General features: G+C 37.8%; 5 protein-coding genes and 1 long non-coding RNA gene across 8 annotated transcripts; 5 read left to right on the top strand and 1 right to left on the bottom strand.

Moving 5' to 3' along the window:
• The first annotated feature begins 3,800 nt into the window (after positions 1-3,800).
• Positions 3,801-9,630, top strand: LOC107831556 (uncharacterized). 2 transcript variants are annotated; one of them, XM_016659334.2, is made up of 8 exons: positions 3,801-3,976; positions 5,858-6,005; positions 6,088-6,183; positions 7,337-7,424; positions 8,010-8,094; positions 8,212-8,278; positions 8,367-8,456; positions 9,285-9,630. In XM_016659334.2, exons 2-8 carry the CDS (start codon positions 5,895-5,897, stop codon positions 9,330-9,332), a joined length of 585 nt encoding a protein of 194 aa, XP_016514820.1. In that variant the 5' UTR covers positions 3,801-3,976; positions 5,858-5,894; the 3' UTR covers positions 9,333-9,630. The 2 variants fall into 2 exon arrangements, with proteins under 2 accessions (XP_016514820.1, XP_016514821.1); XM_016659335.2 differs by having other exon boundaries at positions 3,802-3,976; positions 5,884-6,005.
• A 138-nt stretch (positions 9,631-9,768) lies between these two features.
• On the bottom strand, positions 9,769-13,187 carry LOC107831555 (GDSL esterase/lipase At1g58430-like). The gene is made up of 3 exons (XM_016659332.2): positions 12,524-13,187; positions 11,154-11,409; positions 9,769-10,245 (listed from the first exon to the last, which is right to left on the bottom strand). Exons 1-3 carry the CDS (start codon positions 13,133-13,135, stop codon positions 10,040-10,042), a joined length of 1,074 nt encoding a protein of 357 aa, XP_016514818.1. The 5' UTR covers positions 13,136-13,187; the 3' UTR covers positions 9,769-10,039.
• Positions 13,188-40,883: 27,696 nt separating this feature from the next.
• Positions 40,884-41,909, top strand: LOC107808535 (uncharacterized). The gene has a single exon (XM_016633069.1). It carries the CDS (start codon positions 40,884-40,886, stop codon positions 41,907-41,909), a length of 1,026 nt encoding a protein of 341 aa, XP_016488555.1.
• Positions 41,910-47,254: 5,345 nt separating this feature from the next.
• LOC107808537 (protein FLX-like 4) lies at positions 47,255-52,590 on the top strand. Of its 2 annotated transcripts, none has more exons than XM_016633073.2 (4): positions 47,255-47,386; positions 50,568-51,178; positions 51,818-51,957; positions 52,063-52,590. In XM_016633073.2, exons 2-4 carry the CDS (start codon positions 50,643-50,645, stop codon positions 52,308-52,310), a joined length of 924 nt encoding a protein of 307 aa, XP_016488559.1. In that variant the 5' UTR covers positions 47,255-47,386; positions 50,568-50,642; the 3' UTR covers positions 52,311-52,590. The 2 variants fall into 2 exon arrangements, with proteins under 2 accessions (XP_016488559.1, XP_016488557.1); XM_016633071.2 differs by having other exon boundaries at positions 47,269-47,386; positions 50,571-51,178.
• A 1,838-nt stretch (positions 52,591-54,428) lies between these two features.
• Positions 54,429-60,772, top strand: LOC107808539 (cytochrome c oxidase subunit 6b-3). Its single transcript, XM_016633074.2, has 4 exons — positions 54,429-54,593; positions 56,292-56,380; positions 57,773-57,854; positions 60,484-60,772. Exons 1-4 carry the CDS (start codon positions 54,582-54,584, stop codon positions 60,535-60,537), a joined length of 237 nt encoding a protein of 78 aa, XP_016488560.1. The 5' UTR covers positions 54,429-54,581; the 3' UTR covers positions 60,538-60,772.
• A 1,282-nt stretch (positions 60,773-62,054) lies between these two features.
• Positions 62,055-66,956, top strand: LOC107808540 (uncharacterized). The gene is made up of 2 exons (XR_001653163.2): positions 62,055-64,495; positions 66,815-66,956. It is a non-coding gene; the product is annotated as an uncharacterized LOC107808540 (long non-coding RNA).
• The last annotated feature ends 4,086 nt before the right edge of the window (positions 66,957-71,042 follow it).

Here is a 71,042-nt window from a genome sequence, read left to right as displayed (position 1 = left end):
CTCAACTTTGACCATTTGAGGCCGAACAAACTTTAATCAGGGTGTTCTCATATGAGAACACCTTGATTAAGGTCTATTAGACCTCAAACCCCTGTTAAGACCGGCCGGATTCCAAGGTTATTCGTGTTCTAGGTTTTGGATCTTCAGATCTGGGTTTTTAGAAGTTGTGGGTAGATTCGGACCAAACCAAACCTGGCTTGGTCACGAGGGAGGTCATGGGAGTGTCTGGTACGAAGATGGTGAGGTTTGGCATAGGTCAGAGTTCGACTCGAATCTTCAAATGAAGATTCGAGACGAAGGAAGGTGATTCGAGGCTAGGGGGTTACAGATCCATGTTCAGGAGAGTGAGGTGGTCCTAGGGTGTTCAGGAGGGGGTCATCGGCGTTCATGCCGCCGGGTTCTGGTGAAAGGGAAATCAGGGCGGCTGCTAGGGTTTGGGGGGTTTCAGTGTTTGGTGAGGACGATGAGTGAAGGGGGGGTTCGGATAGGGGGCGTGGGGTGTGAGGGAAGGTTTATATACGGAGTAGAGGATTGGATCCGGGCCGTTAGATCAGATGATCTCAACGGCTTGGATCTGATGGTGAGGGGTGAGACGAGGTCGTTTGGCATTAAAACGGGGTCGTTTGGTTTAAGTGAGGGGTTGGGTTGAAATGGTTACTGGGTCGGGTTATGTTAAACGGATCTGGGGGTGTGATCCTGGCCGTCGATCCACTTGAGATCAACGGCCCAGCTTAACCGGGACAAAACGATGCCGTTTGGACGCTTTAAGGGGGCGGACCATTTTGCTCATTGGGCCAGTTCATTTTGGGCCTATTTTTGTTTGATTTTCTGGCCCAAAACCGGGTATCCTCCATTCTTTTCCACTTTAATTCAAACAAAACCCTTAAATAAAACAAAAAATAAAATTATACACCCACAAATTAATATTTAATAAAAATCAACTAATGACAAGAAACACTTATGCATATATTTTGATTTTCTTTTTCTTTTTTTGGAGTAATTCCCGTGAGGCAAAAATCACGTACTTACAACAGTCTCTTCTTCATGTACAATATATTTTGACTGTTTTTCTTCAAAAATTTATCCTCCAGTGCTTTCCATAATTTACTTGCAGAAGTTTCCTTTGTGTATGAATATTTCTGCTCTCTAGCAAGGTAGGATCGAATGGTACCGCAAGCAACACGGTTGATAATTCTCCAATCTTCTTCTCCAATAACATCTGGTTTCTTTTCTTCAATGGCCAGATCTAGCCCTTGTTGAAAAAGGACATCTAGAACCTCGCCTTTCCACATTCCAAAATGTCCGGACCCGTCAAAAATTTCTACCGCAAATTTCGCATTTGACACAATTCTTGTCATAAGCGAAGATGCCAATGATAACGTATTGTTGACACTTGATGTAGATTCTTCTTGTTTATTGTCTCCCATATTTGACACAAATATTATTTAATAGCTGACGATACAAATCAAGATTATTTCCTTTCTGATGTAGAAGATCAGAATAAGCTGCAACTACAGAGCATACTCAGACAGAATCTTGACTCAGTTACCAAGATAAATCTTTTCTGATGTGGATGATCAGACTATGCTGCAACCACAGAGCATACTTAGACAGTACCTTGGCTCTGATACCAATTGTTGCGGAAGCCAAATGTATATAGTGTGAATAAGTCACAACTACTATACCAAAAATTATGACAGCCACCAAATAATAAATAAGACAATAAAACAACAATAAAGGGAACACCAGAATTTACGAGGTTCGGCTAATTTTGCCTACTCCTTGGACACAACCAATATTTTATTTCACTCCAAAAATACAAGTGAAATAATACTAAAGAGAGAAGATACAAATGCCTTAAACAGATGAGAAGGCAAATGAGAGGTGTGTTTAAATCCTAAACATTAAGCCTTCTTTTATAGGGGGAAAATCCCCCCAACTATTGCTAACCCACCGATGTGGGAATCTGAAATTTTGACATTTCAACAAGAACAACCACAGACTCCTCCTTTACACACACCAAAACAGCTGCTCAAATAGCCATAAAAATACCTGTCTCTATAAAAAAACGCAGCCAACAAAACATAAAACTTGTTGCCTTCTTCTAGCCAAAACTGACGTGAAATCAATCCTATAACAGTCAAAACACCAGCTCAAAACAACATCAAAATGCCACTGAAATGCAGCAGTTTCGCTACCCTTAAACCAGCTCCTCTTCCTCTGTAGGTGGTCATAAAAACAGCTGAAATTTCATTCACTTATCCTATCTCAATTTGATCTTGCTAGCATAATGAATGATTCTAGTCAGTTGTTGCTCTTCGGTGTTATTCCGTCTTTGTTTATCGTCTCAATTTATTCATCTATTTTCTTGGAGATATGTATTTCCTTTATGAGTTTCATTGAAATCATTTGGATAAGTTCATATTAATCTTTTACTGCTTTGGATTAAGTGACCTGCTTGATAGAATTATTAGATTGGTGTATTAACTTAATATGACAGTAAGTTTGGTTTAGCTAATTGGATTTTGGGAGTTGATTGATTATGTTTGGGTTAGTTTGGGTTTGATAGGCTTCAAGAGGAATTGGGCATGAACGCAACGCTAATCTATTGTCTATATTTATTCCATAATTGTAACAGTCAAATCTTACATCATCCATAAATAACCTCCATAATTCATGACCTTACAATAATCTCAAAGTTTAGGAAGAATAATGAACACCGTTAGAGTGTTTTAGGTGCGTTTTAAATTTGTTATCGTGATTGTGTACACATTTGTGTGACATAATTATGATTCCCAAAATGAATCAAGGTACGCGTTCGTGCGATCTTGACCAAACAATCTTGATATAATAAATTGTTTAATTGTGTACACCTACTCATGACATAGTTTTTGACACACCAAACAAAATGAATACACGTAAGCGTGATTCGTTTCCAGATAATTCCATAATTACAAACAACAAGTAATTTAAAAGCGGTAAAAGGTTAAACACGCATAGGCTCTAAAACACGTATTTAAACAATTAATTGAGCTAGGAATGATTAAAAGCGACCATGCTAAAATCACGGAACTCGAGAGTGTCTCACACCTTCTCCCGTGTTAACAGAATTCCTTACCTAGTCTTTTGTGTTTCGCAGTCCGTAAAACAGAGTCAATTTCCTCACACCATAATAAATATTCCAAGCGGCGACTCTAACTAAATAAGTAATCCTATTTCGATTAATGTCACTTTAATTGGAAAAACTCCTTATTCCTCGGAAAAAGGAGGTGTGACAGCGGTAATCTTTTTGTTCTTGTACATTCATATATCAAGATTTATTAACCTTTTATATCTTTTTTCTATTTTGAAATGGTGTTTTTTTTAATTAAAAATTAAATAGATCAAAGTATTACTTAGATTTCATATTTATTTTTGCGTTTAATTATTAAAATTCGATTAAACTTGAAAATATACATCTCTAAAAAATTTTTAGAGTAAAAAAATATTTATCATGTATTACTAAGAAAAAAATTCTCTTGTAAGAATATTCTAATAGATCATTATAGAGAATCTTAGTAGCTTAGTTGATTAACTATTTGAATTTTTACTTTATTGGTGAGAGTACGATTCCCCAACCTGTAATCCTTTCTCTACCCATACCGATATACAAAGATCAAATCGATGTAGTTGATTTAGTTCGGTTACGATAAAAACAGAACCAACCCGATTCATGTACGCCCTTAAAGCAAAAAGAAAAAAAAAACTAAACGTTCCATTTGCATTGTAGAGAATATACCTAAAACTAGAAGCAAATGTTATTATAGAAAAATAAAGTTTTATACCGAGGATTTTTTTTCTTAGAAAAGAAAAATCAAACGATTTTTAAGAAAAAGAAAAGGGAGATTCAGTACGAGGTATAATTGAATTCTTATACCAGTTGAGAGGGTTTCCCGCTTGCCACTTCTTGCAACCTCTTTCTCCGGCAAATCCACTTGTAAGTTAAACCCTAATCCCTATTTTGTGCTATTTTTAGTGATAGAATCCGAATTTATGAATTGGTTTTCATTGCTTTTCTCGAAATTAGGTTGTAATGGCTATGTAATTTCTCTCATTAATGTGAGCAATGGCTCTCAAGTCCTTTTTCATACTTCCCCGTGATATTAAAACATCAGTATTTTAGCGTATAAAAAAGTACGTTTGAAATATCTGGGTTAGGTTGCTCACACCTCGACTATTCCACTGGTACCTGTTACCTCCTACCAGAACAGGTATCATATCACTCTGCCTATCAAGACTAAGGCAGATGTAAAAAGATTACCTACTTAGCTAGCGCTTGGACATAGATTTAGTTGAAACTTGAAAAAAGTTGTGTTGAAAAATAATTTTTAGAAGTTGAAGTTGTGTTTGGTCAAGAAATAATTTTTCTTTCACTTACAAAAACTGTCCTAAACCAATTTTTGGGAACTTGAAATTTTTTAAATTGCCTCCCCCCCCCAAAAAAAAAACATGATCATATTTCATAAACAAAATAATGTTTTCAATATTTTTTTGAAATAATGAAGCCAAAATCTATGGCCAAATGGGAGCTTATTGTTTGCCTCCGTTTGGATTTGAACTCGAGACCTCATAGTCAAAGAAATCCATGTTTTTTATGACGGTGCTGTCCTGGTCAGCTTGCTCACACCTCGGCTATTCGACTGGTTACTTGCTACCTCCTGGAAGAGGTACTAGATAACTATGCCTACCAACGCTTAGGTAGATGTGAAGAAATCACCTACTTATTGTTTGCCCCTGCTGGAATTTGAACCCGAGACCTCATGGTCAAAGAAAACCCCGTTTTTGTGAAACTTAGCGGCCACTTATTTTTCTTCTTTGGAGGAAAGAAGAGTTTATGGAAAAAGGGAAAGAAAAATTTAAAAAGAGGAGTCATGTGATAAATACTAGGAGCCGTTACTAGTGGATGGAAAACTTAATTGATGGGTGTATTTTGTTTAACTGTGGGAAGCTTAAAGGATGTTTTGATGTAAGTGACCGTATTTTAAGGATGTAGTTAAAGTTAGAGTGAAGCAATAGAGATAGTTCGGTTGATAAAGAGCTTACTGCCTCGCCCTTTATAGTTGCGATTGTTTTCATGGAATTTTTTTTGTTATTTCTAGTCAAATGGTCAAAAACTCTTATGGGTTCTCTATGAATTTGCATAAATGTTTTCGTGGAACATTTTGATATCTGAAAATATGGAAACAGGTTTCACAATTGCCTTATCTTGATCGTTTTGGTTTGCGCAATCGATTGTGGTTGAGCCATAAGCGCACTCTTAAAATATCTGTTGACACCATCTTGGTGTACTACGAACAAAGTGAAATTCATCGATCGATCGTAAAAATCCATATGTATAGCTTATGCAGTTCTTAGCCGCACTTCATTGTAGGTGGACAAAATTGAGACACTATCTCCTCGGCCTTGTGTAGGAATAGTTTAGTTATAGTTCAGCAACTTTTTGGGGAGGAAGATGATGGGTCAATGCATCCACACACAAAACAAGACTGTTTTTCTTTCGACGAACAAACAAGGCAGTCTAGTGTTGCCATATAATCAACTTCTAATCTAGTAGGACAAAAGTTTTTGTTTAATTGATCGTAATTATTATGGATTATATAAATCTTGACAGAGTTATGCGTTATTTGTGTTAGTGAAATAGTCGAACATCCTTGTCGGAGAACAAAATTATTTCCATGTATGCTTGCTTAAAAAGTAAAACAACTTGGTATTGTTTGAAAATGGATCTTTATGAGCCATGTCTGATAGTCTTTCTTTTGCAACTCCATCAATTTTAGCCGCTTCACATGTGTGTATTTTTGTTTGTCAAACTTGGTAGATTTTTTGGTGTACATCTTACTACAGAATAAGGAGGCATGTTTTATTTGAGTGAAATAGAACACACACTGAGATTGCCGCCTCATCTCCTAAGCCTTCCACTCAATGAATCAATCAGGGGAGAGCTTGAGGGTCTCTTTGTGGATAAGGTTTATTTTCTTCTCTATTGATTCTGCATTTCTGTTTATTTGGCATCATTACAAGTGGCTAACTTTTGTACAATGATGCAAGGTTATTGCAAATTTGGGCCTTTGCGTCTCCGTTTATGATATTCGCTCCATAGATGGCGGTTTTATCTATGCGGGAGAAGGTGCCTCAACATATACGGTATTGTACTTGTTACTGCAATTAAGTGTACTTTTTTAACTTACATGGATTGAACAAACAAGTGGCATTTTCCCTCCCATTTTCTACTCCCCTTTGATTATTCTGTACCTAGAGCTTGTTGAGACTGTTTCCGCCTTTCTGGGTTAATGTAAAATAGTTTCAGGTGATAAATTCTTTGGCATTATGAGTATCACTGTGCCGTTCTGCGGTTCTGAGAATTGAAAGTGCACTATTTCCTGCTCTATTTCTGATGGGGATTAGGGGATTCATTCCTGGACATAGATCCACACCCACACAACTTCGTCCTAAACTAAATCTCCTCCACTTTCTCAAAAAATAAAAATAAAAAAATAAATCTCCCCCTTCACTGATCCCCCCTCCCCCCCCCCCCCCCCCAAAAAAAAAAAATAAAAAAAAATAGACAAAATAAAATCTCCCCTCAATTTTCTAAAAGAATAAGAGATGTGTTGAAGTGCAAGTACCTCTGGGCTTTAATTAATCTGTTACTAGCTTCTTTGACACTATCTATATAAAGATCTGATGTCTCACTGATTGGAAAATGTGCTCCAGATCCTTATTGTTGCCTCCTTAGAGGTCAGAGGTAGAAATATAGGTGATATCTAGTAGTTGGGAATAAGTTGTTGTTGCTGTTTGTTGTTGAGGGTCTATTGGAAACAGCCTCTCTGCCTTACAGGATAGGGGTAAGATCTGCCTACACACTACCCTCCCCAGACCCCACTTGTGGGATTATATTGGGTTGTTGTCGTTGTTTATATATATGTATGTATTTAACGTATTTTTCACTTTTAATTTATTTGGTATTGATGATGACATGAGTTGAGCTTAAATGAAGATGGGGGGATTCATGTCGCTGACCCCAAACAAAAAGTATCCAATAGTTTCATCCTGTAGATCTGGAAAACTTTCTTTATGCCAAACAAAAAGTATTCTCACTAACAGCCTTAAAATTGTTAAAGGACAATTCCTCACCTTGATACAAGACCAATTAGGTTTTCGAGTCTAATATCATTTGACGAAGCGATTGTTGGATTCTACATAGAGCAATACACTACAAACTAATCAGCTTTCTATTATTTGTAATGTGTACTGTGATCGCATGTTCGTTAATATAGAAAATCATGGTCTTTTGCAGGTCAAGTTTAGACTGATAGTGTTTCGCCCATTTGTAGGAGAAGTAATAGTTGCTAAACTCAAAGAGTCCAATACAGAGGGTTTGCGCTGTAAGGCTTGCAGACTGTTTACAGTTTATTTCTCATGCAATTTTCCTTTGTTGGAGTTTCTGTCATATATGTTCTGAGACATATTTAGCGAAGTATACTATTAGATATTGTTTTTTCCTAATTGTTGCATTCATACTTTTTGACTTAGGAGATCTTTTCCTAATAGTTCGGCGAGCTTGATAGATTAATGAGTATAAGCTTTCGACCCATATTGCAAATACTTTTTACAGGACTCGGCATTATTAATGAAAGCAATTTGACTTATCAGAAAAGAAACATAGTAATGTCCTGAATAGTTGGCGTTATTAATACAAAAAGAAAAAACTTGATGAATATGCATTTTTCTAGTTCAGAAATTACACAGAGGGAATATTTTAATTCGGTACTTTCCACTTTAGTTTGGCAGAGGATAGTACTTCATCATGAAAGGCTTATTCTCAAGCTATCATTTGCAAAAATCATGCGCTAGTATATATTTTCCTTTTCATTAAGTTTCTTCCATGATATATAAGGCGCATTTTAATGGATAAGGGTAATCTCTCAGAAAAAGGCTTCTTAATGTTCGTTCAATTTTACGTTTGGCAGTGTCACTTGGATTTTTCAATGACATTTATGTGCCCCCACCTCTAATGCCATCTCCATCACGTTCTGAGCCTGATCCTGAGAACAAGTAAGTGTTTTCTTGTATCAACATCTAATTTTGTGGTGCGATTGCATCTACTGCTTGGTCTTTCTCAATCATACATCTTAAGTTTCTTTGCATATGGGTTTTTATTGTCTATTTTAGGAACCAAGTCAGATGGATATGGCAGTTTGAGGGACAAGATGAATATCCTATTGATGGCGTAGATGAGGTTTTTAGACCTAACAACTTTGCTATATTGCACCGGCTTGTCATATGATGTACCCGGAAATTTTGACATTTGATTATATAAACTGCAGATTAGGTTCCAAGTTCATAGTGTTAGTTATCCATCCGTACCTCTTGAGCAAGAAAAAGATTCAAAGCCATTCGCACCAATGGTCATAAAGGTCCGTCAAATCTTTTATTCCTTCAGTATATTAAAATTTCCGTTCCTTCAATTAAAATGATATAGTCCCATCGCTATTAGCTGGTTAAGTGGTTGTAATGCCCGAGATGCATTGGATTTCTAGTGCATCTAAACTATGTTGTTTGGACTCTCCGAAAATATTGCCGAGCACGTGTCGGATCCTCCAAAGGTAGTGCATTGTTAGAGGATTCGACACGGGTGCGGCAACATTTTGGAGAGTCTGCGCAACATAGCATCTAAATATGTAAAGGCTTTATTATTGATTGTGGAGAAACTGTTATTAGGTTGTGGAAGCTTATCAAGCTTCCTAAAATATATGCTACTCGTAACGAATATATCGTCGAACCATGCTTTTGGCATGCTGTTCATTGTAGATGTGACTTATGTAAACTCCTGATCACACCCTCTCCACTAGTGTGGCAACTGCCGTTAAAAATAGGGTGTTAACTCAGTGGTCGATTATAGAGTTTTTGTCGCATCATTTACTTCATTTTTTGCAGTTTGGTGACTTGAAGGTTGAACTTCTGAATTTTTGATTCATATGAGTTTAAATTCTGTTACTCAGTTATAAAGAAAAAACACTCTTGCATAAATTGAAACTTCAGCGTTTAATCTTGGAATTTTGGATGACGCAACGTTGTTTTTCAGTCGCACTAAGCAGTATAAAAAATGGAATGCGGATCTTCAATACGCATGAGTTTGAAAAATTCTCCTATGTTATTCTACTTTCTATAGACTGAGGAAAAGCAGTTTAATTTATGCTTATTTTTATTGATTCTGGCATTTTTTCTTGACTGTACATTACCAGGGATCTCTTGATGCTGATGGTTTAGGACCCATTTCATGGTGGATATAGCAGAAATTACTGTAAACTCTTTGACGAAGGGGAGCCTTGGAACAACGGTAAAGTTGTCTCTGCATGACATATATGTTACGGGTTTGAGCCGTGAAAACATTCACTAATGCTTGTATTAGGGTAGGCTGTCTATATCACACCCTTTAGGGTGCGGTTGTTCCCCGACCCTGCATGAATGCGGGTAGAATCTTTGACAATAAACTATATAATTTATTTTTTGTTGATAGAGAGAAAAACAGTGACTGTAATTTTGTCATCCTTAGAAAGAAGCAAAATGAGCTCTTTGTGTTACTTCAAATCTCTTAGTAGGTCCTCAGTACACTCTTTTCAGAAAGGATGATTCTGCTACTTATGTGTTTCTATTCCTATTTGTGAAATCATTAATCTATAAAATACATGCATCATGATATGCTGCCTACATCAAACCCTCTTGGAATGCGGCCTTTCTCCGGACTCTGCGCAAACGTGGGATGCTTCTGCACCTGACTGCCCTATAAATATATGTATGATTTTGTACATATAGATAAATTCTATTAAAATATTGTCTGTCACACTATATTTCTACCTACACAAGGTAGGGTAAGGTCTGCATACACATTGTCCTCTCCATACCCTATTTGTGGGAATAAATTGAACGCTATTTTCATACATGTGGAAATTAAATCTTAGTACTGAAATTTTTACAAATTTTATTTCAGTATAATAGATCAAAAGCTGCCAACAGTTGAGAATTTTGGGAGAAGCTCCTTCACTAAGTACTCAGTAATGTGGTAATAAGTTGATTCAGTCGGATGAATACTGTCAAAGAAAATATATAGTGAAGTATCTGTACACACAGGAGATTTTGTTGTACACAATGGTCCTGCTTCTAATAATCCAGTTCCACAACAACCTTTTTTAATTTCTTCAAATCCTGTCATAATTATGTAAAACAAAAAGTATTTTTGATTAATAAGAATGAAACAAAAAAACAAGGAAAAAGAAGAAGACAGCTTCTCTAACTGTTGGATAATATTCATGATAAATGCTCAAACGTTAAGAATTATAAGAATTAAGGAGTTATTTGGTTGGGAAACAAGTTATCCTAGGATTAATTATACCGAGATTATTATCCCACCCTCTCATAGGGATAAAAATAACGCTATAATCCCGGGATAACTAATCTCGGGATTAGTTATACACGATTTTATCCCAACCAGACATAGGATAAACTAATCTTAAATTTAATCCCGAGATTAATTTTTCATTATCCCTCGTACCAAACGAGTTGTTAAGTGAATGGCATGAAGGCTATCACAAGGTCCGCCTTAACATAATTAAATTTCGGTAGAGACAAAAAATACTAGATTATTTTTTCCCATATATCTAAGTCTTGGTTAAGGGAGTTATTTGATACCTGTGTTGACGGTGGGAGATAGCAGGTACCCAATAAATTTAGTCAAAGTGCATGCAAATTGGTCTTTGGTTGAACCAAAAAAAAAAGAAGAAGAAGAGTATCAGTGTACCTACCATTACCATATAAGGGATGAACTGAGTTAGAAGCATATGCTTTCTTTAACGATAGCTGGTACCGAACAATCTGAAAGCTATCTAAAAGGCTCAAGATAAATACTTCTTCATCCTTATCTACCAAAAACTATGGCAGAGTGGTACTTCTCCATCATTAACCAAAGGTCTCGGATTCGAGACTGGTTATGAAGGTGTCTTTACTAAGGAAGGCTTTTCCCTCAAAGTGAAATTTCGAGCGAGAATTCGAATTAGTTGAATTCTAAAGCAAGTACCGAATATCGGATGAGAAACAAAAAAACATTGAAAGCTTACCATATTCTTGTGGATTATTGATGAGGTCTGATATAGGAGTGTAGATGTCTGCATACAAGATTTTGCTTCCTGGGAGTTGTGATTGTAAATTTGGCAGCAATTTCTCAAGCTTTTGATTATAGAATTGAGAATCTGAATTCTCTTTTTCTAAGCAAATTCTATGAAGTGGAGATTTTGCTGTCATTTGAATTGGAAGACAACCAATTGGAGACAGCCCACTCACTATAATTTTATGACATCCAAGTTCATAAAGTTCCTGTTAAAATAAGGTAGAATATTGCATGTCACAATAATAATATACAACAACAACATATCCAGTATAATTTCACACGTAGCGTATGAGGAGGATAGTGAGCATGCAGCCTTACCCTTACCTTGTGCCCGTAGAGAGACTATTTTCAATAGACGTTCGGCTCGAAGCAAGCATGCATAATCGCAACAGTATAGAAAAAGAAATACAGTTGTAAAAAAGTCAAAGAAATAGTAACAACAACAGTATAATAGAAAATGAAAACAAAAGCAATATCAGGTAATAATAGAAATGTCACAATATATACGAGTTTAAATGATATGTACTTACGACATAAAAAGCATTTATAAAATTAAATTAATAATGAGGTAATTATAAGTAAATTTGACTATTTGGTGTGACTTTCCTCTCATATAGATCTCTATTAATGTAATGCATGTTTTATGACCTTTTTCTCATAAGTGTGAATCGAATACCAGATGGTTAAACAAAGAAAAATATTGAAGTTAACCCAATTAAGAATCTGAATTAACAAAAAAACATAAATCCTTTTATTACCGATGGTATTCTGCTCGAGCCAAATTGGTCAGACGATGACTACTTCACTTATTATTTTAGTAATAAGGCACCTATCCCAAAATGAAATGGGATAGAGTGGAAAAAACGCGAAGGGCTAACAATATTAAGTCGTTTTTCTCGAGGGGATAGGCTTGTGAAGAAGCAAGCTTATCCCCACCTCGACCGACAACTTGCTAGGTTTCCCCGTCGCTTCTAACCTTTCTCCTTGTCTTTGACCCAAGCTGTATGAGGTAAAAACTCGTCGGTTTTGCTCCTCGGAATAACGCGTATTTTTAGTAGTGTAAAAGGGCAGCCCGGTGCACAAAGCATTCTACATTCATGCAGGGTCCGGGAAGGATCACACCCTTAGAGGTGTAAAAGAGACAACCTACTCTAATGTAGGCATTAATGACTACTTTCATGACTCGAACCCATGACTTGTAAAACATACATGACGGAGACAACTTTACTGTTGCTCCAAGGCTCCCGTCTAGCAATGTAAAGGATCAATTCAAGAAAAGTGTACATTAAATAAGAAGAGAGGGATGTGATAGATAATAACCTTGACAAAAAATTGCAGCTTGTCTAGCAGAAAATCTTGGTACTCATTCATGTTAAATTCAACCCTTCTTGTTGGAATATCATAAAAATTAAAAATAAAATCATTACTCCCTGAACTAACAATAACCAAAGCACCTTTCACTATTTTTTCAGCTTCTTTTTCTTCAAAATACCCTTTCAATTTCTCCAAATATTCTTTAAAATATTCCAATTGTTTTCTCATTGGAATTACTCCAGAAATTGAACTTGTTAAATCATCATATCCTGAACCAGCTGATGCAAAACAAACCCCAGTTTTTAAATCATTAGCCATTAAATTTGGCTGTAAATATGGTGGCACACCATATTTTTTTAACTTTAATAAAAATGCTAATATATCTGGTACAAGTTTTCCATTTGAAAATCTACCTGTTGGAATAGGGTTATAATAGTCTTTTCCATAGGGTGGGTGATTGCCTTTAAATAGAGTGAATATATAGTTGTTATTTCCAGTATCAACTGTTGAATCACCAAAAACAAGAATTGATGTGAATTTTGGAATGGTTTGGCTTTTAATTGTATAATTACACAATAAAAGGGCTAAGAAGAACAAGAAGAAAGATTTTGGTGCCATGGCTTTAAAAGAATTGAACAAGAATTTATAGTTTTAATATTCCCTCCAAGGGTTCATGGATTTTTGATGGTTTAAAGACATGTGGTTATGCACACAATTGTATTCTATATATAGAGTCATATATTTACTATTTTTTATTTTTTATTTTTAAAAGTAACGTCGTTATGAATGCTTAGTTGTTACATGCCAGTTATCCCTGTGATAACTTTTGTGACATCTCTAGCTTCGAATTCTGAAGGTCTAAAGGATCGTTCGATCACGCTTTTACCGTTCGTTTTCATACTGAAATCAAAATCAAACGAACTTTTACCCTTCTGTTCCATATGAGATTTCTGTTCCCGTTGAGCTCATCTAGAATACGTGTGTTATCTTTTAATAGATGTGCCGCCCCAGCTAAACTCCCCACCTGATAATGTCTTTCATCCTGATCGGCCTGCAAGCCTCGGGTCCCAAAAGAGGGGCAGTGACTCCCCCTCCCTTCCTACTCACAGAATAAGTAAAATAACATTAAAAGCCAAATACAACCAGATCTCTCTATAAGAGCATCGTTTGTTTCGACATTTTGTGATTGCTATAGTGAAGTGTTGTTATTGAGAACATATATTATAACATAATATTAAAAATGATTCCTAAGAAAACTTGACTGTTATAATAAAGGTTATAAAAAGATCTAACTGTATATATCTTTTGTGTAGTACAATATTGGAGAAAGAAAGATATATAGAAAGGAAATTGTTTTTTAAAAGACAGTAATAGTAGCAATTTTCAAGGGAGGAACAGAATTTTGTGATGACTGAATGAAAATGATATAGTATTATTTTCTCTCTTTTAATTTTCTTATAGTTTATTTTAACAAACCAAACAAGAACACAAAATTTTCCTTTCTTACCTTCCTGCCTTTTGCTAGTCATAAACAAATTAAAAGCTTTGCTAATTAATAAATAAATTAAAAGATATATATATATATATATTTGAATGCTTATTTGATGGAGAAAAAAGGTTACTTTTCTGGATTATTACGTTCTAAGTTTTTTTCCTTTTTGATTACTTCTGAAATTGGCTCAGAATTAAGTTTCATGCATGTGGCAATGTTTTACAGAATACAGTAATCTTAAAGGATTTCTGATTAAGACTTGAGTTTCTTTTATACCTACTATACTGTTAAATTTCTTTTATACCTACTACTATTAAATGTGAAAAAAAAGCTACAATTTCTTCCCTTGCTTTATAAGGAAATGTTTTTTTTTGTACCTACTATATTTACAGCTTGTTTTTTTGGTCATGATGTCCAAAAGATACAGTAAAAACATAGGTTGCTTGATGATAGGCTATAATTGTGTATTTTAGTCGCTTATTACACTCTAATTTACTGCACTTTAATTGAGTTTGAGCTTTAATCGCTAGTGTTTTGCACTAAATATGTGTTTTATGCCTTGTAGGAGTGATTCCGAGCAATGTAGATGTTATGGAATGAATTCAAGTGATTTGGAGCTTTGAAGTCTGAGTAAAAGCCCAAGGAATTAAGCCGGGATCGTGTTCGGGGATCAACGGATGATAGTAATTAAGAACGAAACGGAGAATCGAGCGGGCATACGACGCATTGTCTAGTAAAATGCACATAGCTTTTCGCTCAGAACTCCTTTGGGCTCCACAATAAATCCTTGGAAAGCTATTTGAAAGAGCTACAATTTTCATGTTTTGCATTTTCACAAATTCTCAGTACCGCGCCGCATGGGGCGCCGCAGAGTGCGGCGCAGCAGTGTAAAAGCTGGCATGACAAGAAAATGCAAGGCTGCTGATAATCTCCACCAGCACGGCGCAAGGTGCGGTGCAGGGTGCAGCGCACCTGTACAAATTTTACAGAGCCAGAGTCCTATTTCGCGCAGGAAAGGGTGTTTCGTCTGGGCCCGACCCTACTTGGTATAAATACATATAAAAACTATATTTTGAGGACTTTTGAGACATCTTAGACCTAGGGGGACTATTTTGAAAGGGAGAAAACGGTTGGAACATTCGTTGGAGGAGGAAATCATTGAGTTCTTCATTCCTTCATCTTTGCTTTGTAATTTGTTTATGCAAAATACTTGGAAAATTGTTGCTACGAACATGAGTGGCTAAGCACTCTAATTTCTAGGGTTGTGGTTGACATGATTATTAACGTTTATTAATTACATCTTCGTTAATTCGGATTATCATCTTGTGGTTGTTTCTCTAATTTTGTGCATAATTGCTTAATTGTCTGGTCAGCAGTTGAGTTCTATTAACTATCTATGCTATGCTTGGGAAAACCATGTTTAGATTAGAGTAGAATTAAAGAGAGTTTGTTTCTAAACCCGTGGCTCGGGGGAAGATTTTACTGTTAGGACAGAAATATACCTAATAATCTTGCTTAATTAAATACCGTATTATATTCGTTCATGATAGACTCAATACCATAGGAATATATGGTTGATATATTGTGGGCAGACGAGTAGTATTATTGAAACATGCTATTCATATAAAAGATCCGATTAATTAGCAACCATAGATAATCTGGAATAACGAGTGTGATTATTGAACTTAATAGGATTAATAAACTAACCACAACCCTGAAATCTTCATCTCCTCTGAATTAAAGTCTCATAATACCCATTTGCATTCTTGTTGATTTAGTTGATATTTGTTTAATTTCCGCAATAGTAGACTAATAGAAGAACATCACTCTTGATTATCTTGGACAATTAATTGATTTTAGCTTGCTTAATTAACGATCAATCTAAGACTCTGCGGGTTCGACATCCGACTTTCGAGTCACTTTATTACTTGACGACCATGTATACTTGCGTGTGTTTTTGGTCCCAACAAGTTTTTGGCGTCGTTTCCGGGGACTTAGTTATTGATTGTTTAGTTAAGTTAAGCTTTTATTCGTTATTTGTTCAAGTTTTAATTTTTTTTAGCTTGCTTTATTTGTGATAACGCAGGCTCTTCTCTTGAATGTGAAGGAGTAAAAGCGCAAACAATCTCCTTCATATTGATCCTGAAATCGAACGAACACTTCATAGAGTGTGGAGGGAAGTGGAAGTTAGAACTAGAATTAAAAGAGAGTTGGACATTGTAGTTCAACCACAGCCAATAGAGATGGCAGGTAATGAAGAGCGCCCGGTGATAGAAGCCGCAAGGCCCAATCTGGCTCTTATGACTCAAGCGATTATGAAGCCTGATATTACGGGTCACTTTGAACTGAAACAGTACATGGTACAACTGATCCAATCCACAAGGCAATATGTAGGTCTATCTCATGAAGACCCGCATAGGCATATTCAGAACTTCCTGGAAATTACAGACACTTACAATTATCCAAACATTTCCAAGGACTATGTCAGGCTGACACTGTTTCCTTTTTCATTGATAGGGGAAGCTAAGAAATGGTTGCAAAAGGAGCACGCAAACTCAATCAATACTTGGGATGATCTAGAAAGGAAATTCTTAATCAAGTTTTTTCCCACTAAGAAGACAAAGTCGCTGAGGAGCCAGATTTTTGGGTTTCAATAACGAGATGGCGAGACTCTTCGTCAAACTTGTTAAAGATACAAGAAGCTACTTAGAGACTGCTCACATCATTGTCATACTGATGAGGTATTGGGTCACACTTTCGTTGATGGGTTGGACGAGGCATTAAAGATGAATCTTGACTCAGCATGTGGGGGTTAGTTGCATGGCAAGACCGTATAGTGAGATCCATATCCTGCTAAACAATTTCACTACTCATGATAATAGTTGGCAAGGAGATGGGGAACCACAAAGAGCACTTAAACAAAAGGCAGCAAGTGTGATTGAGCTTGATAATTTCTCAGCCATGAGGGTAGATATAGCGAGATTAGCAAATCAGATGAATAAAATGACAATGCACCAAGTGTCACACCTCCTTTTGCGCGCCCCGCCCCGAAGGGTAAAAATGTGCGAGGGGAGTTTTTCCAATTTAAGTGACAATATTCGAAATAGGATTATTTATTTAATTCAGAGTCGCCACTTGGGAAAGGTTTGGCTTTTGGTGTCCCAAGTCACCGGTTTGTCTTGAATCCCGAATCGAGGAAATTTTCGACTTTTCCAAATGAAGTCTGCGAACCAGAAATTCTAAGTAAGGAATTCTGTTGACCCGAGGGAAGGTGTTAGGCACCCTCAGATCCCGTGGTTCTAGCACGGTCGCTTAAATTGTTATAATGGCTAAATATCTGATTAAATACATGTTGTGACTTATGTGCTTTTATTAAGTTTAAAACCGTTTTTATTATTATTATAGAATTGCAACGTCGTGAAAATGCATCTCGAACCACGTCACAATCAATGCACCCGTGGTCGTCGACATATTTCGACTCCGTTGAGATTTAGATTTGGGTCACATCAATGCGCACCCGTATTTAAGAAGGTTAAATTATTAAAAGGTGCACCTAAAGCAACTAGTGTATTGTTATTTTGGGAAGGCCGTAAAATTCGCTAAACGACCTGTCCCGAATTCTAAGTATTTTAATATATACATTTAGAGGGCCCCGCAGCTTATGCATTTTTGTTTGTCGAGGCTCGTCTCAATTTTATTTAAGAGGATAAACCTATAGTGACTACATTTCTATCGTGTTTGTCTCTAATAAAATGAAAGAAAGAGGATTGCGTGCTAATTACATGCTTGACCAACTTCGGATTCTTATTTGATTATCTGATTAGTTGTTTATGAGGCGTGAATTGTTTTGTGCCATATTTCATGGATGAACATGTTGTTAAATTGTCAGGGGAAATTAATATACAAGATCAATAGAACTGCTAAAAGCTTATGATAAATGTTCTTCAGATCCGAGTTTGAAACTCGCTTATTTAAACCAGGTCAGTGGAATTAACTTATCGGAAACTATTACTAATAGAGTTTGAACAGGATCATGTGAACTGCCTAAAAAGATCCAATAAAACTACATCATATCTGGCAAGATTAAGGCATTCTGTTCTATACATGCAGAATATTAGTCGAAAGGTTATCTAATTATCTGTGTGCCAAAACACTCATACATTCCTTATCAGACAACCCACTAAACAACTGAAATCACAATTTAAGACGAACTAAGCTGCAATTAAGTACAAGGCTACCTAATGTGTTTCTTTATTGAATTACAAACTAAACAAGTTACACAAATCTAATAACATTCGTAAAAACTGTAACTGCAGCAACGAATGATTAAACTCCCGCATATCTTTTATTTCATGCTTTCATTGTTACATCAGATGCAAAGTTCTAGTATGTACCTGGATGTTGGATACAACAGAAGAAGCAAGGGGTCAGTAGAGCAACAGAAGCAATACCAAACAGCAGCAGTGACAGCAGGTAACAAATAGAACAAAATCCCAGTGCAAGAGGCAACTAGAGCCGATGGAAAAAATGGCAGAATGACAGCAATGACCAGTAGTATAGAAACAGAAATCCAGACAATCCAATTCCAAGAGAATCAACCAATGCAAACCAACCAATAAACTTAGCTGATACTTGAAAGAAAACAGAACTGACTAAATAGGTTGAACAAACTGAGAATCGAACAAACAGCAGGAAGAAAACAATTTCTGATTTCTGTATGTTTTTCTCCCTCGTATGTGTGTCTGTATAAGCACCTCTATTTTTCTCTCACTATCTCTTTTCTTTTCAAAATCCAGTGCCCATTTTCAGTTTTGAAATCTACTTGAGTTATCAAGAAGAATTCTTTTCCAGTTTTCTGTTTTTCAGAACTCTTATTATCAATGTTCAATCTGAGTTCCCTATGTGTATCTGTGTCTCCCCCTTCTCTATGTTTTCTTCCCCCCTCTTATAAGCCTAAAACTCAGCCCCTTAACAGCCTGTTCATCAATCAGAAAAACCCTCCCATGTGCTGTCTTCTTTTTAGTTTCCACTTACTATTTAAATAAAAAACACCCCCATGATATTCCCTGGCAGACTTACTTTTTAAGTAAGGTTTATTATTTCTGAACTAAAGCGGAATATGGGCAGCAGAATATAATCTGACAGCATATGCTGTCAAACTATTTTAAACTTAACAGAGGCCTTTATGCACATGTTGTGCACAAGTGCACATGTTGTGCACATGCCCTCCAATTCTGACTGCAACTAAACAAAACCAATCCTTTTATATTTCTGATTCAAATACATCAATTATAAGTAGCTATAGTTGATTCTCAATTTGATTCAAACAATGTTCAGCAAGACAAATCAAACTGTTACCATTCAAACAGCTAAAACTATTCGACGATATGTATCGAATCGACTATACTAATTACAACATATACAATCAAAGCCAAGGATTAGAATTAAACAGTATTGCACCAAGGGTTCAGATTGCACTGTCAACACAGAGGTTAACTTGGAGATTGATTACTCAAACAATTTCAATTCAGTCGATTATGCAGTTTACATACACACACATTATCGGTGAATGAGGAAACATTTGACCAAATACAGAGGTCCATGCAAGGTGTGCAGAACAGTTGGTAAAATTCAAAACACAAATTAAACAAGATGTTTGGCCATACGAACAGACCTTTAACAAACACACGAACTGAAATAAAGAAGAGAAAACAAACTTACCTTAAAATCTTTGAAAGAAAAATCAGAAAAATCAGCTTGTGTTTGAACAAACCCTTCTTAAGGTTGAACGGACTTTAATCGAAGTGTTTCTCAAATGAGAAACACTTCGATTAAGGTCCATTAGACCCTAATCTCTTGGCTTAAACAGACACGGACCATGCTTGGGGTTTCTAGGGTTCGTAGACGGTAGATTTGGGACTTGGGCTTCCATGGTTAAATTCGGACCAAACCAAGCATGGTTTGGTCACGAGGGGGGTCCGGGGACTGTCTGGTGTGAAACTGGGGTCAATTGGTGTAAGTCAGGTTCCAACTCGAATCTTCAAATGAAGATTCGAGAAGGTGGGAGGGGATTCGAGCTAAGTGGCTGGTGGATTTGGGTTCAGGATGGTGAGGAGTGTCTATGGTGTTAAGGTGAGGGCCACCGGCGTTCATGCCGCCGGGATTAACGGTGAGGGGAAAAGGGGGCGGCTAGGGTTCAAAGGGGGTGGTCTGTGAAGACAAAGAAAGGTAGGGGGGTGTTTGGATGGGGCGTGGGGTATGGTTATAGGCTTATATAGTTAGTGAGGGGTCGATTCCTGGCCGTTGGATGGGGTGAGATGAAGGGTCAGGATCTTTTGGCTGGTAGGGAATGGTGTCGTTTCATCCTAAAGGGGTTTGGGTCGGTCCGGGTGGAATGGGTCGGGTTCATCAGTGGGTATGGGGAATGTGATCTTGGCCGTTGATCAATCTGAGATCAACGGCCTAGATCAGACTCGATCACTACGACGTCGTTTGGACGCTCTGGACGTCAGCTGGTGTGGACCGGGTACACATGGGTTTTGGGTTTGATTTTGGGCCTCGAATTAAAACGAAAATAGGCCCAAACTGATTTCAACCCAATTCTGCACTCTCTTTTTATTATATTTTTTATTTTAAAACAAAACCTAAGTAAATCAAATTAAAATTCATTAATTAAACACTTAATACAATTATTTGCACACATATATTAAAATATTTAAAGCAAGTAAAATTAAACAAAACAACAATCACGGACAAAGATGCATATTTATGATTTTTCTATTTAATAACCGGATTACGGTTCAAACTGCACATGACACACACATTTTTTGTATTTTGTTTTAATAATAAAAAAATGGACAAAAATCATAGATAATCAATAAAATGCCACGTGAAAAATCCAAAAATTGTACAGCAAGGCCGATCGCTATTATTTTTTGTTTCTTTTGGAGTGATTGTCGCGTAAAACAAAAATCACGTGCTCACAGCTGCCCCTCTTTGTTCGGAAACACGAAGAGTTTTCGTGCAAAGATAAAGTGAGCGGATATGAGCGATTTTTGCCTATGGACTACTCCGTGTGAAGCATGTTTTGAAAGATCTGACCGAATCTTTGCTTCGAAGATTTCCTACATATTCTGGGCTAAACAGGAATCAGGTCAATGTAGTTCGGGAAATTCTTGATAGCTGGGACTACCATGGGATTGCAATGCTTGCTGTTACTGCTGTTGCTGTTGTCACCGTTGCTTTACTGACCGCCTTATTACAACCAAAGAAAGATTGAAACTGAACTAAATACTTATATGCATGTCAACTGCTAGTTACAAGATCCCTATCTATGATTCTTTTGCGACTTGATCTTGGGTCTTAGCTGATTTTGCTTGGAGACTCCGATCCGAATCTTGATGCTTGCGAGTTGTAGGTGCTTGTTTAATCTCTGGGATACTGAGTGAGACGCGACTGGCATAGTTCGGGACCTTAATCAAATCTTGGAGCGATCCGCCTTCCATTTTCTCCGGTATCTCGGGACATCTTCTTTTTGTCTTTTTCTTCTTTGATTCTGAGTTGAGACTCATCCCGTGGGTCGTTTCGATCTGTGTGGCTCGAGGTTAGACCTGTGGGGAAAAACAAACGAACGAAATTTTCTGCTCCAGTTTCACTAGGAAAATTTCGTGAATTATTCGCCAGGAAGTTCATAAAATTGGTGAAAGAGGATATGAATGCTCAGTTCAGGGTTGGAGCCCTAATACCGACTAGCTGGGGAGAAGTTCAGTTTAGAGTTGAAACTCTAATGCTGACCAACTGGGAAAAGTTCAGTTTAGGGTTGGGGCCCTAATGATGACTAAAGGAAAAGTTCAGTTTAGGATTTTAATACCCTAATGCTGACTGAAAGGAAAAGTTCAGTTTAGGGTTTAAAACCCTAATGCTGACTAAATGGAAAAGTTCAGTTTAGGGTTTAAAACCCTAATGCTGATTAAAGAAAAAGTCTAGTTTAGGGTTTAAAACCCTAATGCTGATTAAAGGAAAAGTTCAGTTTAGGGTTTAAAACTCTAATGTTGATTAACAGAAAAAGTCCAGTTTAGGGTTTAAAACCCTAATGCTGACTAAAGGAAAAAGTTCAGTTTAGGGTTTAAAAACCCTAATGCTGACTGGCTGGAAAAGTTCAGTTTAGGGTTTAAAACCCTAATGCTGACTAAATGGAAAAGTTCAGTTTAGGGTTTAAAACCCTAATGCTGACTAAATGAAAAGTTCAGTTTAGGGTTTAAAACCCTAATGCTGACTAAATGGAAAAGTTCAGTTTAGGGTTTAAAACCCTAATGCTGACTAAAGGAAAAAGTTCAGTTTAGGGTTTAAAACCCTAATGCTGACTAAAGGGAAAGGTTCAGTTTAGGGTTTAAAACCCTAATAATGACTGAATGGAAAAGTTCAGTTTAGGGTTTAGAACCCTAATGCTGAATAAATGGAAAAGTTCAGTTTGGGGTTTAAAACCCTAATGTTGATTGAAGGAAAAGTTCAGTTTAGGGTTTAAAACCCTAATGCTGATTAACAGAAAAAGTTCAGTTTAGGGTTTAAAACCCTAATGCTGACTAAAGGAAAAGTTCAGCTGAAGGAAAGAGTTCAGTTTAGGGTTTAAAACCCTAATACTGACTAAATGGGAAAAGTTCAGTTTAGGGTTTAAAACCCTAATGCTGATTGAAGGCAAGAGTTCAGTTTAGGGTTTAAAACCCTAATGCTGACTGAAAGGGAAGAAGTTCAGTTTAGGGTTTAAAACCCTAATGCTGATTAAATGGGAAAAGTTCAGTTTAGGGTTTAAAACCCTAATGTTGACTAAATTGAAAAATTCAGTTTAGGGTTTAAAACCCTAATGCTGACTGGCTGGAAAAGTTCAGTTTAGGGTTTAAAACCCTAATGCTGACTAAAGGAAAAATTCAGTTTAGGGTTTAAAACCCTAATGCTGACTGCATGGAAAAGTTCAGTTTAGGGTTTAAAACCCTAATGCTGACTGAATGGAAAAGTTCAGTTTAGGGTTTAAAACCCTAATGCTGACTGCATGGAAAAGTTCAGTTTAGGGTTTAAAACCCTAATGCTGTTAAAGGAAAGAGTTCAGTTTAGGGTTTAAAACCCTAATGCTGACTAAAAGGAAAGTTTAGTTTAGGGTTTAAAACCCTAATACTGACTAAAGGAAAAAGTTCAGTTTAGGGTTTAAAACCCTAATACTGACTGAAAGGGAAGAGTTTAGTTTAGGGTTTTAAAACCCTAATGCTGACTGAAAGGAAAAGTTCAGTTTAGGGTTTAAAACCCTAATGCTGACTAAATGAAAAAGTTCAGTTTAGGGTTTAAAACCCTAATGCTGACTAAATGGAAAAGTTCAGTTTAGGGTTTAAAACCCTAATGCTAACTGAAGGGAAAAGTTCAGTTTAGGATTTAAAATCCTAATGCTGACTGAAGGAAAAGTTCAGTTTAGGGTTTAAAACCCTAATGCTGACTAAATGGAAAAGTTCAGTTTAGGGTTTAAAACCCTAATGCTGACTGGTTGGGGGTAAAGTTCGAGAATGCTAGCTAACCTCTTTTTTTTTTTTTGGATTTTCTTGTTTTAGTAGAAGATAAAAGGGAGTCTCGTGGAAACTTACCTTTCGAGTGAGTTCCTTATTGCCAAAATATTTCTGTACCCATGTACCTTCTTCTTTGGGCGACACCTTCTTCTTGCACGGTTGTCTTGGATTATACCTGTTTCAACTTTTCAGACAAAGAACAATTGTTAGTTCGGAAATGACGGTCGGTTCGATGACCTTGATCGTTCCCAGTTGCTTTGTTGCGTCCTTATTTCTGTTGCGAAGTCCTGCCATTGATTGGATTCAAATGGCGAAACCCTTTAGACTGCTCAGGCTTGTATTTCCAGATTCTGTGATGATTTGCCTCGTAAGGCTATTTTTTTTTGTCCCGTTTTGCTTGGAGATTCTCAACGGGGATTTTATTGGAGGTATTCTGTGGGGATTCGTACAAAAGGAAACTCTGTGGGGGAATATTTACAAAGTGGATTCTTTGTGTGGATTTTTGTACAACGGGGCATGCTGGGGATTTGTTTCAAAGCGGGCTTTCTAGGATTTGTTGGGGTAAGCTTGTTGGGGAATTTTTACAAAGGGACTCGCTGGGGATGTGATGGGGATTTGTGTCTCATTTTTTTTTTTAAACAAAGGGAAGAACCTGTGGGGATCTGTACAAGGGAAAATCTGTGTGGATTTCGCTGGAGCAGACCTTTTGGGGAATATTTACAAAGTGGATTCTTTGTGCGGATTCGTACAAAGGGAAGCCCTGTGGGGATTTGTCCGAGGCGGACTTGCTGGGGAAATTTCTCTCTTTCCTCTTTACTTCGAACGCCGTCAAACATCATGATTCATCAGGTTTGGACATGCGTACCAACGAAACGAGGTGTTTTCCTTCATGAAACGGAATTCCATGCAACCAAACCTGCCACATGTCCTTTCCGGTATATCTAGAACTTGGGGTTAAACATGAAAGAGATTCGAAGAAAAACAAAGAAAAGATAAAACAAATTTCAGAAAAGGAGTGCCCCATTCGGGACGAGAAAGACTTATCTGAGGAATATATTGCTGGCTTTAAATGACATGACATGCTCTTTGGATTGGACGCCTGACCTTCCATGAGCTTGCGTTTCCCTGAACCAAAACGGATCTGTGATTCCAAACCGGTGGAACTTTGCCGAGACCTCCTTGGGTAGAGTCATTCTTTCGGCCAACAGCGCCCTTTACGGGTTTTCACTGGCTGACCTCTCTCATTTCTCTTCCTGTCATCGCTTGATAGCACTCTTTGTGAGTTTTTACTAAAAAAACTCTCTCATTTCGGTCTCTCTACTCCCGTCACCTCGCGGTGCCCGAAGGTTTTCACCGATGAGACTCTCTCATTTTATCTCTCTCAATTTACAGTGTAACGGTCTCCATTTGTGACGTTTTTTGGTTCCCCGTTACCTTTGGTAATTGTGGTTCTGGAAGGCTTGTGTTTGGCAAAGAAAAGTAGATGATCTAAACCACTTGACGTGCCCCGGTTTCAATTTCAGGGTGAATGGGATTTTATTGTTGGTGCGACTGAACCTCAGGGAGAGGCTGCCTACGTATCCTTTCGGAATCAAGTCAAACATAGTTCAGGGGTCTCAATCAATGTTTTTTTTTTTTGTAAAGTCGCCGAAGGGATGTGTCCGGCTCAAAGGGCTTGTAGAGAGAGTCGATAGTGGGAATAAAACCTTCAGCATTTCAAATGTGTCAGGATCGCCGAGGCATCACTCAGACGTAGTATCTCTTGACTGCATCTGCATTTACTGCTGTTTCGGGGTCATTTCCTTCGATATCACCTATATACAATGCTCCTCTCGGCAATATTTTTCTGATGATGTATGGGCCTTTCCAATTTGGAGCAAATTTCCCTTTCACTTCCTGGTGATGTGGCAGAATACGCCTCAGTACCAGCTGACCTACCTCGAAATTCCTGGGTCGGACTTTCTTGCTGTAAGCGTGTGCCATTCTTTGCTGGTACAACTGTCCGTGAAAAACCGCGGCCATTCGCTTCTCATCGATCAAAATCAATTCTCTAACCGAGTCCTGACCCACTCGCTGTCTTCAATTTCTGCTTCAACAATGGTTCGAAGCGAAGGGATTTCTACTTCTGCTGGTATCACAGCCTCGGTCCCATAAACCAAAAGATAAGGAGTTGCTCCTACTGACGTGCGTACCGTAGTGCGATACCCCAACAATGCAAATGGTAACTGCTCATGCCACTGTCGGGAACTTTGGATCGTTTTCCTCAAAATCTTCTTGATGTTTTTGTTCGCCGCTTCCACAGCACCATTGGCCTTCGGCCGATAAGGAGTAGAATTCCTATGCGTTATCTTGAATTGCTCGCATACATCTCCCATCAAGTGACTGTTCAAGTTTGCTGCGTTATCTGTAATGATAGTCGCAGGAATACCGAAACGAGAGATAAGATTTGAGTGTACAAAATCCACTACAGCTTTTTTAGTGACTGACTTGAGAGTGACAGCCTCTACCCATTTTGTGAAGTAATCGATGGCAACCAGTATAAATCTGTGTCCATTCGAAGCCTTTGGCTCGATTGGTCCAATGACGTCCATGCCCCAAGCGACAAATGGCCAAGGTGCAGACATGGGATGCAGTTCCGTGGGAGGTGCAGGAATCAAATCACCGTGCACCTGACACTGATGACACTTCCGAACGAAGCTAAAGCAGTCCTTTTCCATGGTCATCCAGTAATAACCTGCTCGAAGGATTTTCTTCGCTAAGACATACCCGTTCATGTGAGGTCCGCACACACCTGCGTGTACTTCGTGCATGATCTTTCTCGCCTCCTCGACGTCGACACATCTTAGGAGGTTGAGGTCCGGGGTCCTCTTGTACAACAATTCACCGCTCAGAAAGAAACCACTTGCATGTCGCCTAATGGTTCTCTTTTGATCTCTAGTAGCATGCTCGGGGTATTCTTGCGTCTTCAAGAACCTCTTGATGTCATGGTACCAAGGCTGCGTATTTGATCCCGCCTCGATTACATTGCAGTAACCGTGTCTTTCCCTGATTTGGATTTCCAAAGGATCGACGTGGGCGTTGCCCGGGTAGGGTAGCATTGAAGCCAGAGTAGCAAGTGCATCTGCCAGTTCATTGTGACTCCTCGGGATATACCTGAATTCTATTGATTTAAAATGTTTGCCGAGGTCTTCCACGTGCTGTCAGTAAGGGATTTGACATCCCGAGTTTCCCATTCACCTTGGGCTTGCCGGATAATCAGGTCAGAATCTCCCATAATCAGTAAGTCTTCGACATCCTGATCGATCGCCATATGCATGCCCATAATGCAGGCTTCATACTCAGCTGTATTGTTTGTGCAAAAGAAACGCAGTCTAGCTGTGGCGGGATAATGCTGACCAAAAGGCGAAATCAAAATTGCCCCTATCCCTACACCTTTGGCATTCACGGCTCCATCAAAGAACATCTTCCAAACATGAGCGTCCTCCGAGACCACTTCTACGGTGTTTACTTCTTCATCGGGAAAGTAGGTACTCAATGGCTGGTATTCCTCATCGACCGGATTTTCGGCCAAGTGATCTGCTAGCGCCTGGGCTTTCATTGCCATGCGAGTAACATAGACTATGTCGAATTCGGTAAGCAAGATTTGCCACTTAGCCAGTCTTCCAGTAGGCATTGGTTTCTGAAATATATACTTCAGAGGATCCAACCTGCTTATGAGGAAGGTAGTGTGAGCTTGAAGATAATGTCTCAGCTTTTGAGCAACCCATGTCAGAGTGCAACAGGTTCTTTCCAGCAGAGTGTATTTGGCCTTATAGCCAGTGAATTTCTTGCTCAAGTAGTAGATTGCTTGCTCCTTCTTTCCGGTTATGTCATGTTGTCCGAGGATGCAACCGAAGGAGTTTTCCAAGACTGTCAGATACAAGAACAGCGGTCTCCCTGGCTCTGGGGGGACCAAAACTGGGGGATTTGAAAGGTATTCTTTGACCTTATCAAAGGCTTCTTGACACTCAGCTGTCCATTTGATCGCCGCATCTTTCCTTAACAGCTTGAATATGGGCTCACACGTGCTTGTCAGCTGGGCAATAAATTCGACTGATGTAGTTCAACCTGCCTAACAAACTCATCACGTCTTTCTTCGTTCTTGGGGGAGGTAGATCTCTGATGGATTTTATCTTAGTTGGATCTAGTTCGATACCTCTCCTGCTTACGATGAAGCCCAAAAGTTTGCCCGACGGAACTCCGAAAGCACATTTGGCTGGGTTCAGCTTCAGGTCATACTTCCTTATTCTCTCGAAGAATTTCCTCAAGTCTTGGAAGTGATTATCCTGCGTCTTGGACTTGACTATTACGTCGCCCACGTACACCTCTATTTCCTGATGCATCATGTCATGAAAAATGGCAGTCATGGCCCTCATGTAAGTAGCCCCAACATTCTTCAAACCAAATGGCATGACCCGATAACAGTAGGTGCCCCAAGGCGTGGTGAAGGCAGTTTTCTCGGCGTCCTCTTCATCCATCAATACCTGATGATACCCAGCGTAACAATCTACAAAAGACTGTATCTCGTGTTTGGCGCAATTATCAACGAGGATGTGGATGTTGGGCAGTGAGAAATTATCTTTGGGACTTGCTCTATTCAAATCTCGGTAATCTACACATACCCGAGTCTTCCCGTCCTTTTTCGGTACTGGAACCACATTTGCCAACCATGTTGTATACTGGACTACCCGAATCACTCCCGTTTTCAATTTTTTGGTGATCTCCTCTTTAATCTTATCACTGACCTCAGTTTTGAACTTTCGTTGCTTTTGTTGAACTGGAGGACAATCAGGATGAATCGGCAATTTATGAACCACTAGGTCAACACCTAGTCCCGGCATGTCATCGTATGACCAAGCAAACACGTCTTTAAATTCAAAAAGAAGTTAAATTATCGCATCTCGCGTTTTCTTGTCCGTGTGAATGCTTATTTTGGTCTCCCGGATTTCTTCAGGAGTTCCAAAATTAACCGGTTCGGTGTCATTCAGATTCGGCTTAGGTTTATTCTCAAAATGTTCCAACTCTTGGTTTATTTCCCTAAAAGCTTCTTCTTCATCATATTCTGGTTTCGGGTTCATTAATTCACAGTTAAATAGCTCGTTGTGATCTGGGCGTGAAGTCCGCAAGCATGTCACATTTAAAGCCGCATTATTATAACTGAAAGGAAAGATAAAAGGAAAAATAACAAAAATCAGAACAAAAGAAAGAATGGGAAAGCAATGATGATTTTTTTTATTTTCTTTGGGAAGTTGGAAGACAACAATGTTTACAACTTAGGAATTCAAAACAACAATTGAAAGGAAGAAAACATTCAAGTTATGTCCTGGAGATAACTTGTGACACAGGAAAGGTGGCAGGACAGGTCTACCCGGACTTCCGTCTAGTCGGGAATGGCGTGGCCTCCCAGTTTCAAAGTTTGGCGTTCGGCCCCATGTATAGCATCTCAGCGGTGCTTGTGCCTTCACCTGGTTGAACCATGTGAGTCTCGTAGAGCATTTCTCTCATTGCCCCACATATCTCCTCGATTTCCTCAGCCGTGAAGACCTCATCGTCTTCTTCTTCGGTGTATCTTGGCCTGATGAAGGTTTCATATAAATCCGGCAATGGTCGAGGTAACTTCCAACTCTCATTTTTCCTTTTCTTTGCCCACTCTTCATCTCCTGGAGTGGGTTTGAAACCTAGTCCAAAAGGTTTCTTGGTGGTCGGCAAGGTGATAGGTTCTGTTATTCCCTGCAGGGTTCGTCCAAGCCCTTTCCCTGGCCTAAATCCATGCCGGATCATCTCTTTGGCCACCATGACCGAGGCGTTAGACAAGAAAGGCTGGGGGCAAGGTATTCCCTCTTCATGCTGCTCTGCTAGTACAATCTCGAAAGCTTGATAGACCGTATGTTCGCTCCCTTCTCTTGGTTCAAGATATGGGATGGATGGGTCCCGATAAATAGCATGCTCGTCTTCTCCATGGACCACGATCTCTCGGTCTTCGTACTCAAACTTCACCATCTGGTGAAGAGTGGAAGGCACAGCTCCTGCCGCATGGATCCAAGGTCTGCCGAGGAGAAAATTGTAGGATGTATCCATGTCGAGCACCTGGAATGTTACTTCAAATTCGACTGGCCCTATGACCAACAACAGGTCTATTTCCACCATGGTATCTCTCTTGATGCCGTCGAAAGCCCTTACGCAGACATTGTTGGGTCGGATTCTTCCGGTTTCAATTTCCATTCATTGTAGCGTGGAGAGCGGGCAAATGTCAACACCTGAGCCCCCATCCAACATTACCCGCTTGACATAGTAGTCCTCGCATTTAACTGTTAGATGCAAGGCCTTGTTGTGTGCCGCTCCTTCTGGGGGTAAATCGTTTTTGCTGAAAGAGATTTGGTTGACGGCGAAGAATCTTTCTGTCATTCGCTCCAGTTGTTCAACCGAGGTTTCAACTGGCACGTATGCTTCATTCAGGGTCTTCAGTAAGATCTTTTGATGCTCGGCCGACCTCATCAACAATGATAGCATGAACACTTGCTCGGGGCAGTTGCGTAGTTGATCTATCACTTCGTAATCCGGTATTTTCATTTGTTGGAAGAACACTTCCGCTTCTTCAACGCTTACAGGCTTCTTTGGTGGGAAGCGCCTTTGTGTGGCGTTGTTCAGCTCTTGGGTATTTGAATACCTTCCAATGAAAGTATTTTCTGGAAGTTCTCCCATGACCTCTTTACCTTTGTACATTACCAAAGTCTTTTGATAATTCCACGGCACTGTGGATGGGTTGGTCATCGACTTTTGTGGCACGCGTCCGATAACCACTGGCTCATTCAGCCGAGGTGGTTGAATCGTCCCCCGGACCACATAGGCCCCTTTTGGCACGTACATAGGTTTTGCCTTTTTGATCCCGAAGTTCTGCGTCTTCTCAGCTCGACCTCGTGGTATGTAAAGAACTCCATCCTTTACCGGTACCACTTTCTTCTCCACCTTCTTTTCAGGCTCGCTCTTTATAGCCTTGGCCTCCTCCCCCTTTTCTGGTTTCTGGTCTGTCTCAGGCCTTTTCCCCGTGTCTACAATGGCAATTATAGCTTTCAAAGCAGGGTCGAATTCTTTGTCTTCGCAAATCATTCCGATCAGCGTTCCATTATTGTGAGCAGGTAATGGATTGTTAGTCACATTTGGGATCTCCTCGTCCCTTAGCACTATTTTCCCTTGTTCTATCAAATTCTCGACCACTCTTTTCAACGACCAGCAATCATTTGTATCGTGTCCCTCGGCCCCTGAATGATAGGCGCATCTGACTCCAGCTTTGTAAGAAGGTGACGTCGGGTTTTGCCTTGTTTGAGGGATTGGTTGCAAGAAACCCAACTGGACTAGCTTTGGGAACAAAGTAGAGTATGGTTCACCGATGGGCGTGAAAGTCCGCCTTCTAGGTGGCTCCTGAGGGCGGAAGTTATTCTGCGGAGGTTGTGGGTTATAGTGGTTGCGGTGAGGAGGCTGATTTCTGGGAGGTGGAGCTTGGCCTCGGTTGGCTTGTTGCGGCGGATGGGCATAAGGCTGGGCATTCATGACCATATAGGGTTGATGAGCATATGCCAGATTTGAGTGGGGGTAGTAGTGTTGTGGGGTTCTTTCCGGAAAACGGGGCCTGGGATGACGATATTCCCTTGCTTCCGAGGCTGCCATGGTCGTTTCTTCCTTTTTCTTCCCTCTTGCCATTCCTCCGGACCCGCTTTGAACGGCTTGGGAGGTTGCCCTTATGGCTTCTTGACTCAGAATCCTACCTGTTTTCAGACCATTCTCCACCATCTCTCCAATCTTAATTGCTTCTGCAAACGGCTTTCCCATGGCTGACATCATGTTTTGGAAATAGTCAGACTCTTGAGCCTGGAGAAAAGTAGTGACCATTTCTACCTCATCCATGGGAGGCTTCACCCTCGACGCCTGCTCACGCCACTTAATAGCATATTCTCTGAAGCTTTCTTCTTCAAATTCGACAGAGAATTTCGGTCTGGTGCAATGTCGATGTTATACTGGAATTGTTTCACAAAATCTCTGGCGAGATCATCCCATATATGCCATCGGGACATTTCCTGGTCCATATACCATTCCGAGGCTATCCCTACTAGACTTTCCCCAAAATATGCCATTAGCAATTCTTCTTTTCCGCCGGCTCCCCGCAATTGGTTGCAATATTTCTTAAGATGTGCAATGGGGTCACCGTGCCCATCGTATTTCTCAAACTTTGGGGTCTTGAAACCCACTGGCAGGTGCACGTTAGGGAACATGCATAGGTCGGCGTAAGAGACGCTCTTCTGTCCGCTCAAACCTTGCATATTCTTCAAACTTTGTTCAAGGCTTCTCATTCTTTTGGCCATCTTATTTTGTTCTGCAATTCTGGGGTTCTGATCCTGCCCGGGTGCAAGCTCGCACTGAGGCGGTGGAGGATTAGTGTTGGTAGCGAGCCTAGTTGGTTCCATTGAGAACGAGGGTGCTTGGAATGTAAAAGAGGATGAGTCAAAGCTTGGCTTGTACGTAGCAGGCTGTGCCGTAATCGGGGAGGGCAGTGCAGTAAAGATGTTCATGCTTGCATCGGTGGCTGACATTCGGGGGTGAGGCTCAGAAGGCGATCCAGCAGAGAAGGCTGAAGTGGCTGGGTACCCGAATGAGGTAGCGGGATAATTTATGGGGACATTAGAAGTCCCGCTTGACCTGGAGAATAACTCAGGGAATCCAGGGACGACACTTGGCGGTTCTTTTTCGTTATTCCAGTCGTCCAGCATTTCCAACATACGGAGTCGTAGGATTCTATTTTCTTCCGCAGTTGCGGATTCAGGTGTGAGGACGGCTGAGATTGAGCTCTCCTCGGAAACAGGGATTATTTGCAACGGAATTTCTGAAGACATTTCCACACTTCCTTTTGACCTGGTGAAGTAAGTGTGAGTACTACTTCCGGTCTTAACAACAGGTAGTTGAACACTTCTCTTTGACCTCGTGAAGTATGAGTGCGAGGCCAGACTTTCACCAAACCAACCATCTTTCTAAAAACCTGGAGAACTCAACGACACACGAGTGGTTAATTCGAAATAAATAACAGATAGGCAACCTCACGTTGATCATGATGCACCTATGCAGTTAAGTGAATTCTACATGTTTGCGACGAAAGCATGCGTCATTCCGACATTCTTTTTAGGCTTCCCTTTTCTTATCATTTTTTCTTCTCTTTTTGTTTCTCTTTTATGTTTTATTTTTGCGGTAAAAATGCGACCGGATCCGATGAGGATTGCCTACGTATCACGATGCCACATGAATTCAGATCATTACGTAGTTCAAAAACACAAATGAGCGTAAAAGAAGCAACCTTTTTATTGTTGAAACGGTCTATTACAAACTACATTTTGCAAAAGAAAGAGCAAACTTTGAAAATAAACCTAGACTCAAAATAGACTAAAAATCACCCTGATGGGAAAAACAGGCAGAAGATGCTAAGATACAGACTTGACTTATGAGTACATTATGGTTTTGAAAATTGGTGTCCGCGGGGCATCGTTCGGCCTCGCCGCGGTCCTAGGTGTGAGATCCCTCTCAAGTTGCTCCAGCTCATGCATGGTCTGCTTGACATAACTCATCACTGCCGAGAGGACGGTAACACTGGTCATGTCCTCACATCGTAGGCATCGTCTGGTGATGGCATGGGCAATGGCCTTGATCCTATCTCTGGTTTGCTTCTTCTCTATGAGTAGGCGTTTTATCTGATCGCTACATATCTTGAATACCTGAGCATCCTGTATATGCTGATGCTTCAGTTGCCGTACTTCTAACTTCATCTGGGCCAACAAGTCGTACCAGTATCTGCTCTCAATTTGGAAATCCTTGGCCTGATTAGCTGCTTTGATCTCAAGTGTAGCCATCTCTCTCTTCATTTTAGCAACAGTTTTCTCATGGTCGCCTTCCAATTGATTCAAGTATCGGTGATGCTTATCTGCTCTTGTATCCCACTGTGCCCTGAGCTCTGCTATGACGTTTTTAGATTTCTCTAAATCCTCTTGCCATTCCCTGACTTTGCTTTTTAGCCTTTTTATCAACTGCTCATCTGATCGACGCCTTGGCTGTTTATCCGCATCCATCCTTATCTGTTTGATCTGGGCTCTGAGCATTTCGTTTTCCTGAATTAACCTGTTCCGCTCTCCCAGATCGGTAGCAACTTGCACGTTGTGCTCATATTTCAAGCTTTCCACTTGTTGCTTCAACCTGCTGATTTCGGCGCAATAGCCTCTTTCTTTTGCTAACCAATCCCACTGCTTTCGCGATGATTCGGCGAAATTCAGGATGTGGGGTCTCTTAGCCGGCCTTTCATGCTCAAGTTCCCTTCTATACCATGCAAGGTAACCTGGTGTCGTCTCACCTTTGGCTTGATCCCGCACGCAAGTATCTGATTTCAAATATTGACACTCACTCCAGACTTGGCGAATTTTCGCTTCTGGAAACTGTCCGTTAGGACTTATCTCAACTGTTTGAGCGCTAAGATCTTCCTCATGCGGTACTGTCTGGCATCTTCCGAGCTGTCTCAAAACTCGGCAGGGCGCGTATGGTTGAATGCTCTTAAGTCCCATCAGTAAGAAATGAGTTCTAGCTGCTGGCATATATATGACCTCGTCAACAGGCAACCATCCCAGTGTCCACTGTATTTGGCTGGCAGTAAGAGCTTGAAAGAACGAGGTCCATGCCATGACTCCTTTGGGCAAATTGATCTCTTTGGTTCTCGTGTAAAATTCTTCTATGCAAGTCTTTTCTGGGGAACCATGGCTCAAAATCTCGGAACGATGGCAAAGGTGCTCGGTCATCCACATTTGTAGGAGCAAGTTACAACCTTCGAAGTAATTTCCCCCAGCTTTACAAGTTGTAAGAGCTCGAAAGATGTCAGATACCACTATAGGCGCGAGAGTACTGTCACTTTGCGTGAGTAAGGTGCTGACGACCCCGGATATCTTCAAATCAATGTTTCCGTCTTTCCTTGGAAATACCAGAAGGCCTAGGAACATCATCATGAAGGCTACCCTTCTGTGTTTGTCCCACTTCTGACGAATACCTTTGCTGCACAGTTTGTTGATTGGATTATTGAATCCCTCTTCATGACCGTATCTATCATATATGAAGCATGGAGTACAAAAACCGGCAGCCAGATCCGGGTTGTGGACCGTTCTAGGTATCTTCAGTGAATCTAGGAACCGATGTACCGTGACAGCTCTTGGGGCGACCAAGTATTTTTGCCTTAACGGAAGTTCAGCATTTCCGATGTACCCAGCCATTTCTTCCAAAGTCGGGGTGAGTTCAAAATCAGAGAAATGGAAAATATTGTGCGCCGGGTCCCAGTAGGTAACCAAAGCTCTTATGATATCTCCCCGAGGCTGGATTTCCAACAAACCCACGAGACCTTTCAGATATTTCTTGACCTCATCTTGTCCCTCAGCACCCAGATCATTCCACCATAGCCGTAACTTGACAGGGATTTTGGTCATTATTGGAAAATGTTCATTTTGCATTGTGCTCATCCTGCACATTTATTAAGGTGTTCTTTAACAAAAATAACTTGACTCAAAATATTTTACAAGGAAGATCAAGTTTTTCGAACACGGCCTTTCAGCACTTCGGGGATGAAGATTTTGAGGTCGTGTGGGTCAATTGGATGAAAATCCTAAAAATGACCCGAAGGTGGTTATTTATGCAAAGTCAGCCTTCTGGCGTCCCTTTCGGGAATATTCGGCTATTTATGACAAAACAACATCACCTGATTTATTCGTGACAGAATTTGACACACATTTATTATTATTATTATTATTATTATTATTACTATTTGTTCCTTTTTTTAGTAAAAGGTGGGGTTGAACCCGATGAGGGTTGCCTACGTATCTCACATCCGGTGAGAATCAAACCGGCGTAGTTCAGTATATCGTGAATAGAGGAAATCAATTAAACCCAGAAAGCAAGAATATGTTTTTTTTTCTTTTCGTTATTTTCTTTTGAAAAGAGAAAAAGACTAAAGAATTTTTTTTTTTAAGGAAATATTTGGACTATTAGTCTGAATTATAAAAGAGGTACTACGAAAGAAGCAACATTTTTTTTTGAATTATGAATTTTCCATTTTTTTTTAAAATAAATACCTTTTTTTTTATTTTGAAAGTGAGAAAAAATTTTATATGTTTTTTTTTTAAATCAAACTAGAAGACAAAATTTTTTTTTAGAAAAATTCCGGCGAGGTTTTGACACTACTTGGACATTGGTTTTTTCCAAAATAAGTAATTATCTCCCTACGCTGCTATTTTTCCCCTTTTTTAGAAACCGGTCAGCATGCGGAACTGAAGCAAATAAATGCGCAAAACAAATAGGATGCAGCAGGATGATCTTTTCATTTCAGGTTGCCTGTCCTAGACAGACCCAACTCCTGTGTTGAGTCCCCTAAGTCAAATGCAACATGATGCAAATAAGTGTTCCTACTAGGGATCCGGCATGAAGTTTCGTTATACTAGGTTTATAACCTGGGTATTTGTTCTAGACTGTGTACCCGAGCGGACAACTCGAGTCAAGGAGGGGGCTACGTACCGGGGACCCGCGAGATCGTCCGGCTTTGTAACTTGTCCGACCTCTTTCTTATTTCAGGTATTGACACTAACAGAATAGGGAGTTTCGACCAGCGAGCTTCTCCCCGGAGGTAAGAAGAGAAGGGTTTCGGCATAGTTTATATACAGTTCAGATAATATCAAAGCGGTAAAAGACAACATTTAGCACGTATGCAAAAACATGTAATAAAGATCAGATAATAAATCCAAATATAACAATTATTCTAAGCTCGAATTCTTGAACCCTGAACCAGTGGTTCTGGGTTAATCCCCAACAGAGTCGCAGAGCTGTCACACCTCCTTTTGCGCGCCCCGCCCCGAAGGGTAAAAATGCGTGAGGGGAGTTTTTCCAATTTAAGTGACAATATTCGAAATGGGATTATTTATTTAATTCAGATTCGCCACTTGGGAAAGGTTTGGCTTTTGGTGTCCCAAGTCACCGGTTTGTCTTGAATCCCGAATCGAGGAAATTTTCGACTTTTCCAAATGAAGTGTGCGAACCAGAAATTCTAAGTAAGGAATTCTGTTGACCCGAGGAAAGGTGTTAGGCACCCTCGGATCTCGTGGTTCTAGCACGGTTGCTTAAATTGTTATAATGGCTAAATATCTGATTAAATACATGTTGTGACTTATGTGCTTTTATTAAGTTTAAAACCGCTTTTATTATTATTATAGAATTGCAACGTCGTGAAAATGCATCTCGAACCACGTCACAATCAATGCACCCGTGGTCGTCGACACATTTCGACTCCGTTGAGATTTGGATTTGGGTCACATCAATGCGCACCCGTGTTTAAGAAGGTTAAATTATTAAAAGGTGCGCCTAAAGCAACTAGCGTATTGTTATTTTGGGAAGGCCGTAAAATTCGCTAAACGGCCTGTCCCGAATTCTAAGTATTTTAATATATACATTTAGAGGGCCCCGCAGCTTGTGCATTTTTGTTTGTCGAGGCTCGTCTCAATTTTATTTAAGAGGATAAACCTATAGTGACTACATTTCTATCGTGTTTGTCTCTAATAAAATGAAAGAAAGAGGATTGCGTGCTAATTACATGCTTGACCAACTTCGGATTCTTATTTGATTATCTGATTAGTTGTTTATGAGGCGTGAATTGTTTTGTGCCTTATTTCATGGATGAACATGTTGTTAAATTGTCAGGGGAAATTAATATACAAGATCAATAGAACTGCTAAAAGCTTATGATAAATGTTCTTCAGATCCGAGTTTGAAACTCACTTATTTAAACCAGGTCAGTGGAATTAACTTATCGGAAACTATTACTAATAGAGTTTGAACAGGATCATGTGAACTGCCTAAAAAGATCCAATAAAACTACATCATATCTGGCAAGATTAAGGCATTCTGTTCTATACATGCAGAATATTAGTCGAAAGGTTATCTAATTATCTGTGTGCCAAAACACTCATACATTCCTTATCAGACAACCCACTAAACAACTGAAATCACAATTTAAGACGAACTAAGCTGCAATTAAGTACAAGGCTACCTAATGTGTTTCTTTATTGAATTACAAACTAAACAAGTTACACAAATCTAATAACATTCGTAAAAACTGTAACTACAGCAAGCGAATGATTAAACTCCCGCATATCTTTTATTTCATGCTTTCATTGTTACATCAGATGCAAAGTTCTAGTATGTACCTGGATATTGGATACAACAGAAGAAGCAAGGGGTCAGTAGAGCAATAGAAGCAATACCAAACAGCAGCAGTGACAGCAGGTAACAAATAGAACAAAATCCCAGTGCAAGAGGCAACTAGAGCCGATGGAAAAAATGGCAGAATGACAGCAATGACCAGTAGTATAGAAACAGAAATCCAGACAATCCAATTCCAAGAGAATCAACCAATGCAAACCAACCAATAAACTTAGCTGATACTTGAAAGAAAACAGAACTGACTGAATAGGTTGAACAAACTGAGAATCGAACAAACAGCAGGAAGAAAACAGTTTCTGATTTCTGTATGTTTTTCTCCCTCGTATGTGTGTCTATATAAGCACCTCTATTTTTCTCTCACTATCTCTTTTCTTTTCAAAATCCAGTGCCCATTTTCAGTTTTGAAATCTACTTGAGTTATCAAGAAGAATTCTTTTCCAGTTTTCTGTTTTTCAGAACTCTTATTATCAATGTTCAATCTGAGTTCCCTATGTGTATCTGTGTCTCCCCCTTCTCTATGTTTTCTTCCCCCCTCTTATAAGCCTAAAACTCAGCCCCTTAACAGCCTGTTCATCAGTCAGAAAACCCCTCCCATGTGCTGTCTTCTTTTTAGTTTCCACTTACTATTTAAATAAAAAACACCCCCATGATATTCCCTGGCAGACTTACTTTTTAAGTAAGGTTTATTATTTCTGAACTAAAGCGGAATATGGGCAGCAGAATATAATCTGACAGCATATGCTGTCAAACTATTTTAAACTTAACAGAGGCCTTTATGCACATGTTGTGCACAAGTGCACATGTTGTGCACATGCCCTCCAATTCTGACTGCAACTAAACAAAACCAATCCTTTTATATTTCTGATTCAAATACATCAATTATAAGTAGCTATAGTTGATTCTCAATTTGATTCAAACAATGTTCAGCAAGACAAATCAAACTGTTACCATTCAAACAGCTAAAACTATTCGACGGCATGTATCGAATCGACTATACTAATTACAACATATACAATCAAAGCCAAGGATTAGAATCAAACAGTATTGCACCAAGGGTTCAGATTGCACTGTCAACACAGAGGTTAACTTGGAGATTGATTACTCAAACAATTTCAATTCAGTCGATTATGCAGTTTACATACACACACATTATCGGTGAATGAGGAAACATTTGACCAAATACAGAGGTCCAGGCAAGGTGTGCAGAACAGTTGGTAAAATTCAAAACACAAATTAAACAAGACGTTTGGCCATACGAACAGACCTTTAACAAACACACGAACTGAAATAAAGAAGAGAAAACAAACTTACCTTAAAATCTTTGAAAGAAAAATCAGAAAAATCAGCTTGTGTTTGAACAAACCCTTCTTAAGGTTGAACGGACTTTAATCGAAGTGTTTCTCAAATGAGAAACACTTCGATTAAGGTCCATTAAACCCTAATCTCTTGGCTTAAACAGACACGGACCAGGCTTGGGGTTTCTAGGGTTCGTAGACGGTAGATTTGGGACTTGGGCTTCCATGGTTAAATTCGGACCAAACCAAGCATGGTTTGGTCACGAGGGGGGTCCGGGGACTGTCTGGTGTGAAACTGGGGTCAATTGGTGTAAGTCAGGTTCCGACTCGAATCTTCAAATGAAGATTCGAGAAGGTGGGAGGGGATTCGAGCTAAGTGGCTGGTGGATTTGGGTTCAGGATGGTGAGGAGCGTCTATGGTGTTAAGGTGAGGGCCACCGGCGTTCATGCCGCCGGGATTAACGGTGAGGGGAAAAGGGGGCGGCTAGGGTTCAAAGGGGGTGGTCTGTGAAGACAAAGAAAGGTAGGGGGTGTTTGGATGGGGCGTGGGGTATGGTTATAGGCTTATATAGTTAGTGATGGGTCGATTCCTGGCCGTTGGATGGGGTGAGATGAAGGGTCAGGATCTTTTGGCTGGTAGGGAACGGTGTCGTTTCATCCTAAAGGGGTTTGGGTCGGTCCGGGTGGAATGGGTCGGGTTCATCAGTGGGTATGGGGAATGTGATCTTGGCCGTTGATCAATCTGAGATCAACGGCCTAGATCAGACTCGATCACTACGACGTCGTTTGGATGCTCTGGACGTCAGCTGGTGTGGACCGGGTACACATGGGGTTTTGGGTTTGATTTTGGGCCTCGAATTAAAACGAAAATAGGCCCAAACTGATTTTAACCCAATTCTGCACTCTCTTTTTATTATATTTTTTATTTTAAAACAAAACCTAAGTAAATCAAATTAAAATTCATTAATTAAACACTTAATACAATTATTTGCACACATATATTAAAATATTTAAAGCAAGTAAAATTAAACAAAACAACAATTACGGACAAAGATGCATATTTATGATTTTTCTATTTAATAACCGGATTACGGTTCAAACTGCACATGACACACACATTTTTTGTATTTTGTTTTAATAATAATAAAAAAAATGGACAAAAATCATAGATAATTAATAAAATGCCACGTGAAAAATCCAAAAATTGTACAGCAAGGCCGATCGCTATTATTTTTTGTTTCTTTTGGAGTGATTGTCGCGTAAAACAAAAATCATGTGCTCACACCAAGCACAACAGATGCAGCAAGTGCAACAGATGTCTACTTGCTACGAGTTATATGGTGAAGGTCACACAAGTGACATATGCCCTGTGAATCCTGAATCCATCTACTATATGGGGCAACAATCTAGAGGGCCGATGAATCTAAATGCTCAATATGGTAACACATACAATCCGAACTGGAGGAATCATCCTAACTTCACTTGGGGTGGAAATTAGAATATCAGGCCTCAAGCTAATTACAATCAACCACCTAAACCCCCACATCAAGCAGAAGAGAGTTTGACGGATATGATGAAACAACTCTTGATGGACAATAAACAATTGCGCATAGAGTTCAAAAATCTTGAGTGGCAGTTTGGGCAAATGGCTAACAATCAGAATACTAGACCTGTTGGGGCCCTTCCAAGTGATACAGAGAAAAATCCTCAAGTCAATGCAAGTTACCTTGAGAAATGGAAGAGAATTAGAAGAAGTTCCAGAGAAAAAGAAGTATACAGCTAGACCTGAAGGAGAATTAGTTCCTAAGCCCCTTGAGGAGAATAAGAAAGAAAAGCCAGAAATTGTGACAAGGCCACCACCTCCATGTCCACAAAGACTTCAAAAGCAAAAAGATGATGCTATGTACAAGAAATTCTTAGATATTTTGAGCCAAGTACGTGTGAATTTGCCGTTGGTGAAAATTTTGCAGGAAGTGCCTAAATATGCAAGGTATCTTAGGGACATTGTGGCAAACAAGCGAAGACATACAGAGTTTGAAACAATTGCACTTATTGAAGAGTGCGGTGCTAGAGTTCAGAGTAAACTTCCTCCTAAGTTGAAGGATCCTGGGTGTTTCACAATTCCTCTATCTCTCGGAAAACAAGAAGTTGGTAGAGCCCTGTGTGATTTAGGGGCTAGTATAAATTTGATGCCATCCTCTTTGTTCAAGCAACTCGGATTGGGGGTGCTTAAACCTACTACAATCACTTTGCAGTTGGCTGATAGATCACTAGTTATTCCAGAAAGAATTATTGAGGATGTGTTAGTTCAAGTGGGAAAGTTTATTCTTCTTGCTGATTTTATTGTTCTTGATTACGAGGCAGATGAGAAAGTACATATTATTATGGGGCGACCATTCTTAGCTACTGGTGGAGCACTTATTGATGTTAGGAAAGGGAAGTTGAAGATGAGAGTTGGCGATGAGAAAATCACTTTTAATGTGTACAAGGCACTTAATCTCCCTAAGCATTATGAGGATTTGTGCATGATTACTGCGGTAGAACTGAAGGGGGTAAAGCAAAGTCCTTATACGAATTGTAGCGATTCGGATGGGACAACTGAATTGGAGGAGGTGGTGTTGCAAGCTGAGTGTGTAAGGGTGATTGAGAAAAGAGCCAGAGATGAAAGAAGAGACCTTCTGAGAGTGTGTAAAAAGGCTAGGCTTAATGGGAGAAAGAAGAAGAGAAAGCGCCCAGCCTGAACATAGTAGCAGTGCCGTGCCGCGACGTTAAATCAGACGCTTGTTTGGAGGTAACCCGTCTTTACTGTTTTCTTTTAGTTTTATTTTTCTTCTTATTATTGTTGTAGTATTTATTTTTGTTTTGTAGGATTATAAGAATAATAAGCGCATCCATTGAAAGAGTGCAAAAGTGAGTTAGATGGTGAGAACTAAGTGTGGGGTGCCACACAAAGGACGATGCCTGAGGGAAGTCTGAGTACCTCGTGAGTCGCTATTGCTTCGGCCTTTGGCTTACCAGGGAGTTCTTTTTACCCTCTTGTTATTTATGCTGTGTAGTGAGTACATGGTACAATTTTAAGTATGGGGTGAGGAGATTGTTTGGGTGAGGTTCTGTGCTATTTTAGCTTAGTTGTAGTACTCGTTCTTAGTGTAGAGTTTTTGTTAAAAAAAATAATAATAACAATAAAAAATAAATAAATAAATTTGGACTTGTCCCGACGATGGATCTCCTAGACAGTTTTCTTGAGGGATTTAAGTCTAAAGAAAAAAGAAAAAAGATTTTCTTTGTAGGTAGTAGTAATTCCCCCTTGGTTTTTCTTTGTGCCGCAGTTCTTTTCCAAGGGTTTTGTTTGAACCGGGTGTAGGTAGTTTTATTTTTTTAGGAGAGAAGCCATGGTGATGTGAATTGAATTGAAGCAATATCTCTTGAATTGTTATGCCTTGAGAACAGTGAGTACTTTAGTTGTGACGCTTATGCTCAGTTTTTGACTCTTGTATAAGTACCTTAAATTGTATGATCTTAACTTTGCTTAACTTCTTTGACTAGAGTGTCTTGATGAGTCCAATCCTGAGTGAGTTATGTGCCATGTGTGTGTAAGGTTTTGTGTTATTCTGTGCATTACATTTGATGTCTAGAACTTGCCCAGTGTGTTTGCAAGGCGAAATAGTAGTTTTGTTCAATCTTGGAAGTGATATAGGCGTTTCTTTGTTGAGCCAGATATATATAGTTTATACGCCTAATTGTTATGTATCATAGTTAACCCCTTTGAGCCTCTAATCTTGTTTCTTTGGCAACCACATTACAAGTCTTACCTATTTGTTGGAATTAACCATCTATTTGAACCTTTTCACCTCTCATGAGTACTTGAATTGCTATGAACTTTGTAAAAGTTAAAGTGTGCGGTGGTTGGTTTGGCTTTTGAGTGGAACTAATAAAATAAGGAGAAAGGTGCAGTGTTTGAAAAAAGCAAGAGCCACTTGAAAAGAGAAAAAGAAAAAAAATAGTTGTATTGTTGTGAAGAATATTCTTTGATAGTGGTGACTCTTGATGTAATTGTGTTTAAAGACGTATGGAGTGAATATACATTAATGTGAAGGTGGAGTTATGGTTTGACATAAGTGTGAGGTTTTAAATGTTAAAGTGTATGTATTAAAGTGCTTAGGGAGGTGTAGTCACTCTTATATCTAAATGTGTCCTACCCATCCCGCAGCCTACATTACAACCAAATGAAGTCCTACTTGATACTAGACTGAATGAGATCGATTAGTAGAGTAGTACACTACGAGCAAGCTTATGATGCATCTTTTGTGGCATATGAATGTTATTTCTGAAAGTGAGTGAATTCTTTCTACCTTGAGTTCCTAATTATTCTTAAATTATATTGTGCGTGGAACTATTCTCTTTTGTTGTGTGAGAGCACTTGATTTATGAAGGAAAGGTAATTTTAGTGACCTCAATGTTAGAGTAAGTGGGTGAGTTGTGAATAATGCGTGGTACTTGTGATTCAAATCTTGAGGTGAAGATGTTACACTCTTGTGCTTAGTCTATTTTAAATATTCTTGGTGTGATGAGTTAGGAGAATTGTTTAAAAAGGCCGTGTCTATATAAAGTGTAATTTGATTACTCGAGGACAAACAATGATTTAAGTGTGGGGTGTTGATGATAAGCTATAATTGTGTATTTTAGTCGCTTATTACACTCTAATTTACTGCACTTTAATTGAGTTGGAGCTTTAATCACTAGTGTTTTGCACTAAATATATATTTTATGCCTTGTATGAATGATTTCGAGCTATGTGGATGTTATCAAATGAATTCAAGTGATTTGGATCTTTGAAATCTGAGTAAAAACTCAAGGAATTAAGCCGATATTGTGTTCGGGGATCAACGGATGATAGTTAAGAACGAAACGGAGAATGGAGCGGGCATACAACACATTGTCTAGTAAAATCCACATAACTTTTCGCTCAGAACTCCGTTTGGGCTTCACAATATATCCTTGGAAAGCTATTTGAAAGCGATACAACTTTCATGTTTTGCATTTTCGCAAATTCTCACTACCGCACCTCATGGAGCGCCGCAGGATGCGGCACAGCCATATAAAAGCGGGCCTAACAAGAAAATGCAAGGCTGCTGATAATCTCCACTAGCACGGCGCAAGGTGCGGTGACGCTATTTTGAGGACTTTTGAGACATCTTAGACCTAGAGAGACTATTTTGAAAGGGAGAAGACGGTTGGAGCATTTGTTGTAGGAGGAAATCATTGAGTTCTTCATTCCTTCATCTTTGCTTTGTAATTTGTTTATGCACAATACTTGGAAAATTGTTGCTACGAACATGAGTGACTAAGCACTCTAGTTTCTAGGGTTGTGGTTGACATAATTATTAACGTTTATTAATTACATCTTCGTTAATTCAGATTATCATCTTGTGGTTGTTTATCTAATTCTGTGCATAATTGCTTAATTGTCTGGTCAGCAGTTGAGTTCTATTAACTATCTATGCTATGCTTGGGAAAACCATGTTTAGATTAGAGTAGAATTAAAGAGAGTTTATTTCTAAACCCGTAGCTCGGGGGAAGATTTTACTGTTATGACAGAAATATACCTAATAATCTTGCTTAATTAAATACCGTATTATATTCGTTCATGATAGATTCAATACCATAGAAATATATGGTTGATATATTGTGGGCAGACGAGTAGTATTATTGAAACATGCTATTCATATAAAAGATCTGATTAATTAGCAACCATAGATAATCTGGAATAACGAGTGTGATTATTGAACTTAATAGGATTGATAAACTAACCACAACCCTGAAATCTTTATCTCCTCTGAATTAAAGTCTCATAATACCCATTTGCATTCTTGTTGATTTAGTTGATATTTGTTTAATTTCCGTAATAGTAGACTAATAGAAGAACATCACTCTTGATTATCTTGGACAATTAATTGATTTTAGTTTGCTTAGTTAACGATCAATCTAAGTCTTTGTGGGTTCGACATCTGATTTTTGAGTCACTTTATTACTTGACGACCACGTATACTTGCATGTGTGTTTGGTCCCAACATCGCTCCCAATGTTTACGTCAAATTCAAATAACTTAGTTTTAGCTATTTACTGCTATTAAAGAAGGAGATCTTGTCAAGCGCACTGGATCTATTGTGGATGTTCCTGCGGGAAAGGCTATGCTAGGGCGTGTGGTCGATGACTGCTTTTTCAATGATATCGAAACATTTTTGCCTCACATAGTGGTTTATGATATCAGGAATAGTGGTATATTCACATCTAATTAGGAGGACAGGGGGACATGGAAAAAGAATCATAGTGAGTCAAAGGTAACGTGAGAATATACATTACTTAACCATACTTAGGTGATAAATGACCATATGAAAGAACCAGGGTGGAGCAATAGTATAACGTACTGATTCAGACGAACCTAATAACTTTTGTTTAAGCCTTATATTTTTATTAAATTTTTTACTAATTGTTTGCAAATTTAGTCGTTCCCAATGGCTATCAAGGATTGAAAAGTATTAAAGATGGAGAAGGCAACGAACAACTTTTGGCATGGTGGAGGGAGCGTGACAAGACTTTCTCAACACTTTCAATAATAGCCAGGAGTATCCTTGCTATTCAAGTATCATCAATAGCATCGGAGAGTGCTTTTAGCGCGACAAGATTTCAAATCGGAGATCATAGACATTCATTAGCGGAGGATAGCCTACTTCAAATAGAACTCTTCCTAGAAGGTGGCTGTGTAGATTAGGTCCTCAATTCAAAAGAATTATATTTGTATGTGAAATTTGAAAGTTCTATTGATAAAATAAAAGGCACTAAGCCTTGAATTTTTTTTATGAATTGTCTTACACTCTTACTTACTTACTTAATGGCTTGAAATTATATTAAATAAATTATAATTCTATTATAATTATAAAAATATTTCATTACAAGTCTTTTGTTTTAATATATAATTCTTTACTTAGTTTCTTTATAATTTATTAAGTTTATTAAATAACTCAAAAAACTAGTTGTTACAAACTTTAAAAACTTAGTCATTGTTAAAAAACTAATAGTTGCCAAACTTAATGCTTAAATAATTAATTTTTTTTTTTAAAAAAGGCCTACTTAAGGCCCGCGAACCGTCCCGTCCCATCTTGTTTCTTAGCAGGGTGGGATGGGCCTACCATTTCGTCCCGTTTAGGCCCGTCCTGGCTAAATGTCGTTTCGTCCTGTTCCGACCCGTTTATTTAGTCCCATCCCGTCCAGTTGGACAACCATACGACGGAACATTAGTTTCAAGGGATATATATTTTTTTTTTGAAGTTAGACTTTAAATTACTTTGGACATCTTTTCTGTATTATCATTTCTAACTTGCTCCAAAATACTTATCCCTAACTTGATTCATCTACTCCCTCCGTTCACTTTTGCTTATTCATTATGGATTTTACACACTCCCTAAAAAATAATAAATGAAGTGCGTAATTTACCATCATACCCATATTAAATAATGCATATTTTTAATCGATTTGAGAAAATAATTTAAAATGAATAATTAATAATGTGGGTATAACAGAAAAAAAGAAATTATCTTATTTTGATATGCTAAAAATGATAAGTAAAAGTGAAAATCTATTTTTAGAATACTGGACAGTAAAAGTGAACAAAATGAGTATATAACTTTCCAAACATGAGATTTTTAGGGGTGCTACAAAGTGTATTTTATACTCCCTCTGTTTTAATTTATGTGAAACTGTTTGACTGGGCACATAGTTTAAGAAAAAATTAAGACGTTTTGAATTTGTGGTCCTAAACAAGTCAAAATGGGGCTCAGAATATTTGTATGGTTATAAAAACTTCTCATTAAGGGTAGAATTAAAAGTTTTAGCTAAATTATTTCCAAATTTAGTGAAGAGTAAATAGATTCACATAAATTAGAACAGAGCGAGTAACATTTATTTTTGGAAACTTAGACCAGAAAGTCCACATTTATCAAGTCTAGGTACAATTAGAGGGACCAGATTTGCAAAATTAAGAAAATGCAACTGAAAAAGACAACAAAAGTTATGTACTTTTTGTGATATTTCTATTTCCTCCTCCATATATCTCAACTCATGAAAAACACAACCCTCGAATGCCTCATACGCTATAAAGTTATCTGAGTTCTTCTTTCATATAGAAATTTTTTCCTAACGGGTTATTATAAATACCAAGGTATGATCTTTTTCTCGTTTTTTCTTCTTCTGGGTATGCTTTAATTTTGATTAAAAATCCTTAAATCTTTCCGGGGCATTCTTGATTAGAAAAGGGTAATTTTTTTTCCTAGTCTTTTCTTGTTGAATTGGATATTTTATTAGCTTAAGGAAGTGATTTTCTTATGTTAAATGTTTTGATCTTTTTTATGTCATTGTAAGTATAAATGTATAACCCTTGTGGCCTTGTTTTGCTTATTTGTTTATATATATGGCCTCTTAGGTTTTGTTTATCTTTTGTTATGTTCTCTCTGTTTTGCGTTGACTCTTTTGAGACTTACCCTGAAAAGGTTTGTATCATGTGTTTGTGGGTTGGTAAGTTATTTGGGGGGGGGGGGTAGGTGGTGGGGAGAGTGTTTCCTTCTGGAAAGTCATTTCTTAATGATGATGGTGTCAAGGCCAGCTTGCGAGCACCTCGACTATTTCATGAGTCACTTGCTATCTCCCATCAGCACATTTACGGGTAACTTTGTCCACCAAGGCTTAGGCAGATGGGAAGAAGTCGCCCAGTGTCTTTTGACTCCGCTTTTGAACGCGAAACCTCATGGTTCTGAACGAGGGGTGGGGTGTAGTGGGGGGTGTATTTTTTGGGAAGTCATAATATTGTTTATAGTGGTGTCTGTGTGCACCTCTAATATTCCACCGGATATATGCTACCTCCCACCAATATAGGTACAAGGTAAGTGGGTAACTCTGCCCACCAAGACTTAGGCTGATAGAAGAAGTCACCTAATGTTCTTTGACTCCACTGGATTTGAACTTGAAACCTCATGGTTCTGGAAAGTCATTGTGGAGGCAATGGTGTTAAGTTTAATAATTTCTGATGCACATTTAGTTGGTTGTTCTTGAGATAGGAAATTAGTGAGTGTTTGTATTATCCTGATAGGTTGCAGATATTTTTCTTTTTCTTTGTCGCTCTCTTCGTGGGGAAGAAAATGCAGTGTGTGTTTATTCTTAGTTGAACTATTAGTTTGTAAAGCTGTATAGCTTGGAAGGATTGAATTGTACAAGGATTAACAACTGTATGAAAGGATTAATTAGAAGGAAAGACCATAATGTTCACCAGAAAATTGATATATGAGAATCTTTCGGTCAGTGTTGTCAAAGAGTTATTTAAGGCGCGCTCAAGCTTGAAGTTTAGAAGAGCTCGGAAAGGGCACTTCGCCTCACTTAAGCTGTGCTTCAATGTAGGCAAGGGACTAAGGCGTGCACACTCATTGTCGATGCATTCTGTCTTGAATCTAGTTGTACTGAACAACAAATATAATTGACAAATAAGTGTATTAGTTGTTAAGGAGAACATTAGGAATGAATTTGTTACTTTTTTCTTAGATTACATATATATTTTTTTTTTCTTCTTTGCGCCTTTTTAATGCTAAAGCCCACACTTCAATTGCACTTTGCGCTTAAAGCCCTAGTAGACGTGGAGGGCTTTCTAGAGCTTTTCGCCTTTGAGAGCACCGTTTTCTATATTGTTGTGCAGAGTGTGCAAGCGTTTTCTTGAATTGCTAGAGATATTATTGTGGAAATTATGATGGGAGTGTTTCTTTCCAAGTGGATGTGGAACGATAAAGGCAAATACTTGGGAAGAAAACTTGCTTTTCTTTTCTTTCTTCAGGCATAGGCATCGTGTGGCTCGATTAGGAAAGCAACTGGATTGTCATAGCTATTTGAAGTTGAAATTAGCTATACAGGAACGCGTTTGAAGAGTAATGGAAGGGGACCATAACATTAGTACATTTCTTAAAAAAAGTTTTTTAAGAAATGTGCAGCACCGGGACGTGCTGAAGTAACATATCGTTGGAATTTAAAAATATTTAGATGTTGCTTTGCGTTTTTGGCATGAATTTGGTTGATTTTTAAAGTGGCGGCGCTAAAATGTTTAAAAGGTGATGAATGGTTCTTTATATGTACAAGTATGAAAAAATTTCCTTGCCTACTTGCCCGTTTCCCTCATCCGTTTAAAATGTAGCCAATATCTTCTACATTGAATTGATTCTACAATTTATCTTGGAAGAAGTTCAACTGAAGATTGTAATTTCTCTATGATCTGAATAAAATAACGAAACCCAGAGGTCCCTGCTTTCTTTCCTTATCAAGTGAATAAGTACTGGAAAATTATGTTAGCTATCTATATATTTTGCTACTGATATGACTAAAACTTGGTTTAGATCTTCTGCATCAGTATACGTTTTTTGATATGTCTTTATGATCCGTGATGCAATTGTTGCTCCAAATGGAAATACTAAAAGACGGGGTCTTCCTGTTTCCTTGTCTTATCAGAAGAATAAATATTTTTGTGAAGGAAATATGAGGTGAATAAATGTTTTCATCTCTCAGGCTCTGCGAGGAACTTTCTTAGAGAAATAAACTTAATAGTGTCTTACTAATAGTTAGAGCCATTAGCTGCAAATGGCTTTTAGACTTTGATTATTTAGAGGAAAGGCATGAGCACCACTAGCAGTACCTGGTGCCAAATTTATATTGGCATGAATATTGGTTAGGGTATTGAAGGGGAGCCTTGGCGTAGCTGGTAAAGTTGTTGTCATGGGACCAGGAGGTCACGGGTTCAAGCTGTGGAAACAGTCTCTTACAGAAATGCAGGGTAAAACTGCATACAATAGACCCTTGTGGTCCGACTCTTCCTCGGACCCCGCGCATAGCGGGAGCTTAGTGCACCGGGATGCCCTTTTTTATTTACAAATCCATTAGTATAGCGAGGTAAACTTGGTGCAATCTCTCGATTTTTGTCTCCGTGCATCTTGTCAAGTGTAGCTATGTAAGTCGGTTTGAGTTTTCCAAGGTTTCCTGATGCCACTATCATTATTTATTTAATTTTAGTGAAGCGATCCCAGTAGTGAAAGGTCAGAAAGGAGGATGCTGGTTCTGAAATAAAAAATATATTGAGCAAAACATTTTTCTTGGATCAACTACAGTTGCAAAAGTCGAGACCTTCTGTTTTCAGCCATTTTATTGGGACCGTTTCATTTACCAGAACTGTTTGCTATATGTTAAATAATGCTTTTACTTCTTCCTTTATGATTCATAGCCCTGGTAGTTTACGAAACTTAAGCTCCTAGCCTAAAATTGTTAAGCTGCATTTACTTAAAATAAAAATCTCATAGTTTATTTTCTTTCTAAAGCAGGTAAACATTTCCTAATTGGTGAAACCGTAAAACAAGTGTTGACCCTTCTTAGTTCTGGGGCCAAGTGAATAGATGGCCTCCAGAAGACAAGTACCAGCATCATATGGACGGTCAATACAAGCTCCAGGAATGGTGCTTCATGAAGAATTGACCGCTGGCCGCCGCCGCATTGATCAACTTCCTCCTCCTGAGCTTCGGGACAACAGATTGGCTGCTCGGGCAGCAGAGTTGGAACAACTTGCTGGAGACAATCATCGGTTGGCAGCTACGTACGTTGCCTTAAAGCAGGATCTTGCTGCTGCTCAGCGAGAAGTAGAGAAACTCAAAGAACATATAAGAAGTAGTCAAGCAGAAAGTGACATCCAGATTCGGTTGTTGCTTGACAAGATTGCCAAGATGGAGGTTGAACTTAGAGCTAGTGAGAGTACGAGGAAGGATGTGCAAGAGGCACATTTGCAGGCACGAAGCTTGGTAACAGCCAATATGGAGCTGAGTGGAAAAATACATCAAGCTATGCAAGAACTGGAAAGAGCTCGTGCAGATATCAAGAAGCTACCTGAGATGCATGCTGAACTTGATACCTTAAGGAAAGAACACCAGAAGCTGCGGTAAGTCGAAGCATGTCTTTTTACCAACCCTTCCTCCAGGAAAAAAGAAATAACCACAGGTCGTTACTATTTAATTGTCTTGACTTGTTGTTTAGGTGGAAGCATGAAAGAATTCTCCTACCCGTTACCCTTGAAAAAACTTGGTTAATTTGTTGGCAAGGTGTCTGGCTAAATATCAATCAATTATGCCACATTTCCAAACTAGTTGGGGTCGGTTTTAAGACTAATTAGGGGTTCTATAAAACTAGAGGTTCTCTAAATCTCGCATTTAGTCCTACGGAGTGTACAAGTTCCTAACTAGAATAAAAGGACTTGTGGATAGCACCGGATCTAATGTGAGCGCAACAATAATAACTGAACCTTAATTTTGTTTAGTATGTATTCTGCTAAAGCTCAATCGGATTTTATGCTTACGTCTGTTCATATTTTGGCATATTTGATGCAGTTTTAAATTAAGGTAAAACTTTTCCATGCCATGTTTCTCTTGGGGGCCTAGGGAGGACTATGTTGCTTGTAAAAATCCCTGCATTCTGCAAGGACTATTTTGCTTGTAAAAATCCCTGCATTCTGCATTCATGATTGTTCGAGACACGAAATACAGAGTATTTTCCTAATATTTTATCTTCTCGGAACATGCAGTAAGACCTTTGAGTATGAAAAAGGTTCAAACATAGAGAAAGTTGAGCAGATGAAACTTATGGAGAAAGACTTGATCGGCATGGCTAAAGAAGTGGAGAGATTGCGTGCTGAGGTGTTGAATGCCGAGAAAAGGGCTCAAGGTAATCAGTATGCTAGTTTTTGGCACAACAATATATGCTAGTTTTGGGCTCCTTATTATATTTGTATTGTTCATAATACAAACCGAGTATTTTCATGTTCTGTAGGTTTTGATCCTTATGCTCGGCCCTACATGAATTCAGATCCCATGTATCCCGCTCCTCTTATGCATGTTACGCCCCATGTTGACGGTTATCATATATCTCATATCCCCGTGGAGGTTGGCACAATGGGAGAGGGAAAGTATCCATATGGAAGTAGCATAGCTGTAAGTGCGGTAACTCCACCTCCTCCTGGTACTGGTGGCAACGCTACATGGGGAGGAGGTTATGATGCTCCACAAGCGAGGAGCTGAATTTTCTGCTATGTGTAGCTTGTTATGCTTGGCCGAGTTGAATCTTCTGAGATGTCACCTAGTTTTGCATCCATAGAATTTTAATCCGAAATTACTACGTGTTTTAGTAGCTCCAATGTAAGGTTTTGCAGGCTTGAACCAATGTTTAAGTAGTTTCAAAAGATTATAGTTTCCAATAGAATTGTACATTTCATTCACTATGTCAACTATTTTCACCTGCACATGCTTGGGGGCTTTAGGGGAGTTGTAGGGAATGACAATTCTTTGTTTTATGGCTCAACAGCAAAGGGTTTTTCTTGATTTAGCTCTTCTAGACAAACAGATAGAAATGCAATATGTAGTTGGATTTTGATAGGCAATGGCCTTTAAAACTAATTTTCAAGTAACTTTTTTTCTTCATAATGGTGGTATCGCAAAGATTTACCTCCGTGGAAAGGATGATTTATTCAGATCGACATGAGAGTCTAACTACATTGCCACAATCCATGTTATATATTTGACAGAGGTTTCTGGGTTAGTTGTGCGCAGGGGCGGAGCTAGGTGGACGGAGCCGAGTTCAGTCGAATCCCTTTCGCCGAAAATTACGTTGTGTATATAAGGTTAATTTTTTTAAAAAAAATATATATAGTAGATGTTGAATTTCCTTATTTTTTTCGCGTGTTTACGGTTTTTATTTTTGCTTCCCCCACTGGTTGTGTGCCCCTTAACATTTAAATAAATACTTGCCTACTCTTGATCAGCACTAGTATTGCGTAACTTTGCCAACAAATGCTTAAACAGATGGAAAGAAATTGCGTTATCCAATAACCGCCGGTACACTCTCATACCGCAAACTTAGTCGTATGCAAAGGTGAATTCAAGATTTAAGTCGGTGTTTGCACTAATTATTGCTGTAAATATGTATAAATAGATTTTTTAATTAGCTGAAACAAAAATCTTTATATAACTTCATAAAAGGTAAAGTTGATGATTAACTTATATGAATACAAATCTATCCTCTAGTGGTCCGCCAAAACGTTGTTCAATCTTGACCATCGAATAAACACAATGTATGTTTCCCAAATTCACGAGGAGTTTGTACATTCTAAAATCGAGGTGACAAAATAAGATTCACATGAAATTTTTTATATCTAAATGTAATTACATTTTCATGTGGGTAATTTTAATAATTAAAATGGAAGCACTTTTATGTTTGGAAAAAAAAAAAGCAAAAGAGAAGAAAAGATTTATTGCTTATTGCACATAATACTAAAATAAAATTATCAAAAATCGTGGTTATTTGTGAAAACTATAGTAACATTTTATGTTGGTAGATTTTATGAAAGAATAATAAAAGAATTTATGAAGTATGTTGGACGAATCCAAAATCATAATATGGAGAAAAATACACAATATTTTATAGTAAATCATTGTGAAAGAACTCCGACCAATAGAATAAATTTGTAAAAATAAAAATAAAAATTAAGAGTAAGAGAATTTAATATTTATCATATGATCTAATATTCTCGAATGCTTACTATTCTTTAATATAGCACGTTGCGCGAGCTCTAATACTAGTACATACTTAAAATACTACAAGCAACAACATGTAATTTTATTCTTTTAATATGATTACAGTATCAGGTAAACTTATGGAACCTCAATTATTCTATTGTAAACATGTATGTAATAACTCTGCCAACCAAAATTTAGACAGATTGAAGAATTACCTAATGCTTCTTTTTTTTTTTGGGGGAAAAATCCGCAGCTGCTACAACCTCTGCCATAGCCTCTACCCTTCAGGTGAGTACTTTGTGCTGAGCACTCTGTGTGTACTGGGTAAACATCCCCTATGTAATAGCTTACAAACCACACAGGAGATATAAATTACACTAGGCAAGCCCTGTGCAACATGCTCAACCTAGAAGGCATTGAGGGGGATTCGGTCCCAGGTCATATATATCGATGACCACCCTCCAAACCAACTGGGCAACTCGGAATGGTTGAGTCACCTAATGTTGCTACATAAGCTACTAAATTGAAAAATACCTTTTCGGTCAAAGAAAAGAAAAAAATAAAAAAAATAAAAAAGGAAAAACGAAAGAAAAGGGTAAAATGAGGAGGAAAATAAAATAAAATAAATACTAACATATCAGAATTGGTAAACCATAGGAATCGGATCCGAGATTATATTAACTTATAATCAAAACCCTTATTAATAATATAGCCATTTTTTTTTCCATTTTCAGTCGTCGTTGAAGCTTTGCTCTTTTTCGCTTGATTGCATCAGCCATGGCCGACGAGGTAACCCAAAATTATTCCAAGGAAAAAAAAAACCTAGTTTTATTTTGTTTTAATCGTTTATATTTTAATTTCTTCTATTCGTATTTAATAATTCAATTCTTGTTCATAGATTCAAAAGAATTCAATTGATATATGGTAAATTAAATTAAAAGTTCAATTTTTTAGAAAATTTCTGTATTTTATTGGCGATCTGTACAGTTCTTTGAAGAACCTATGTTGCTGGTTATTTTTAGTTGTTGTATATCTGCTCAGATATATGTGTGCGCGCGTGCACTCATGTGTGTGTGTTTGTGTTTGGGAATATTTGTTTTTGTGTGTAAGAATTTGCTTGTAGAGGTTATTGGACTTATAGGTTGTGGATGAATATGCAAATTGGTGTATGGAAAGGTGTGAAGTCTGTAATAGTTTTTGGCCCAAGCCTTTTTCATGTGACAAAATAAATGTGAACTAAAAGAAGGGGAAGTAAGTTGAATTTGGATGACTAGGTCGCGTAATTAAAGGATTAGGGTATTGGATTCGACTGGAATGTTGCATGGTGATCGAATGGTTTGCCTAAGCATTGGTGCCTGGTGGGCAGAGTTACCCGGTACCTGTGCTGGTCGTCGGAGGTAGCAGGTTCCATGTGAAATCTTCGAGGCGCACGCAAGTTGACAGGACACCGTTGTTATAAAAAAATGGTGATTGAATGAAGAATTTTTAGCACTTTTGTGAAACAGTACTTAGCTTTAGCAGCAATTTAGATTGAGTTTTGAGGTTTCAATCTCCAGCTTAAATGAGTTATAGAAATTGTCAGTTTGTTGCCAATAAGCTTCAAGTATTTTGTTTTTTAGTGAGATGGTGATAAGATAGTTGAATTTGTGTTCAGGTTAACAATTCAGTTAAGGCCAATAACATGTTCAAAGTTTTCACTATAGATATTATGCGAGGTCTGTCAGTGGAAATGACTGCTTAAGCTTCTCTCTGTTGCTAAGTGTCACTGCGTTTAAAGAGTTGGTAATGTGTTGTTACCACAAATTGCTGTTGGTTTTCACTTTTGAGGACAAGGAATCACTTATACTTGAGTATTTATAGGCTCATTTAGTCATCATTTAGAACTTTGGAGTGGGTAAAAAAGTATTAATGCTCTTAATATTTGGGGATTCGGTTCTCCAAGGGGTAGCTTTATTTGGGGGAAAAGAAGTCTAACGAAATGATGATTGGTTGTGACGTTCTCAGCATCGCGGTTTTTTTTTTTGTTTTGGGCTGGTTTTTGTTTTATCTGATTCCTTTCCATATAATGTGACTATGTTTACCTGTTACATGAAGTTTCTCGATTGTGTTTTCAGTTTGGTCTAAATATGTTGGTTTTCGTTGTGAGCTATATTTCCGCTTCAGAAATTGACCGAGTGCAGCGTCCTAGATCTGCTTTTGATTGAAGTTCTAAAGTGTATACATCTGTTTCTGCATATTCTGGTGTTTAGAAAACTTCCATTTCATAATATGGAAAACTTTATCATTCTTGACGTATTCAGTAATATATTGATAAAAGGTAAAAACAAATTGATAAAAAAAATGGAAGATGGCCGGCAGTTATGACTTCTCTTTTTAAGGTTTTTTTCTGTTACTTCGTGAATCTATTACTTCACTTGGATTACTTGTAGAGCTGTGGTACTTGTTACTGACATTCTGTTTCTTCCTTCTCCTTTGTGTGCCTTTCAGATTGAACTTAAGACTGCTCCAGCTGATTTCAGGTTCCCAACAACCAATCAAACAAGGCACTGTTTCACACGCTACGTCGAGTTTCATAGGTAAGCTCCCATGCTTTTACACAATTTTATACTTCAGAGACTTGTTGCATTGCTTATATAAACATGACATTTAATGGATTTAGAATCCCTTTAATAGACTAGGGAATTTATCTTATTTCTTATCTGAAAGAGTACAATGAAGGCTGAACTCTCAATAGTGAAAAGCTGCTACAGACGGTTTGAAGTTCTGCTTAATGCATGCCTTTTCTCCGGTGAAACAATATAGTTAAATTTTATGATGTAACAAATTGTGTAGTCACTCTTTACTAATTCAAAAATGAAAAAATAAAAAGTTGTGTAGACACACTTATCATCCCCTCATCCACCAACCAAAAAAAGTTGTTTAAAGAGACGATATGATGGATTTAGTGTCCAGCACAGCGTGGAATTGGTCTGAGACCAAAGTCTATTAATTTGTGCGTTTAATCTTATGAAAAAAGAAAAAAAATTGCTGGTCTAATGTAATCAGCTTTTAGAAGATCGTTAAACTTGATACTGTTTTTTTTTTTAGTTTAAAAAAAGGTTACATTTTAGTCGGAAAAAAAGTACCAAGGAGGTACTTTAAAGTACAAGCAAAGAGATTCTGGGATAGCTGTTACATAATCAGCTCAGCCTATTCAAGACTTCCAAATACTTAAATTGGGTTTCAACTACACTTTCTTTACGCCAAAATTATAAATTCTGCGAACATCTATTCTCTACAATGGAAATATGACTGCTGTTGCCTTCAAAACATTTCCTATTTCTTTCCAAACAAATGGTCACATGATGCAGAGAAGGGATGGTTTTCCAGTTCTTCTTCATTCTTTTGCCCACTTTCTGACTTTGTCTACCTTCCAAAAGACCTCTTACACTGTAAGTCATAACCGATTACACTCTGCAAATGTTTAAAAAAGAGGTCCAAATCTGTCCATCATATTTACAATGGAGTAATAGATGGTTTGGAGATGCTTGTTTTTTCTCACAAAATAATCACCTGCTGCATATAGCAAATCTACTCCCTTTACAGTAGACGTCTTTTATTATGGAGTTTCAGGTTTCTCACTCCTACACCTCTAGCTTCTTTATTCCTCATAACCACTTGCCAGCATTTGTCTTTTCTGATTTACCTTCCCAAAACTGACATAGTGTGTTAATTTTCCTCTCAATTGCTGATGGCATAGGGAATAGAGACATTAGGCAGGTTGGGATCCCATCCTTATCATCTCACAATTGATTAAAGTCAATATTCCTCCAAAAGATAATACTGTTTATTCCGGATGGACCGCTTTCTAACCTTGTGACCTGGTCAACCTTGAATCATTCTTGCAATGTATCGATTATCTGAAGCTGTTGTTTTGAGGCTTGGCCAATTTCGTGGTTGTTTTACCAACTCTTGTCCACAAATTTCAGGTGTGTTGCTGCAAAGGGTGATGAGGCTGCTGAATGTGGTAAATTTGCGAAATACTACCGTGCACTTTGCCCCGGTGAATGGGTGAGTTATGCTTATTAACTTGTATTTTGGTGTGTTTCAAGTTGTAAGGTATCTTGTACTTTGCAGTGTCATAGTTCACCACTTTGCCTTTTCTCATTAATTCTTCTCCCCTTCCTTTCCTTGAATTATTTTTGTTTTCAATTGATCAAGCTTGTTTATTGGAGCTTTACTTGCCTTTGAATACCTTACAGAAGTTTAAGCCATAGTTTGATACGATAGGGGATTTCAATATTGACCATGTACTTTGCAGTTCTCAAAATATAGACACTGATACAACAACATAGCCATTATAATCCCGCATAGACAGGGTCAAAGTATCGACACTGTATTTTGTGAATTTGCCTAGTATGATCCTTGTGTCGGGATGCTCTGCCCCACCGAAGCACTTCTCCTTAACTCTTCAAATAGAGCACATCAGGATATGTTTTCACCATAGGGCTTATAGACACCGGCATGTCCTCCATAATAACTACGCCGAATGAAGCATTATTGCTTTCGAGTTGGTATATGGATGGGCCAACGGTTAAATATTTTGTTCACTCAACACATATGTATGTGAGTCGGAGCTAAATCTTGTCCCTAAAGACATATCTGAATGGTGATTGGTCCATAAGAATTCTCAGTCATTTTAAGCTCGCACTTCCCTTTCCTTTTGCTTCATAAAACACACAGTTGGATTCATATACCTTTGCCTGCTAATTTGGAGTCAACAATCGTTAGCCACATGATAATCAACCATCTGGAGCTGTGATTGTTTCCTTAGTCATTGCATGACTATAAAATAATAGAAACTCCAAGATAAACATGTCATAATATCCCATTTCAAGTGTCATTTTTAAAGAGTGGTATCTGGACCAGCTCGTGTGCGCCGTGTCTATTCTATCGAGTATCTGCATCTTTCCACTAGTATAGGTATCAGGTAAGTTGTGCACCAAGGGTTAAGCAGACAAGAAGAAATCGCATAGTTATTTGTTTTCTGCGTCTATTGAGATTCGACCACTAGTCTCCCATAATCTTCTTTCCAACTTCATCAGTAGTTAGGCCATACTCCTGGGTGCCATGTGTATTTTGATTGATTGTGCATTCATATAAAAAGAAGAGTCGAATTTTTTCTTTAAAGAAATTTTTAAAAATGAATTTTCTTTCTTTTATTTAAATGTGTTAATGTAAGAGTTTTGAAGTGGAGATCAGTTTGTAGCTCCAATCTCTTTATTTTTGAATTTTTGCTTAAAAAATAATTCTGGTAATTTTTTTTCCCGAATATTTGCTAGTACATGAATCGGTCCTATATTTTCCTTGGTAGTAAGGTACCAGAAAAGAGTTGAAGAATTGGGCACCGAAAAGCATCTATTAGGTAAACTTGAGATATTTCAGTGCACCAGAGGAAGGAGTAGAGCAATAAACTTGGGCTAGGGGAACTAAAAGTTCAGTGATCTCCAAACTTGATTTTTTATTCTTCTAACACTTCTTCTAGGATGGATAATTACTTTATCTCAACCATATATCATTTTTAGCAAACAAGTTCATGGTCTCTTGACTCTGACATGACGATAAGATCATCTATCCAACACGGATATATATGATTTCCACAAGTTTTTATGTATTTAGGGTGACAATATATCTGACATGGTTATAACAGGGACATGTCATGACTAATTGAAGGGGTTTGGGGAGTTGGTTCAAAGGCGCTCTAAATCAATCAACAGCCCCTTAAACCCAAAAAAAGTTGGGTTTGGTTATAAGAAGTGGGTTGAGAACCATGAGGTCTCAGGTTCAAATCCCATCGGAGACAAAAACTTTAGTGTTCCTATCTGTCCAAGCCTTGGTAGACAGAGTTACCTGGTACTTGTTGTTGGTGGAAGGTAGCAGGTATCCCGTGGAATTAGTTGAGGTGCACGCAAGCTGGCTAGACACCACAATTATCAAAAATAAAAAAGAAAAAGAATCATTAGTAACCAAACCCTACCTATGCAATTTGTAAAAGCTTTTCTTCTTTTGCATAAAACTCTTCCAAATTTTGAACCAAACGCCACCTAAATAATTGGTACTATGCAAATTATGGATAGGCTAAAGCTAGAGATTCCCTCTTTTTTTTTAATTTTTTTGATGAAGGGATTCTCTAAGTCTGACATTTTTCCTATGTGGAGTCGTGGACGTACAAGCATCTAACTAAATAAAAAAGAACATTGACTAATCCCAACTAGTTGGTATCACCAATCTGGATCCCTTGTTTGTATTGCTCTGTTTCTAGCAAAGTCAAAGGCTTTAAGATGTGATGATTTAATTTCTCTTAGTTTGTCACAATTAGACATCTCATAGCAATAGCAACAACAACAACAAACCCAGTTTAATCCCATAAATGGGGTCTGGGAAGGGTAATGTGTAGAGAGGCTGCTTCTGATAACCCTCGGCTCAAGGAACAGTAGATACTAGACATCTCATAGCGTATGCTTTTATTAGTCCTTGATACTTGCAGTTGATCATGCAGTTTGAACTTTGACGTTAAACTAAGCTAACATCAAAGGCTGGTTGTGTATAATATTCCATCTTTCCTACGTCGAATTGATGAATTCCTTTATCTTTTGCCATCACTAGTAATAGCTTTTTCTTAATTCGCCTGTTTCTGCAGGTTGAGAGGTGGAACGAGCAGAGGGAGAACGGGACTTTCCCAGGCCCTCTTTAATTTGAAACATCGGATTGCAGCATCCTTTTGGTTATGAAACATTGGTTTCCATTTTAATGTTATTTGTTTGGAAGGGTAAAACCTTGTTTCCTTTTGAATTGTCAAGGGATCATCAATAAGGAACTTCTTCCTACTTGTTATCACTTGAAAAGCCCTGCAGCTTTATGCAGTTTCGCTGTTTTTATTCCTTGGATTTTATAGTTGTTTATTCAAAGGTTAAAGACATGGTTTTTTATGTGCTTCTTTCTGCTTTGGTTTTCTTCTCATGTTTTTGAATCAGTCTTATTTCTTCTATTGACAAGAAGATAGTTGCTGATATAACGGAATTGTGACTAGGGGTGTCAAATGGGAGGGTTGGGCCGATTTTGGGCGGGTCAAAATATGTTAGAGTCAATAAAGAGAATTTTTCATAAAGTACCATCTTTTAGGTCTAATTAGCCATTTATAAATATCTTTTGCTATATTATGTGTAATAGATATTTTTTATGTTTTTATACAATGTATTTTATGTATTTAAGCTATTGTATTCATTAATACAATAGAAAAAATAGGCGTTAAAAAGGGAATTCCAGCTAAGGTTGATATGTATTTAATTGTATTCACGCGACATTAACGTGAATACAGTAACGTATCTGCGCAAAAACTGGAAGGTTAAACTAGTTAAAAACGGAAGGAAATCAAATCACATAATATTCTCTTAATTTAACTCAACGAACAAAAACTAGTACACATTAATCTGTATTCTGCCATACACGATTCAATAAAAAAAGCAGCGAAAACCAGAGGAACGATGAGGGCTGAAAACAGAAAAAATACAACTGAAAACAGTTGAATAAAACAGTTGAATACAACTGACAACAGCTGAATACAGAGAAATACATATGAATAATACAGTTGAGAACAACTGAATACAGCTGAAAGCAAGAAAAATACAACTAAATACAGCTGAATAATATAGTCGAATACAACTGACTACAGCTGATTAAAACAATTGAATACAACTGATTACAACTGAAACATATGAATAAAACAGTTGAATACAACTGACTACAGTTGAATACAGAGAAATACATATGAATAATACAGTTGAGAACAACTGAATACAACTGAAAGCAAGAAAATACAACTGAATACAGCTGAATAATACAGTTGAATACAACTGACTACAGCTGATTAAAATCCTTCCCCTTGACAGATGAAGCTTCAGAGATATGGATTTTCCTCTCTTCCGGAATGGGAAGACTTGTTTCTTTTGAAGATTTCTCAACTTGGACTTCTTTCGATTTGTCATTGTGTAATTTAGTTCTTCTCTCTGAAGATTTAGTTGCTGATACACCTGCAAAATCTGACTCCGCCTGAGTTATTTGCAACGAGAAAGAGGGCCCATCAAAATTGAGAATTTTGGTGGGTATACCTCTGGTTATCATCTTGTGTGGCGTTGAATCCGACATTGGAGAGACAAAACGAAAACTTCCTGGTGAGTAAACAATAACAATGGTTATTGTTTCAGAAACAAATAAAAATCTGTATCAAAATCAGAGAAACTAAATATTTGTATCAAAATCTAAGAAACTAAATACTTACCCCAATAACCTGTATCAGGAATAAACCAGTGATTTTAGAGACAAAAGAACTGGGGAGTGATAATGGCGGAGACCTAGCGAATTTGGGTGAGAGAAGAAGTATGAATCGTGGGTTTGTGGGAGAAGAGAGTAAAGTGCATGCAAAAAGATAGAGAGAGAACGTGGTTAGTAAGATTTACGTTGATTATGTGAGAGAAAATCCTAAAAAGGAGAGAGAAAAATATTATTTAGCATATGTGGTGCCTTAAATGTAGGATGTAACTATAATTAGATATTTTGCTATAAAGGATAAAAGGTATCTATAGGATGTAATATTTTAAAATGGTATTTATTTAAAATAAATAAGGTACTAAGCTTTTCTATAGGGTGTAAAATTTCCGTCAATAAATGGGCGTGTCAAATGACTTGTCCAATACTCCTTTCGGTTCACAATAAGTGATTTTTTGTGGTCCAAAATAAGTGATTTTTTCAGATTTCAAGAATGAATTAATTATTTTTTTCTACACTGCCTTTGGAATATGTGTTAGGAGTGTTTATGTGAAGAGACAGTAAAGGTTAATATGGCCAATTTCATTGCTAAATAATGTTAAAATGTGGATTTCTTAACCTATGTGAAAACAATCAAAAAATTAATTATTATGGACCGGAGGGAGTAGTTACTTAGGCTGAGATGTGCTGAGTCCAAATGAGCTAAAATTTCGGTTAAAGTTTATAAACATGTGACTTTTGACCCTCCCCAAGATTTTTCATATTTTAGCACGTAAATATTTAATTTAGGCATAATATAGATATTTTAAGTAATATTGACTCTTTTACTTTATTTTATTACAAGGAAATAAAAATCACAAAAATAGGTTCATTAATGTTTTGTAGTCATTTTTAATCTTAAAAATCTTTAAAAAAAAATAATAATACAAAAATAGTATCGTATTTTTATTTTAATATGATATTTGAAAATACCAAAATAGGTTTGTTTTAATGGTTAGTTTTATTTTAGTAATTATTTGAATAGTAGAATTAATTAAACAATGAGACCGTATTTTTTAATTTCGTTCGCAGGGAAAGAATAAAGCTTGGGCTCTAGCAACCCATTTTTAGGCCTAATTTTGGACCTAGCCCATAATTTCCAAGCCCAGAATTCCTAGGCCCATACCCCTTAACCTAAAAACCCTACAACTATCTAGACCTAGACTCTACAATATAAGAAGGACCTAACGAAAATCTGAGAAAAAATAATGCTGAAAACGGACTGGGAAAAGTTGCGCAACCTTTCACAAGAGCCCCACCCCCGTCATCGTCTTCTTCGAACCACCCCACACCCAAACGACCCCCTGAACTTCTTCTTCTTCTTCATGAAGAACAAAGAAAGAAGACATCAGAACCGAACAGGGTGAGAAGTCAGTTGTTTCTCTTGGATTTTTGGACTGAACCTAGATACACAAACGACCCCTGATATCATCTCCTTCACCCCCGCCAGCCACGCCGCCAGTCCGATGGAAAACACAGTTCCCATCCATCGAGCAACCCATCTTTTTCCTCAGCTGAAAGACCAGACCCTCATGAGTTTCTTCTTCATGAAGATCTAACAAAAACCAGAGAACACAAAAAGAACCCTACGTGAGCTTGAGCCATTTTTAACAGAGAAAGGACCTTTCAGCTTCTGTTTCTTCCCGTTAACAAAACTCGCCAAAAACCTTGAACACCAGCTGATGTTCTCTTCGTCTTCCTCCTCCAGCAGCTCGCCTGAAAAACGAGCTCCAGCCGAAAACCAGAACACACCATCAACAACCACCAACGAGTCCAGCCGTGAATCCCGTTCGTGAATCCCAGTTTACTGCCTTGCAAAAGTTTCTGAAGCATCCCTTTCTTCTACTGGATAGCAGTTGCTTTGAGTTTCGATGTAGAGTTTTCCGGCGCCAATTTGAGGTTCCGGTTCGTAGTTTTGGCATTTCAGTCCGCCGATCGTGGCTCTGTTTGGTATGACGAGTGATATTGTAAATCTCCAACTTTGTTTATCAACATAGAGCTATTTTGAATTCATTTCTAGATCCATCAAGGACAATGTGTTCTCTCAAGTGCAAACGTTTTGCTGCTTCTAACTCCTTGGAATGGGAAACAATTCATTTTTTTTATCTAAAAGAAATCTGAGTGTTTTTGAATCTATTAATTAATTCATAAAGTGGTTTCATGGAATTGAAGAAATCAAACAGGGTTTCGTGGGCTATTGGACTTAATCTTTGTCAGCGTAAACAATGATTAAAGTGTGGGTTTGAATCCGTGTTTGTTGAGTTTCCGGTGCTAATTCGGATTCCGTCTGCGGTTCGACACAATTTGAGTGTTAACATTGAAACAACTGATTTTCCGGCTATATCGAGGTCCAATTCTTTCATTCTCTCTTTGTTTTATTCGAGCTTAATGTTAATTATTTGTTTGGTGATGTGATCCCGTTGTTTCTGTAATTGTTCTCCGTAGTTTTGAATTTGCTCGCTCGGTTATCTGCTCGTGTTTACTCGAATTGGTTATAGCTGAACATGATTTTGTCACAGTATAGAAATTGGATTGCTGAACTACGTCACATTAGATTAAATGGGCTCGGGTGTGCATTTCATGTGACCCTACCATAATTTTGAATAATAATAATGAAATAAACATGTTTAAAATCCGGGTGTGCATTTCATGTGACCCGATTCTAATTTTCAATAAGGTTAAGTGTGAGCACGTGATTTTTGCCCTATATGAATTATTCCAACAAATTCAAAACAAAATAATTTCTTTCAGTGTTTGCAATTTTGTTGGATTTCGTGGCATTTTCTGTTAATTATTTGCATTTGTCTGTGCACGTTTATTTTATTTAATTCATGAAAAATACAAAAAATATGTTGCATCTGCATTTAGGATTTAATTTTATATTTTTAGATTAATTAGAAAATTAGTTTGTTTTATAAAAAATGAAAATCACAAAAAATAATTCATTTTGCATTTTTACTTTTTAATTTTGAATTGTATAATTTTTCTTTAAATTTAGGATTTAATTAATTATTGTAAATACCATGATGAGTGATTAATATAATTGGGTAGGTTAATTTATCTTAAAAAATTATTATTATTTAATTTAGGGTTTATTTTAATTTTGAAAAGAAAAGAATTTTGGAAATTGAAAAGGAAAAGAAAGAAAAGAAAGGAAATCTAAATCTGGGCCAAAACCAATCCAAATTTCCCCAGCCCAAACGAAAACTACCCAATACCGGCCCAAACCACCCTAACCCGGTCCGGCTTCCCCCAAAACTAAACGACGTCGTTTCAATAAGTATTGATCTGAGCCGTTGATCTCCCCTTGATCGAACGGCTCAGAACTGAAGCCCCAGGGGTATTTAAGTGTCCGAAACCTTTCCCCCTCCTCAGAACCCCTTCTGCTCACCACCCCCACCAAAAACACCCCGAAACCCTAGCTAAGCCGCCCCCAAATCCCCGGCCTCCGGTGGCGGCGCTACCTCCAAACGCCACCAAAATCACACCACCGAACCACCCTGACCCCCTCGTTCCGAATCCCCACTCCGTTTCCCTCGAATGTAGCCCGATATTCTCGAATAGAGATCAGAAGATGAACCATAAAATCCCCAGGTCTCAAATCAAGGTTTCATTGCAGATTTTAAGGCTCAGTTCGACTTTAATCGCGTGTTTTTGACAAAGAACATGCGATTAATCTCAGATTGGGCCGAAAATTGGAGATTTCGAAGAGTAAATGCTATTTCTTATTTGTCCAAGATCCCTAGGTATTCTTCTTTCCCCTTTGGTATTTTGTTTCCCCATCCTCACCTTCTTCTACTGTTTCTCTTATTTTCTGATTTTTATTCTGTTTCTTTTTCTTCTTTATCTTCCGTACCTGCATGTTAGATTTAGGATGTGTGTGATTGTAAGTTGGGTCTTGTGTTCGAGTTCGGATAGTTTGAATTTGCATTGTCTTTTGGGCTTAACTTTGTTCCGAGTCTTCAGGGTCTTAATTTGAACGTTTGAGTTTCGGGGTTTTTCTTAGTATTGATTGAATTCACAAGATTAAAAAGCCTAATGGAGAATTGAACAAGATTTTTAGTAGACCTATCGAGTTGGGTCAACTTGACCCAATTAGCTTGACCAATTGACCCGGGTGGTTCTGGGATAGTTTCAGAGTCTTTAAAGGGTAGTCTAGGGAATTTGCCTAAGGGAATCTTGCTATAACAGACTAGGAAGCTTCTAGGAAGCTAGGGAAGGGGTTTGTTCTGATTTTTTGTTTTTTTAAAGGGTATCTGAGCTATAATAAAAATGAAAAAGAGGGCAAAGTGCAAAACGAAGCCTGCCCTAATAGCTTGCCTATAAGGCAGCTTTTCTTGCCTTTCAAGGCAGACCCAAGGGCTAAAAAAAAGAAAAAAGCTCAGAAAAATACAAAAATGCCAGAAAGTTTACTGTTTCATTGTGTCTTCTGTTAATTTCTGCAATTTTCCTGGTGGTGCAACAAGTTCTAAAATCAGCTTGGCTGAAGTTCTGCCTGGTCCATTGTTTGGGTTGAATGAGTTTCTGGATGTTTACTTCAAATTCTGGGTTTGAAATTTAATTTTAGAGCAGTTGGTTGGTTCTGTTGATTGGGTTTTGCTGCTGACCTTTGCTCTTGCTACTGCTATTTGCTGATCTTATTACCTCTCTCTTATTTGTGCTCTCAGGTATTTTCTTATCCCCTTTGCTAACAAATGAAGTGCCACAAGTTGGAGCCAGACTGAATTTGTATGCAGATTTGGATGTTCAAATTGGAATTCGAATAGAAATCTTGTTTAGATATTAGATTCTATTAGCTTCTGCTGTTTATACCTTTGTGTTCTTGTTATAATTCATGTGTTAAGCTATGTATGTATAGTTTGCTTGGTTTTAACTGTAGCCAATTGATGTTTCTGTACAGTTTACGCCTCAGTTTAAAAGGTATTATTTTTGATTGCTGTATAAGGTTCTTATCCATGCCCCCAACTCGTTTTCTTCCCTCCTCAATGGTCGAAAAGGGTATGAGCAAGGTCATTGTTAGATTTTGGCTTCAGGGATTCGATCCTGAAGTCCTTGCCTGTAGCCAGCGTTGCCAAAATATTTGGGTCGTTGGGCCTGAATATTATTGGAGTCTCTTAAATCCAAAAGAGTTCCCCTACGTTGAGGCAGATTTGTTTCTCAGAAGTTTGGGCCTGTTTAATTCAGGCTCTTCCGCTAACAAAATGGTTCAATGAAGCCTTGTTGATTGGAAGGGATTTGTCAAGTACTTTAGTGTTAAATAATTAGGGTCTTGAAAAGGAAATTTGAGGCAAGCCATAATTAGACACTTAGTAACAAATGACTCTTGTGTTAATTTCATAATGTAGATGTAAAATAACAAATGTTCGTAGAGAAACCTTTAGGGCCGTTTAAAATACTATCGTGATTGTGGACACGTTCGCGTGATACAGTTATGATTTCTTTAAAAATAAATCGGAGTATACGTTTGCGTAACTTCGGCTAAACTTTCTTAATAATACAAAATGTTATTAATTATGGACACGTTCGCGTGACATGATTTTTGACGCGCCAAAGGGAAAGAGTATACGTACGCATAACTCAATTCTTTAACTACGAATAATCAAGTGATTTAAAAGCAGTAATAGATAAAAGCACATAGGATCTAAAGTCAGTAATTAAACAATTTTAATAAGCCAAGTATGATCAAAGCGACCGTGCTGGAACCACGGAACTCGGAAATGCCTAACACCTTCTCCCGGGTTAACAGAATTCCTTACCCGGATTTCTGTGTTCGCAGGCTGTAGAACAGAGTCAACTTCCTCGATTCGGGATTTTAAACCGGTGATTTGGGACACCCTAAATTATCCCAAGTGGTGACTTTGATTTTTAATAAATAAACGATCCCGTTTTGATTGTCCTTTAATTGGAAAAACTCTTTTGTATTTATACCCTTTACGGGGTGTGGTAAAAAGGAGGTGTGACATTAAGTAGAACGTGTCGTGAACCGCGGGTGCATTTTATGTAGCGTGGCTTACAATGTGTTTTAAATAACCTTGAATTTTTCTGAAATATTAAAAGCGGTTTTAAAGTTAAAATTGCACATAGGTTCAAAAATGTTTTAAATCAGATAATTATGCTTGTTATAATAGTTAAGCGACTATGCTAGAACCACGGAACCCGGGAATGCCTAACACCTTCTCCCCTGTTAACAGAATTCCTTACCTGAATTTCTGGTTCGCGGACTGTAATACAGAGTCAATCCCTTTCCTCGATTCGGGATTTGAACCGGTGACTTGGGACACCATAAATCTCCCAAGTGTCGACTCTAAATCTTTTAATAATAAATCTCGTTTCGATTGTCCTTTAATTGGAAAAACTTCCTTATACCTTACGGGGTGTAGGAAAAAGGAGGTGTGACAAAGTTCAACCCACCCAACTCTTATTAGGCTTTACTTAATATGTGTTGTTTTTTCATGAATTGTATAATTACTAAAAAAGATTTTTTTTATTTTGTTATGGTCATATATAACAAATCAAACAATATAAAATTATTTCTAAGATATTTTGACAAAGTTACTAATGGATCAATTTAGGCTAAAAATTTGCCCCACTTTAAATGGGTGAGTCAATAATCAGCCCAACCTCGAACGGATTGGGCGAATAATTTGGGCTTGGCAAATTTGACAGCCCTAATTGAGACAAACAAGTCTCTCTTCAGTAATCCTAAAGGAGAAGTTTACATCAAACTGCATGAGTTTACTAGGCTGCAATAAATATGTCAAAGAGTGAAAAACTTGGAAGACAACAATATAATTTTTCTTTCTAGTTTCCTTTGTTGAAAGAAATTGATATATAGGAGTTCAAACTTCAAACTTCAAACATTTCCTTGATTAATTAACACAAAAATTTATTCTTTTGCAATGTTCGATTTTTAATTAATCAAAGTTAAAAAGAATCGATATGTAATCTAGGGATTAATTTATTGGCCTAATCTTTTAAATAAGGTATTTCTTTATACATTCCTTCTTATATTCACTTTTTTGTTTAATTAAATAGGTCTTAACTTAGGTCTAATTAAGTATTATATACATTATACACTACCATACATCTTTCTTCTCCTTGCTGTCTTGGTCAAATCTAAGATAATAAATGAATAATTAAAGAATCATATACAAGTGTACTTTTGTCCATTAATCCAAGCCAAGTCCAGGTCAAAGTCTATGAGGAAAAATAAACAAGGAATTAGGTTTATCTAGGCTGTGTTGTCCATGTGATATGCCTTAGGTAATGTAATTATAGTCAAATTTCTCTATAATAATCATCCGCTATAACAATACTTTATTATAATAGCCAAGTTTTTTAGAATTAACTTTTCATGTTATGTTATAATATATGTTCTCTACTCACTATATCAACAAAAAAATATTAGAACAAACGAGACAATTATAAAAAAGTTCAACTGTGTCTGTACTAATGATGCATAATCTTTTTGGCCGTCAACGGACAAAAGCCTTTCATTTTTATTATTTCTCTTTTATGCTTCAATCAGGCTTATATACGCATTTGAATAATACCAATCGAGACAGCTTTTTCAGCGACTGGACTATGAAATTAGGCGCAACTAGAAAACGATAACATAGAATAATAATAAATATTAATAGTCCTATATATTCTAAAATTTTTATAATTATATAGGTAGAATTCCAATTTACCATAATTTTTAAAAAAATTAAGAAAACAGATCAATATTAATTTTTTCTTAATCAAATCAAAGATAGGATAATGAGTCAAAATCAAATGAGAAAAGGAAGATATATTCCATAAATGAAAGACTGGTTTTTTAAGAACATTCCAAGCAAGTTCATCAGATTCTTTATTCATATCCTATCCAAATACACACACAAAATGTCACATTTTACACGTTACACGGACTATACCAAATCAGGTCAACTTCAATAGAAATAGAAACTTGATAAATATTCGAATTGACTATGTCTACGTGTAGTCTATGGATTTTTGTTATATTCATATAAAATTAGAAAATATTTCTTCTATGTGACATGTTCAAGTAATTTACGTAATAACTAAAAATTATTTGGAACTTTCAAGAGTCTTTCCCCACTAGAGAAAAGGCACTAATGTAAAATAAAATCTTTTCACATTTGGAACTTGCTTTAGTAATAGAATATTAGTTTGTAGGACCATTTAGAATGGTTGATATTTAATTCAAAAATAGTTTCAGGAATAAACAATTAGATTTTATTTATAACGAGGTCACTAGTAATCGGTTCAAATCGAAGTTCCCATCGAATGAATTGTAGAATCAAGTTAATAGTGCTGTGAATAAATCAATAAAATTAAGCAAATAAAAGATAAGAAAGACCTTATTGATTGTTGTTGTGAACCACAATGCTTGCAAAAAAAAAAAAAAAAAACGAGAAATATTGCCTAGCAATAGTACAATAGTTCTAAGTAACAGTTTGTTTAGATTGTTGTTACATGCCGTTTCATAATGTATTGTATTGTATTGTCTTATGAATACAACGTTTGAATAAATTGTATCTTTTGTCGTCGTTTTATTATGTCACATACCAACAATATGAAAAATAAAACTTGCAATATTACTAAGAAAAAATAGAATATGGAGTAGAATTATTATATAAAAGAGTAGGGTCAAGGATATAAATATAATTATTTAATAATAAAAAAGGGCAAGATGAGATAAAAAAGAAAGGTAACAACGCCACAACACCAAATCTGTCGTTCCAAAAAATGACACTTTTCGTTGTTATATACGGTTTAAAATAATGATACGATACAATGCAATAAGTAACAACCATCCAAACAAGATGTAAAGAGTGAATTTAGTAAATTGTGAATGAACATACAAGTAAACTGAACGGGGAGTATTTATAG

Source organism: Nicotiana tabacum, chromosome 9 (genome assembly GCF_000715075.1).
Source record: "Nicotiana tabacum cultivar K326 chromosome 9, ASM71507v2, whole genome shotgun sequence".
Lineage (NCBI taxonomy): Eukaryota > Viridiplantae > Streptophyta > Magnoliopsida > Solanales > Solanaceae > Nicotiana > Nicotiana tabacum.
This window is presented reverse-complemented; position numbering and strand designations above follow the sequence as displayed.

Excerpts from the sequence above, each read along its gene's own strand:
- LOC107808537 (XM_016633073.2), top strand. The coding sequence starts at position 50,643 with ATGGCCTCCAGAAGACAAGTACCAGCATCATATGGACGGTCAATACAA. Across the intron at positions 51,179-51,817 it reads AAAGAACACCAGAAGCTGCG|TAAGACCTTTGAGTATGAAA; the intron begins GTAAGTCGAAGC and ends CGGAACATGCAG. Across the intron at positions 51,958-52,062 it reads TGCCGAGAAAAGGGCTCAAG|GTTTTGATCCTTATGCTCGG; the intron begins GTAATCAGTATG and ends CATGTTCTGTAG.
- LOC107831556 (XM_016659334.2), top strand. The coding sequence starts at position 5,895 with ATGTTTTATTTGAGTGAAATAGAACACACACTGAGATTGCCGCCTCAT. Across the intron at positions 6,184-7,336 it reads AAGGTGCCTCAACATATACG|GTCAAGTTTAGACTGATAGT; the intron begins GTATTGTACTTG and ends GGTCTTTTGCAG. Across the intron at positions 8,279-8,366 it reads CTATTGATGGCGTAGATGAG|ATTAGGTTCCAAGTTCATAG; the intron begins GTTTTTAGACCT and ends TATAAACTGCAG.
- LOC107808539 (XM_016633074.2), top strand. Across the intron at positions 56,381-57,772 it reads CGCTACGTCGAGTTTCATAG|GTGTGTTGCTGCAAAGGGTG; the intron begins GTAAGCTCCCAT and ends CACAAATTTCAG. Across the intron at positions 57,855-60,483 it reads CACTTTGCCCCGGTGAATGG|GTTGAGAGGTGGAACGAGCA; the intron begins GTGAGTTATGCT and ends CTGTTTCTGCAG.
- LOC107808535 (XM_016633069.1), top strand. The coding sequence starts at position 40,884 with ATGCAAGTTACCTTGAGAAATGGAAGAGAATTAGAAGAAGTTCCAGAG.
- LOC107831555 (XM_016659332.2), bottom strand. The coding sequence starts at position 13,135 with ATGGCACCAAAATCTTTCTTCTTGTTCTTCTTAGCCCTTTTATTGTGT. Across the intron at positions 11,410-12,523 it reads AGCTGCAATTTTTTGTCAAG|GAACTTTATGAACTTGGATG; the intron begins GTTATTATCTAT and ends TTATTTTAACAG. Across the intron at positions 10,246-11,153 it reads CAATAATCCACAAGAATATG|GATTTGAAGAAATTAAAAAA; the intron begins GTAAGCTTTCAA and ends TAATTATGACAG.